Here is a 72,089-nt window from a genome sequence, read left to right on the forward strand (position 1 = left end):
TTAGTACAATATTGGGTAAAGTAATTTGTTTATATTATTATAGCTGCCATATTATCACAGCAACTATAGAATTACCACAATAAATTAATTCAAGTATTTATAGTACTATAGTATGGTTCAAAAACACTATAGTATTTACTATAAATGACTATAGTATTTATTCACCTGGGCGCAAGCAACGTGAGACGATTTGTAAAATATCAAAAGACGTGATAAAGTGACTTTGAAGCCCATTTACAAAATATCTGAGTCATGTTAAGTGTTAACGATCGAATAAATACACAACACATAAACGTGATCGATTAAAAGCACAACACAAAGAAACTTTTTACCGTGTTCGCTTCTTCCGCCATGATTGTTTGCTTGTTTGTCGTCAACTCCGCCCACATCCAACGTGAGACTATTACTCCGCCCACTTCCGCCCTCAGGCTGTTAGTCTGGCGCTGTCGTCCTCAGACTGTCATGACGTATGGTTCTGCGGTTCTGCAGTTGGTTATTATTGGTCTGCTGGAGGTCGACCGTTGATGCGCATGCGCAGTACTCAGATTCTCCTAAAGTCCGTTTGACCTGCTTGTTTAAAAGTTCGAATTTGTCTCGCGCATGCCCCATCCAATAAATATCCGTAATTCACAAACACAACATATATATATAATATATAAACAAGTCGTTTGGCACTCTAGCAGTTCATAAACAAAACGGCATATCTTGCGGAAGAACACTGTAGCCGGAGCTACTTCTCTCTGTTATCTCTATGACGAGTCACGCAGGTATTTGTGCTACTCCGCAGCGGTTTCTACACGGTCTAAAATAGTCCAAATATACACACTTATTCTAGGTGTACCATAATAATTCAGGGTAAGACAAAAACACGGTTTGGAAAATAGATTCATGTTGTACATTCCCATTGTAGATTTTTTTGTACATTTTGAACACAAAAAGTTACACGTCTGGAATGTTATCAGGAGACCAATGGATCGCGTCGCTACAACATTCTCCGTGGGATTAACCAGCGACGTCTTTTGAGGACGTGCCCACGACGTTTCTGGAACGTTAGCCAAGATTCTAAAAAATGGAACATTACCACGACGTCCTCATAACGTTGTCATAAAGTAATGTCACACTGACCAAATGACGACTAACACTGACGACGTCGTCACAATGTACTGTGTTTGCTGGGTTGCAACTTATAACCAATGGTCATGCTTCAGTTCAAATCTGAGGATGATATCTAAAAAAATTATGCATTTATGAAGCCTATATTGTTAGACCATGTCAGGGGAGACTTTGGAGATTAAGATAAGGCTTATCAAATATTTTATTGCCCTGTTAACACCCAAACACCCATTTACGGTCACAAAACAAACAAACAAAACATATTCTTGGAATCTTATGTGAATTCTTTAAAAAATATATATTGTATGGAATAGAAAGCTCCTGCAGCAGGTCCATCAGAGTACAAGTTACATGACACATTTTAATTTATTAATATTACACTTTTACTTAAAGCTCACCATCGAGTATTTACATCATATTCCGGTAATGAATTCTGAACAACAATAATCTGGAGCCGTCCATGTGAAAGGGGTACAAAGAAAGATATGATAAAAAAAAAGGAAAATTACAGTAGTTTACTTTACTATTTACAGTACTATAGTGGCTAAATTGTGATTTTTTTTTACAGTAATGCTTTGACTACTGTGATTTCAACTGTAATTCTTGGACTACTGTGATTTTTACAGTCTTACTGTAAACTTTACAATATTCTACTGTAAAAATCTTATACAGTAATGTTACTGTGAAATCGACAGTAAATAACTGTAGATTTCACAGCCATTTTTTACAGTGTTTCCTCAACAGGCTGTGGTAGGCGATGAAGAGTCCTTTCCGGTGCTGTTGCCCCTGTAGTGATGTGGATGTTGTGGAGGCTTTTGTCCCTCCACCAGATCTGGAGCCAGAGCCTGATCCCGAGCCACCATCACCTGCTCCAGATCCCAAGCGTCAAGTCGGCAGTCATTATTTCTCCAACGTTATTTTGTCAATTTTATTTTCCCCATTTTATTATGATTTTCTTGACACAACCAGCACTGATATTTTTTAAATAAAACAATGGCTCTAGGAATCTCACATATTTCTTATATTTTACTGTTTGTTTTTCAGAGTCCTTTGAGTCTCTGAATAACGTGGGAGAGATGCTTGGATCCGGAGGATTTACGAGGGAATGCGCAAATTTGATGGCAAAAAGGTCAATCTTACCGAATTGTACAAACATTTTGCTCTTGCATGCATCAAAACATATTTAAAACAATTTACACAGATGGTTTAATACTTGTTGTTGTTTGTTTGTTTGTTTTTTGCCGGTTGCCATCAAGCAGATGCTCAAGATTAACAACGATCGTTATCTTCATATTGTAAGTTGGCCAAAGCCTGAATATGTATTTAGTTGTTTAAGTGCAGATTACTGTAGTTGATACACCCGTAGGAAGCATCAGGTGTGAATGTGATTGAAAATAAGCCTAGAGGCACCAAATAACTAGCCTCTTTTGAACGTATCTAACAAGTTTAAAGAAAAGTACATTTAAAAAATACATGTTTTCTTTAGATTTTTACCCAGCTAACCTTCTGTCTACTACTTTTCTCTAGCCTGGGCACCCCAAACCTCTCGTTACCGAAGTGGCGCTGCTGCTGACGATGAGGCGAGAACCCATAAGCCTCTTCGACATACATATGTACGAGTGGTTTGAACATCCTCAAACGTTCACTCTCGTTATGGAACCCTGCGAGAGCCTGCGTGACTTCATCACCCGTAACCCTCGACTGTGTGAACCAGTCGCACAGGTCATCGCGCTACAGGCTCTGCTGGCGGTTTTTCACTGTAAAAATATAAAGCACATTTGAGGAAAATTGGGTTGTTGTAGCTTGTTGTCTAGGTCTCAAGTGTCACGCATTGAACGTGACAGTCACTCATTTCGGTCTTTTGTCACGCACTCCCAACACACATTGTATTTCTCACGCAGAAAAACTATTAATCATATATTTAATATGCCGCAGCACCCAAAATGTATCTGGCCGCGCCGCTCTCTCTATGGAACCGGGCAGGAATCAAGGAATCAATCTATCATCTATCTATCTATCTATCATTTATTTATCTGGGCAATAACTTATTAACTGCATTCTTAGTTTTTTATATCTGGGCATCTATCAGGGCAATAATTCATTTTAACTGTATGTATTTATTTATATTTTCTTAAATAAATAAATCTATTTTTATTGTGCTGCATAAAACTGAATTTCATTGTATTACAGTATTTCACAATTGCTAAAACACATTTCTTGAAACCATCACTCATTTTCTCAAAACATTAAACACAAATCCAATCTTCAAACTAATTTCACAAAACCTCTGACTCTTCTGGCAAAATCAAACAAAGCTTTCAGATCATACACACATTAAACAATATATAAACACTACAGATCATTCATTAGAGATTACATTAAAAAATGGAAAACACAACATCCAGAACATGAGGTTACAGAAAAAAAAGTATATAGTAACACAGTAAACTCTTTTTGCCATTACATAAAATGTATAGAAATCACAAGTAATGTAAATATATAGTATACTGTATGTACTGCAAGTACAGTATTATATAGTATTGAATGTCTGTATATACAGTACTTACATACTGCAAACACACAGCAGTCTAAATGCAAATGACTAAAAGGTCAAAGAAAACTCTAAATGAAAAGCATGATACAGTACACAAAAAAAAACAAAGTTAAGAGTCAGTGAGAGATTCATTCTGCTTCAGCATCACGTCTTCATGTTGGGTCCGGCCTAAATCAAGTCAAGTCACCTTTATTTCAATTGCAATTTATATACATGGTTCATACATTCTGATTCTGTTTGATTCATTTACACACTGCTGTGCCCAATCTTAAACACCTGTAACTTTTATACTTTTCTAATTATATAGGCTGGGTTTGATTTTTTTCAGAGATATTGTTAGAGTAAAGTATATATATATATATATATATATATATATATATATATATATATATATATATATATGAAAATATTTATTTCTCACCACATTGTAAAACCATTCAACACATCAATGCCTTTCCAAAGGTTATATTTTGCACTGAAAATTAGGACATATTCTAAATATATTACATGAAAAAAAATATTTGTGGAGACAAAACACCAAAGCATCATCTTTTGGCCTGAATCTGGCCATAGCGCTTCATCCACATCTCAGGCGATGTCTTTTCATGTAAGACAGCGAGGGAAGAATCTTCTTGAAAGGTGAATCCATCCTTGCACAGATCCTGCATCAGTTCGGTCAGGCCTTCTCCATGGCTTGAATGAGGCATATCCTGACACAGGGCTGGAGATTGTAAACCTTCCATGCCAAAAAAACAACAACAAACAAACAAAAAACTCCTCAATGGGTTTAAGGAAGGGACCGGGATGTATTGGAGTGAAAATTGTGGATGCTAATGAAACCAGTTTTTTGACCAGGGCAGATAGGTGGAAATTTCTATTGTCCCACATGACAATGTATCTCATCTGCTCTGCATCCATTTGGTCTTCTGCTGTGACGATTTTGTGCAGTCTGTCTAAAATGTGAATATGTGGGCCGTGTTGTAAGAGCCTAAGTTGGCATGCAGGTGGAGGACCACATTCTGTGTGATTGCAACATCCATTGGGATGTTACCATCGCGTTGGCCCGGGACATTCAAAATGATTCAAAATTATGTTTCTCCCTCTCCCTCTTACTGCAACATTGCCTTTCATTTTGTTGAAGACTCATAAACTCACATTTTGTCTTTTTATAGTACTATAGCACCTGATTGTTGAGTTTACAGTTACGTAAAAGGAAGCCTCAAGTGAAAAGCCTCGCCAACTTTTACAATCAGACCTTTTACTATCTCTGTCAGCTCCACCGCCCAACTATCACACTCTTCAGCCCCTCCAGGGTAAGCTTCTCATAAATTACCCTATGTAAACATGCCTGCTCCTCCCTACCACAAAATCACAGAAAAGAACATCCTCACAACCATCAGCTGAAGGGATTCGAGCTTTTCAGCATATGTGATCAGATCATCTAATAATTCTGCACTTCGAAATCTAACAATTTATTGCTTCATATTAGAGGCTTAAATTTATAATTTAATATTACATGTGTTTAATCATTACAGCTATCAGATAAACAAAGCATTTTCTTGACAAGTAAAAATTATTTTCTTGTTTTCTGGAAAAATGTAATTACAGTTTTTTCCAATTGCTAACACACAATTTTTCAAACTAGTCTGGTTTTATCAAAACACTTAACACAATTCACAAAACCACACACCCAAACTGCAAAATACCTCATATATCCTGCAAAATGAAGCACTGCAACCGAAACTACACAGAGCATTATCAAAATCAAACTTTTGCATGAAAATGGCACACACTTCATTCATATTACCAGATTTTTGCCTAACCACCTACACACTGTTGGGCATAATGAAAAGCACCCCCATCTTTAGTATGCTTTGCCATAATACTAAAATATGTATCAGATTGTTCACATGCACAGAAATATTTGCAGATACACACACATGCTGTTGCAACATTTTTATTTTTTTTCCTTCACTACAGTAAACAAGTCAGTACAACATAAGCACAGCAGATATATTTACATGGGACTGAAAAATATTCTTACAAAAAAAGTAAACTGAAAAAGAAAATTTCTGAAAAAAAAATATTACAGTAAAAAAAAAAAAAAAAAAAAAAAAAAAGGCAAGAAAAATAATTAGGCAGCATCTTGCCGCACAGCCGGGTCTGGCCACAACGCCTCGTCAACATCACAGGCAATATCTTCCCTTGCCAGACATCGAGGGAAGAAGCGCCTTGAGTGCCTTATCCATCCCTGAATTGCACCCACATCAATCTCATCACATGCCTCTTCCATGGCCTGCACAAAGGGCTGCCGGTCATATAACTTCCACCGCCATGCCGAAAAGAATTCTTCTATGGGGTTCAGAAATGGTGAGTATGGTGGGAGGTATTGCACGAGAAATGTTGGGTGGTCAGCAAACCAGTTTTGGACTGGGGCTGCACGATGAAAGCTCACGTTGTCCCATACTACAACGTACCGGTTTCTTTGATGGTCTGCATCATTCATACGCTCTGGTGGTATGAGAATGTTGTGAAGTCTGTCCAGAAATGTGAGAATATGGGCTGTGTTGTATGGTCCAAGTTTGGCATGACGGTGGAGGACACCATGCATATTGGAGATGGCAGCGCACATTGTGATGTTCCCACCACGTTGGCCAGGAACATCTATAATGGCTCTGTGGCCAATGAGGTTTCTCCCTCTTCTTCTGGTCTTTGCTAGGTTGAACCCAGCCTCATCTATAAAGATGAACTCATGTGGGATTGCATGAGCATCCATTTCCAGTACTCCCTGAAAACGAAGAACAAAAATCACTCAATATGGTGTTATCCAGTACACTGGGAAACAATGTTGTGTGTAGTGTACTGAAGTCAATATAGTACTTACATCCACATATGCTCGTCTGAACTCTTTGTTTCTTTGAGAGTTTCTCTCAAACGGCACCTTATAAAGTTGTTTCATTCTGATTTGGTTTCGCTTGAGAATGCGAGCCAATGTGGACAGACTAACTCGTTGAATGTTGTTGAATAAGGTGTTGTCTTGGATGATGTGGCTTTGAATTTCTCGTAATCTGATTTCATTATTTTCCAAAACCAAGTTTACAATGGCAGCTTCCTGTACCCCGGTGAACATTTGGCCCCTTCCTCCACCATGGTGTCGTCTCTCAGTCCTTTAGAAAAAATAAAACAATATATAGGGCTTGGACAATGCAGCCTAAATATTTTCCCCCACAGTAGAGTACATTGTACAGGAAACTTGTACAGTTCATGAATGGCTGATGTCATACACTAAGTAAACAGGTGTCACCCAACTGATACACTATGACATGGGGTATACTACATGTGTACTACATGAAATTTTGGTTACATACCTGTTCTCCAGTCTAAAGGTCCGGATGACAGAGGCGACAGTAAAACGGCTCAAGTTTGGCTGCACTCTCTGTCCAGCCTCACGCATTGTCAACCCATGGTTGATGACATGATCTACTAAGGTTGCTCTGATTTCATTTGAAAGTGTTTGTCTTCTTTGGCCATGAACTCCTCTACCTGCTCTACCCCTACCTCTCACTCTTCCTCCCCCTCTTATTCTCAACCTCCCTCTTCCTCTTCCTCTCTCTGCAATGTCTTCCATTGTTGTTGTAAAAAAAAAAGGTTCTCACCTGTGGTCTTTTCATAGTGCTTACATCCTGATTGAAGTGTTAACAATTAACCACTGAGGTGTTTGGCCAGGTGGCACATGTAACTGGCCAATTAGCTCATGTAGTGTCATTTTGAATGGCAGTGTTTTGAAATGGCAAACATGTGACTTTATGTCAGATTGTTGTGTCTTATGCAGAGAACTGTATTTAGTGAATTTAAAAAGTGCTATTTTGAAATGCAAAATGTGTGTAAAACAGAAAAGGTGTTTAGACTTTTGGAGACTTGAGAAGAAGTTTTGCTCTCTGTGTGTCAGTTTAAATAATTGTGCTGTGCATGTCATTTTAGTGTGTTAGCAATTGGAAAAAACTGTAAGCACAGCAGATATATTTACATGGGACTGAACAAAAATATTCTTACAAAAAAAGTCAACTGAAAAAGAAAATTTCTGAAAAAAAATATATTACAGTAAAAAAAACAAACAAAAAAAAAGGCAAGAAAAATAATTAGGCAGCATCTTGCCGCACAGCCGGGTCTGGCCACAACGCCTCGTCAACATCACAGGCAATATCTTCCCTTGCCAGACATCGAGGGAAGAAGCGCCTTGAGTGCCTTATCCATCCCTGAATTGCACCCACATCAATCTCATCACATGCCTCTTCCATGGCCTGCACAAGAGGCATGCGCACAAAGGGCTGCCGGTCGTATACCTTCCACCGCCATGCCGAAAAGAATTCTTCTATGGGGTTCAGAAATGGTGAGTATGGTGGGAGGTATTGCACGAGAAATGTTGGGTGGTCAGCAAACCAGTTTTGGACTGGGGCTGCACGATGAAAGCTCACGTTGTCCCATACTACAACGTACCGGTTTCTTTGATGGTCTGCATCATTCATACGCTCTGGTGGTATGAGAATGTTGTGAAGTCTGTCCAGAAATGTGAGAATATGGGCTGTGTTGTATGGTCCAAGTTTGGCATGACGGTGGAGGACACCATGCATATTGGAGATGGCAGCGCACATTGTGATGTTCCCACCACGTTGGCCAGGAACATCTGGCTCTGTGGCCAATGAGGTTTCTCCCTCTTCTTCTGGTCTTTGCTAGGTTGAACCCAGCCTCATCTATAAAGATGAACTCATGTGGGATTGCATGAGCATCCATTTCTACTACTCCCTGAAAACAAAGAACAAAAATCACTCAATATGGTGTTATCCAGTACACTGGGAAACAATGTTGTGTGTAGTGTACTGCAGTCAATATAGTACTTACATCCACATATGCTCGTCTGAACTCTTTGTTTCTTTGAGAGTTTCTCTCAAACGGCACCTTATAAAGTTGTTTCATTCTGATTTGGTTTCGCTTGATAATGCGAGCCAATGTGGACAGACTAACTCGTTGAATGTTGTTGAATAAGGTGTTGTCTTGGATGATGTGGCTTTGAATTTCTCGTAATCTGATTTCATTATTTTCCAAAACCAAGTTTACAATGGCAGCTTCCTGTACTCCGGTGAACATTTGGCCCCTTCCTCCACCATGGTGTCGTCTCTCAGTCCTTTAGAAAAAATAAAATAAAAATATATATAGGGCTTGGACAATGCAGCCTAAATATTTTCCCCCACAGTAGAGTACATTGTACAGGAAACTTGTACAGTTCATGAATGGCTGATGTCATACACTAAGTTGGCAAACAGGTGTCACCCAACTGATACACTATGACATGGGGTATACTACATGTGTACTACATGAAATTTTGGTTACATACCTGTTCTCCAGTCTAAAGGTCCGGATGACAGAGGCGACAGTAAAACGGCTCAAGTTTGGCTGCACTCTCTGTCCAGCCTCACGCATTGTCAACCCATGGTTGATGACATGATCTACTAAGGTTGCTCTGATTTCATTTGAAAGTGTTTGTCTTCTTTGGCCATGAACTCCTCTACCTGCTCTACCCCTACCTCTCACTCTTCCTCCCCCTCTTATTCTCAACCTCCCTCTTCCTCTTCCTCTTCCTCTCTCTGCAATGTCTTCCATTGTTGTTGTAAAAAAAAGGTTCTCACCTGTGGTCTTTTCATAGTGCTTACATCCTGATTGAAGTGTTAACAATTAACCACTGAGGTGTTTGGCCAGGTGGCACATGTAATTGGCCAATTAGCTCATGTAGTGTCATTTTGAATGGCAGTGTTTTGAAATGGCAAACATGTGACTTTATGTCAGATTGTTGTGTCTTATGCAGAGAACTGTATTTATTGAATTTAAAAAGTGCTATTTTGAAATGCAAAATGTGTGTAAAACAGAAAAGGTGTTTAGACTTTTGGAGACTTGAGAAGAAGTTTTGCTCTCTGTGTGTCAGTTTAAATAATTGTGCTGTGCATGTCATTTTAGTGTGTTAGCAATTGGAAAAAACTGTAATTTTGACTTACTTTTCCTGAAAACATGAAAATAATTTTTACTTGTCAAGAAAATGCTTCTTGATTTAAGAACTTTAAGATATTTTGACTAACAAGACAAAAACTCTAAGTAAGAACAGCACTCCTGTTTTGTTTCTTACAGTACAAGCAAGCAAGTTGAGGAACACTGCATTTGATGTTTTACAGTACTGTCTTTTCTTTTCTATTTCATGGCTAATTATTTTTGTTTTGATTAAAATATGTTGTGATTGTATATTACAAACTTTGTTCAATGATTCCACTGTGTCTGTAGTATTCTCTCTACTACAGTACTTTTACAGAGTACATGTAGTTCCATAATGAAACCTGTATCACCTATTTTGTTCTACAATATTTAATGATTGTACGAACAATGACACAGTGAAACTATCGGTTGATTGTGTGTTGGTGATCTATAGTTATGTAACAATGGTATTTCACAGTAAATTTGTGTTTTGAACCAATGATTGTGCAAGTGCAAGATTGCTTTAAAGATGTGAATGCACAAATTTCTGTGTCTGTGTTACAAGTGATAACCGTTTTGAGTTTTGTGTCTAGAGTTTTGAAAAATGACATCAAGGTTCTGAAAATAGTAGCAAAGTGATTGTGAAAAACTGTATGTTATTGTTTTGAACATAAGTTTAACAGTTTTGAAAACAGTATGTAAGCATGTTCAAATTGGCCTGTACGTACAAAGAGTTTTGGCAGTTGTTGTGTCTGAGTGAGAAAAGAATTCATGAAATTTGAGAGATGTAGTCATTGAATGCATTTTGTGCCAAAGCAATGATAACTGATCTTCAGTATAGCCCACATAGACTTCTGTTGCGCTCACTGTGTGGAGTTTTGCAAAAGTGACTTAAGTATTGAGAAATGTGTCCAAGCGTCTGTAAAAAACTGTATATAGTTGATTTGATCACATCATTAGAAATAAGTATGAATAATTTTGAGTCATTGTGTTTAAAGGATGACAACTGTGTTGTAGTTGTGTTTAACTTTTGCCACATGTATTTACCATTTTGCAACACAGTGCAGAATGTGTTTTAGTGAGTAACAATGTGTTTAGAGTTTTGCAAAAAGAGTGGATGAGATTTGCAAACAGTGTCTTAACTACCTGAACTTGTTTAAGGTTTTGCCTACAAAGTGACTGATTCGACAAATGGGTTTAGGCCACTGAGCATTGGGTTCAGAGAATGGGGTTTAGTGTTTTAGCAATTGTGAAATACTGTAAATATGCAATGACAATAATTAAGAGTGACTGCATTTCTTATTTGAGTCCAACAAGTTCAAACTCTAAGAGCTGCGCATTATTTGTGTGCATTATTAGCGTATGGAACTGACAGAAACACTACTGCCAGCCAGCGGGACATTAAAGAGGAAGCGTTGGTCCGAGCTCACAGGAAGGGAATGATCTTTGTGAGGGAACGCAAAAGTTTTGCGAGGGAACGCAAATATTTTTGTGTGGGAACGCAAAGTTATATCCTCCCAGTAAAAATCCTCCCATCCCATTTTTTTTTTCCTAGCTATCAAATTTTATTTTTAGAAAAGATGTGTAATCAAGTGTCTTCCCACAAAATCAGTAATATTGGAAAGATATTGGAAAGATATGCTGCTTCTGAGGCACTTTGAGGTAAGGTGCTTCCTAAATGACAAATCATCAGTTACACACAGAGAGATGTTTACATGTAGTTTCCTGTTGATCGGATCAGAGTCAGTTATTCCAAACACTTGAATATGTTTGTCTGATAGCAGCTCTGTAATGATTAAACACATGTAATATTAAATTATACATTTAAGTCTCTAATATGAAGCAATAAATTGTTAGATTTCGAAGTGCAGAATTATTAGATGATCTGATCACATATGCTGAAAAGCTCGAATCCCTTCAGCTGATGGTTGTGAGGATGTTCTTTTCTGTGATTTTGTGGTAGGGAGGAGCAGGCATGTTTACATAGGGTAATTTATGAGAAGCTTACCCTGGAGGGGCTGAAGAGTGTGATAGTTGGGCGGTGGAGCTGACAGAGATAGTAAAAGGTCTGATTGTAAAAGTTGGCGAGGCTTTTCACTTGAGGCTTCCTTTTAACTATTGTCAAACAGCTAGAAGCCATTAGGAGGATATTTCTTTCAGTATAGTTTAACAATGTGTAAGTCAGTTCCAAAACTGATAAGTGTGCTAAGAAATTTAATTGAAGATTCACACCTACTTTTCTCCAAGGTTGTTTTTATGCTGGATCTGATAGAACTCAATTTTAATTAGCATTGCCTAAATTATCATTTTACATGCATGCCATGTTTTTTTTTTTTTTCCTTTTAAAAAAAGAGGGCAGTTTTTGTCATCATCCTTCTTATTTCCCTGAAGTTCAGCCTCATGCAGGGCATACAGCCAGAATAAGCAATGATTTTGAACCATGTTAACATGCCTGCCTGCTCGAACAAGATCCATAAAGTTTAAAATGGTTTGCTTCCAGTTAAATGTACTGCATATTACAGCAATGCACAATTTCTTTGTGTCATTTGCAACATTTCTTTAAATTTTAGGCCTATTGATATAATATGTTCATCATGTTTACTCCTGTAGCAACAGTAGACTTTAAAATATTATCATTATTATAATGAGCTTAAAAATTATACATTTGTAGATTGCATAATGTTTGTTGTTGTAAAGTAATTTGGCTATTTGGACCATCAAATGTTTAACTCAGAACTAGCAATGTTATGTTGATACTTTGCTGCAGACTTTATAATAATAACATTGAAAAATACTGTAGTAAAGCACAACAATTTGTAACATCGTGGAACCAGTCATTCAGTTCAGACAGGGCACTGAAATGAAATGAGTTCATCTTCATTTGTTGTGAATAAAATTAAACATTGTCCTGTTGCTGATTCATCATCATGAATCCTTGTTCCGCTTATAAAATCCTAGTTTTGAAGTAGGCAAAATAATTTATTAGGATGTGATTGCATTGTATCTGATGTAAAAGTCCATTAAATCGCGTCTAGTGTTGCTCTTGCTCAAGAAATTCAGGCACACGGTGGCGCTCCAGTAGCTAAATTCATTCTTTTTTCTTCTCAATTTCTTCTCAAAACTGAACGACTGTTACAAGGCGAGATCCATCTCTATTTTGCATTGGTGTTTTAATCGCGAGTTCAGTCTGAGGCGAAAGGGTGGAGTTTCCTGCTATAATGTTTTTATTTTTGCTCTAAAAGTTCCATTTGAACGATTTTTTTCTTATCAGTCTGCAAAAATCCTCCGCGAGTCTCTGCGCACGAACTGACTTTGGCATGAAAGCTCGCATGGGCAGATAAACGACATGGAATTATTTATTTTGAGTTTTTTTAACACCACATTTTGAATTCTTTGTGATTACGTACTCGTATTTTTTTTTTTATTTAATTCATTTTGCGTTCCAAACTGCAATGAAAGGTGAGCAATTAACATTTTTAGATCTCTTAGATGTATATAACATATATATCAACTTTTGTGGCAAGCCCTATCAAATATCTTGCTTTGCAGTGTTTAGCTTTTGCCTGAAGTGGACGTTTATCCTGCTGCTGAGTCTCTCTTTATGTGTTGCTGAAGAAAGCCCAACTTCATCAAACACTGGCAAGTATCTCCATTATGTGTGTTATGGTAAAAAGAAAAAAGATATCAGTGTATTTATTTAGATTGGTCAGGTAAACTGAACTTCATTGAGGTCGTTTTTTCATGTTATCTGAACTAAGTCCATTCAGTTTTGCGTTTTCAATAGATTTAGGAGTGACAATAAAATCTTATTTTGATTTCTCAAAATTTTCAATGCTTATAGTATGACAAGCATCTTTAACATACTTCGAATTTTGAAACCTAAAGTTAGATGTTAAATCACACAACGGCTTTAAATAATTTATCACAGAGATTTCCAGCATGACTCTCCTTTTCCTTTCCTCTTCATGGAGGTAGTATGCGTAAGCAGCAGTGAACAAGTCTGATCTTGGTTGGGTAGTATGTTATCTTTCTATCAATCTCTCTGTTTACATAGTTTAGCTAATTGAATGGCCAGCATGTTGGGGTTTTGTGTTTTGTAAATAGATTAGTAGTTAACCAACTACTCTACTAAGCTCACTGATGCATGTGCATGAGCTTGAGGATGTTTGTTTTATTATGAAATAATGGAAAGAGTGGAAGATATCTGCCACACAATGTGTGCACAGTAACCACATTTCATTCAAAATTTCTTCTATTTTTAGGCTGTGTCTGTCATAATGTTGTCAAGAGAAGTAGAGGGTCATGCCACTGACAACCATGAGCAAAGATATGATGTGTCTTGTATTTATGAATAAGCCTTATCAGGGGAAGCCTGTTGTCTCATTCCTATCGAGACTAAATGAATAGTATTGTGAGAAATGTCTTTAAAAATGTATTCGAGAGCATAGTTTAACAATTCACTGTACAATACGGATCATTTCACATATTTCAAATGTTACATTTGACACTACGAAAGAAATTAGTGCAAATGTTCATGACATTTTGGTCATAGTTGCAAAATCATCTATCCCAGGTGAAAAAGTAAGACCTTATGTAGCCCCGCCCCAGTTCAGCGCTGCGCTCGTTGTCTTTTGACTTCCGGCTTGTATTTCCACAGCGATCGTATGTATGAATTAACTGCTCATTTTAAAATCTTCCCGTTCTACTGACATTTGTTAAGACACCCGCTTTGAACATCACAATGCTCATGATAACTTTTGTTAACTCTACAACACGTAAATCCACTTCACCAGCGATGCCATAGAAATATACAGGGCTACCGCGAAAACGGAAGTTCAAAGACAATATTCTAAAGATGGCGGCGCGCATGTTTCTCTGGAAAATAAGATCTATAATGTACTTAAAGTGCTCTATTTGCACGCACTAATTTTGTACTTAATATACTAAAAAAATATTCTTTAGTACTTAAGATAATCTGCTTTGTGCTTCTAACATAGTATCTCTAACATAATAACATAAAAAATGCTTTTAACATACTATCTCTGTATTTAAAAACGTATTTAGTTAACACTTGTAGTAAATACATTTTTTAAATAAAGAGATAGTATATTAAAAGCACATTTTAGTTAATATTTCATGGTGTCTCAAAATAGCACAGTTGAGTACACTTAGATATTCTTAAAATATCTGAAAATCATGTTTTTAATGTTGTTTATGTCTATGTGGTGTTTTTAATCTGCTTTAAGACAAACCATGTGCAAATTCATAAGTCAACACCATTGCTGAGTATTTTAACCGCAGTAAACCAAAGACAGTCTAAAATCCGCGGTTTGAAATCGTGGGTGTTTGTGACATCACAGGCTACCTTGTAACCAATCACAACAAGGGCTGTGCCAAGTAGGCTATGCGAGCGCATAGTGACAGCTGACTTGAAGTAAAGCCAATAAAGTTTTTGTCCAATATTTTAATACTGTAAAACATAGCTAAAACAATATTGCTCTGAGCGTGTGTGTGACCGTGATTCATGTGCATATTCAGTCAGTGTGGCACGTCAAGTTCTGAGAAAGCTTTAATCAGTCCATTATAAATTCTGATTTTGGCCGCCTCTGGAATGTATCAAACCATAGATATTAGCCTACCTGATAAGTTCAAGTAAATACGCTGGAAATCCTCGCTCATTCAAGGATGTGCATTTATTTCATGAAGCCTACGGAGAAGACAGGTGCCTGCAGGATTTCATCTGAATGTTTTTTAAATCTGAAAACTCCAAAAAGCAACGAAATTGTCAAACATCCATTTAGCGCGTGTTCACAGAGGAAAATGGCTGCTTGTTCTCTCGATACTGTCTGTTTTACTGAGAAATCGCTTCAGGTGATTCAGTGAGAGAGCAGTTCAAACAAATACAAGTGGATTCAGACCGTTTTGCAAAGGCTTTTTACCAATTCATAATTTAAAACATAATCTAAGCGTCAGAAAATACGTGAGTTCAGTTGCACAGCTGTTAAACTGAAAATATGAAGCAAAGCAAGCTTTTTTCTTAAAAATCCACAACACTAACAACAAATTGCTCGTCACTATAGCAACAGTAGAGCTGGCGTGAGCAAGTGGAGGCGGGGCTACTTTGCATATTCATTAATCTGTGTATATTAAAGGAGGCAAGGGTTACATTCAAGCTATTTTATAGGGTCATGAAACCCCAAAACACTTTTTTAAAGATGTAAACAGATATGTTTAGGCTGCACGACATTTAAAACACTAAAGGTACTCATTAATGTTATTCATAAGTGTAAAATAGTCATTTTTGCATTTTTCAGAGTGATTTCTGTCTTCCGGTTTGAAAAGCTGGGTTGGAGCAACGTCACAAAATCTGACGTAATCGTGTACTTTCGGCCCAAGTATGGGCATGGTCGAATATGCTGACCTAGACCGTTTCGAGCGATTCTCGACATATATATTCATGACATAAAGCTCATTTAATCCAATCACTGCGCTGTAGTATGCATAAGATTATAATTGCGGTATATGTTTTCCCCAGCACAGCAGCACGTGTTTGTATTTTGCCCCACGATGTGGTCAGAACTGGAGTTTGAATACGAACACATGAAAAATACGATTGTGATTGATATACAGGCGGAGCGCGCATATGCTCGGTTTCAGCGCGGAGCTCCGCGTTCAGTTTAACAGCACTAGCCGCGTGGCTCATAGCTCATACGGAATAAAGTATCCGTGTTTAAAGTTTTTATTTCACACATTCTCCTGCACCACACATTAACCAGCACAGTGTAGTTATGCACACATATTTCATCAAGTCTTCTTCAAATGAATTAAATGTGCAAACTGGACACTGATACTGTGGTGTAGCCTATCTGAACGCGACGACATGATTTTCAAAAGACTGATTTTGAGACTGCAGTGCTCCTAAACGTAATCAAAGCAGCCTATTATTAGCCCTATTAAATATTCTTTCGCATTTCTCCCTTGTGCTTGGGAGTTTGTTGTCATTTTCTCTGTGCACATATTAATATTCATTATTCAGGGGGACTTTAAGATTATCTTAAGAAGTACTAAAGAAGAATTTTAAGTATATTAAGTACAAAATTAGTGCGCGAAAATAGAACACTTTAAGTACATTATAGCAATATACTTTTTACACCTGGGATTTACCATTATACCAACATTAATCCATGGAACCATTAGACGCATAACAGCAATGAAACCTTTTATAACTTTGACTGTATTATGGCTTGTTTTTTCCAGTGAATCCTTGTTGCTATTACCCTTGTCAAAACCAAGGGATTTGTGTTCGATTTGGCCTGGACAGATATGAATGTGACTGCACCAGAACAGGATACTATGGAGAAAATTGCACTATACGTATGTATCTTGCTTTTATCTCTTTCCGACTGTATATTTGTACTGTACTCTTTGACTGTATGATGTCAAAACAAAGTGATGGACTGAGCTACAGATAATAATAATGTTTTTCCATAAACTGAAAATTAAACATTTCTTCAATTTTGATATTAAACAAAGCTGGAAATTAAGCTGTGTGTAATATAATAGTGGTACATAAAATGATTTTAACAGAACAATAAACTATCACAGATGTTTTGGAAGCAGATACCTCTCTGCCCAACATCTGTGCCAACCTATTACTGGCAGAGAGAAAGGCTCAAGACCAATTTTCGTTTTCCCACAACCCCCCTGTCTATGTTAGCCAGCCCTGCTGTCTGTCTGCTTTTCCGTTTCTCTTTTTTTGTTTTTTGCTTCCTGTCCCTGAACTTTTTGGCACCAGTGATCTTGCTCAAAAAGGATTTGCACAAAGTTTCAGTAAGTGGTAGGATGATTGTGTTTGGTAAAACACACAAAAAAAACAAAGATGCATGTGTTATAAAAGAGCTTTGTTTTCTGGAATAATTAGATTGCTTAATTAGTGTCCACCAAATTGAGTACAATTTTTCAAAGGAATTCCAGGACACATATCCGTTGTTTTTGGAATATATTCTACTAATTCAGGGTGTAATCATAATCCCACACAGTTGCACATTTTCATTATAATTACATTCACACTCTTAAAGGTGCCGTAGAACTTCTTTTTAAAAGATGTAATATAAGTCTAAGGTGTCCCCTGAATGTGTCTGTGAAGTTTCAGCTCAAAATACCCCATAGATTTTTTTAAATTAATTTTTTTAACTGCCTATTTTGGGGCATCATTAAATATGAGCCGATTCAGGGCTGCGGCCCCTTTAAATGCTCACGGAGCTCGCGCTTGCCTTTAACAGCATAAACAAAGTTCACACAGCTAATATAACCCTCAAATGGATCTATACAAAGTGTTCGTCATGCAGCATGTCTAATCTCGTAAGTATGGTATTTATTTGTTTACATTTGTTTCTGAATAAATTTGAGGCTGTGCTTTGTGGCTAAAGCTAACATTACACACTGTTGGAGAGATTTATAAAGAATGAAGTTGTGTTTATGCATTATACAGACTGCAAGTGTTAAAAAAATGTAAATAATGACAGTCTTTTCTCTGTAAACACAGTAATAAACGATGGTAACTTTAACCACATTTAACAGTACATTAGCAACATGCTAACAAAACATTTAGAAAGACAATTCACAAATATCACTAAAAATATCATGTTATCATGGATCATGTCAGTTATTATTACTCCATCTGCCATTTTTCGCTGTTGTCCTTGCTTGCTTACATAGTCTGATGATTCAGCTGTGCACAGATCCAGACATCCTGCCCTTGTCTAATGCTTGAACATGGGCTGGCATATGCAAATATTGGGGTCATACATATTAATGATCCCGACTGTTACGTAACAGTCTGTGTTATGTTGAGATTTGCCTGTTCTTCAGAGGTCTTTTAAACAAATGAGATTTATATAAGAAGGAGGAAACAATGGAGTTTGAGACTCACTGTATGTCATTTCCATGTACTGAACTCTTGATATTCAACTATGCCAAGATAAATTCAATTTTTAATTCTAGGGCACCTTTAACCTCTTTCTCCTATCTGTTCTTCAGCTGAGTTCTGGTCTCGAGTCTATCGCCTCCTGAAGCCCAGTCCTAATGTTGTCCACTATGTGCTAACCCACTTCGACTGGCTATGGGACATCATCAACAGGACGTTCCTCAGGGATTGGCTCATGCGCAAAGTGCTCACAGGTTGGTTTTGTTGCACATACTCAGCATGGGTTGTGTGTTCGCATTCATAACGTTGCTCGTGTATTTATGTGGGATCATTACAGGCATAAATAGTACAACACCTTCATTAGAGTGTCTATAAATGGCAGTGTGTACACATTTATTTGTCTTATTGTTAGGTTCAGTTTTTCTCTTGCGTAATGCACTAATCAGTATCCTATGCCTATGTGTCACTGTTCCTTCAGACTTGGATATTTGTTAAAACATTTTTTTAAAGGGGACTTCTAGCTAGAGACAGGTTGGGAGGTCGACTAGTCAATTACCAACCACCTAGTTGGTTAATGCAGTGGTGTCCTGGAGGGCCACTATCCTGCTGTCAATTATAGTCACAATTATATTAATTTACATTCCTGTGTTAGTTTCGTTAACAAAATCTATGACGAAAAATATTTGTTGACAAACTTTTATTCAAGACGACATCAACATCATTAAATGATAATCTGACTATATCAACATGGAATATCGGTAACGTAAATAGACGAGACTTTAATGTAGTTTGAAAAAACTTTACCAAAATGTCTCTTGTTTTTGTCAAATAAAAAGAGGAGACAAAATATGCTGTATGACTGCTGTACAAGCCTCTATGAGCTTTCATGCTTGTGGTTGCCAGATGTCAAGAGGGTCATTCCGTGTCACTGGCTCAAATTTTTCATTCCGTGTCCCTGGCTCAAATTTTTGATTTTGTTAATATTTTTTTCTGTTGAAAGACAAACATAAATAGTGATGAAACACAGAGATTTCAAAGGGAAAGTTTATTAAGATTGAGAATCTAGAAGGATATTAGGATACCTTGAATACTTTTAGAGATACAGGCATGCAAACTTTGGAAAAGGAATATTCCTTTTTCATATGGCACTCAGACAGGTGTGTTCTATGCAAGTGAGTTGATAGAAAAACACAAGATACATTTCTAGTTTCAACATTATTTGTTCTTCAGATATTCCTCTTTAAAAGAAAAAAAATATCTGCTGTATGCAAAGTGACCCACATTTGGTTTTTGACAACTGAAAATGTGTACAATTTACCAATTTACTCATGGAGCCGCATTGAGATCTCCATATCTCTGGGGATGAACCATTGAGGTCCTTTAAAATGAAGATACCAAAAAGAATATTTGTTAAGAACCAGAATCTAAAAGGATATTAAGATATATTTAATTCTTCTTGAGTTGCAGCCATGCAAACTTAAGGCAAAAAAACAAAAACAAAAAAAACAAGAAGTGCTTTTTGCCATTTTTAACCGTCACTGTTGGCATGTAATGTAACAAGGATTACTAAAGTCAACAGATTACTAAAAGACCTACCAATATCTGTGTAAAAATAAAATAATGATCCTGCCATCTTTCTAAAGTCATTTTTACACCCCTCTAATTTTGCTCGAAATCTCAGGTGAAAATTGTCATTTTGACCCCCCTCTACAAAATAGTGGATTACTCAGTAAATATGCATCTGTGACATTTAATATTTTGGCTTTCAACCTGGAAGTTAGCATCACTCTAGTTCCCTTGACAAAAAGCCAGAATTTTCCACTGGCTTTAATATTATTGCAGGAAATAAGCAATGAGACCAACAAAAGTTTATGATTCTTTCATGTTTTGTTCATCAAGATAATCTTCAGAAATTAACAAAACTTTTATAAATTTTGATGCCTAAATTCTATGCACTATGCATTATTGAATTGTGGAGTTACACTGCCCTCCAAAATTTTGGAAACGCCCTAGAAAAGTGATGTTTTGAACAATATTGGCATAAATCCTTTTTAATTTGTGATAATTTTGCACTAATAAAAGGACAAAAACACAAACTACGAAAAACACAAACTACAAAAACATATTTTATTACATAAACAGTTTATACATAGAAAAAACTTTCGATTCATCAAAATATCCACCATTAGCAGCTATCTGACCTAAACTGAGTTCTAATTGGTTCATTGTATTCTAAACTTAATTGGCAATCAATTGTTGAAGCTATTAAGGTGTGCTGACTGCTGAAAATATTTTACAAACCAGGCATCACAGCTGGCAAAGGGGCATGTCTGACTTTGACATGTATATATTGCCATTATTATTTATTCAAAATGAAAATTATTATTGCAGGTCTTCAATAATAATGTCAAGTTATGTATTTGCAATAAAAAATTATAAGGATTTATGCTGATATCGTCCAAAACCATACTTTGCCTGGGGCGTTTCCAAACTTTTGGAGGGCAATGTATGTTTGACTCACTAAGTTGAGAGAGACGGCATCTTTCTTGAGTGGTTGTGGTTTCAGCACCAAGAACAGACATGTCCACAGTGTTTGAGAGCAGAAAATACTGCTGATAACTTATTTAATTTACTTGGTGTTTTTTTTAATCATTAAAATCAATTTTCTAGGTGGTTAATAACACATTTTTCTGTGGTGTGACAAACTCAAAACACATATTTTAATATTGTTTTACACAGACTTTTAATGCAATTGATCGCATAGAATACTCCATGTCATGCAGGAATTACGCTCTCCACACAAATACTTGGCCAAATAATAACGCACATTTCATTTTCATTTTTGGGTGAACTATCCCTTTAATGTGTAAACTTTTTAGATTAGCACCAAACTACTGAATGCACTTGAATGTCTTATAATATACACTGTAGCTTTGCACATCCACACTAACACCTTACCTTAAATATCCAAAATGTCCATGTCACTCTGCAAACTAATTTAGGAAACTGGTCATATTGTATGCACTGTTGTGAATTTAATGAGCTTTGGGTAAAAAACACCATTACCTTCTGGATGTTGTGTGACATGAGCTGACCTAAAGACAGAATTAAATTCTTTCTGTTTATCATGGTATCCGAGCCGCCTAAATTGTATAAAACTTTCACTTTTCTCAGCCCCTCACAACCACTGTACCAATGCAAATATTGCTTAAGGCTGGTCTTATGGGGAAGGGGAGAATAAGTTCACTAACAGAGTGTAAACATCAATGTTTGATCAGCACACAGACATTGAAGTCTTTGGCTGAGTGAGTATCTACAGAACTTCCAGACCACACATGTATAGTTTAGACAGAAATTCTGCTTGAAGTCTTGGTTGGTAGATTAGATGTTATCTGTTTTCTTTGTTCTGGCAAAACTGTCTATAATCTAAATGGCTTGGATGTAATTCAGATGGTGGCGTATCTGAGCGTGAATAAATTATTGTGCTTAATGTGGGTGATTGTGCTCTCTAGTTGTTGTCAGAGTAAATGGCAAGGTTTCAATGAATTTGGCTTTTTGTGTAAAGGGAGTCTCCTTTAACTCAGTATCCTTCCCATATTTACTCAGTCACTACTCTGTTTTGAGTTGCCCCCTATTCTGTACAGCCCCTTTTTTATCATTTCCTCCCAGTTGGCGCTCTGTAATTTTTTTTTGTAATGTAATGTAACTTTATGTAATGTAAATGTGGTGGCAAGATACACTAGGGTCAGAGGAGGCTATCATTTTTTTCTGCGCTCATTTCCATGAGTCCAGCCGTCTGTTGCCATGGCAATGCTCATGTACTCTGCAAGAGGCCCTCAAATTCCTCATGTCCTTCACACTGCTGTTGGCTAAAAGATTTCCTTGTGCGAGCCAAGTTACTGAATACCCTGAGGTGTTGTTCCAGTAAAGTGTAATGGGCTGAAGAGCATGATAAGTCTACCTGAATAGTGGTGTTGCTCAATTTTTGTTTTATTTCAAAACACTTTTACTGCAATTGAGGTGGAATACGGGTAAGGTTAGAGACAGGTTTGATGGTTAGGTTTAAGGGTGAGTAATATATTTAATATATATTTTTAATATAATGAATAAATAGGCTAATATAGTGCATGTATTTAGCGAACGAGTTAATTTCTCTGGCGAACTATCAAGCTGTGGAGTGGACTCCCCTGAGGTAAATGCTACGTGACTGTTTACAAGCTATTTATTGACGTCTTTGCGAAGTTGAAACACTGATTGAGCATTAAACACAAGATATACATCTCAGTAAGTTGTACTATATCTTTCAACATACCTGCAGATGTTCATTCATGTTTATAACTTTTAAAGAGGAAGAGACGATTGTGTTCACTCTTGCAATGCGCTGCCGCTTGAAATGAGGTGCCACACCACATTAAAGAATGTCAAAATGGCATGTTTTTGTTTGAATTACATGATAAAATAAACAGAATTTGAAAGATGACACATTGTTTCTTATCGAAAGTAACAAAATGCGGAACTTATTGCAATTATCTGTGGCTAGGCTACAACGCTGTATACGTCATGTAGATCCAGTAAGCCAGGGCTCAGCGGGGCAGTTGTGGGCGTGGCACATTCGGTACGCCATGAGAGTGTCGCGTACCATGGATGGTGTATTGCAGTTTTTCAGTTCAGTTTGAATATCATTCCACCCAACACATGCTTGGGTAAGTTGTAACAATTTAACTAAAGAAGCAAAAAACAGAGGCCACGCCATGCAATGTGCTTCACAAAAAAGTTTATTGTAACAATGCAAAAGAACAATCCAAATGTTTCTCTCTATAGGGCTTTTCACACTTGAAAGAGTTAACCCTGGGTCATTACCCCTGGTGAACGGAGTCCTGGCTTACTTACTTCATGTTTCACACTGCTCACAATTCAGGGTTAACAACTAATCCTGGGTATTCATAAGCTGATGTTTCACATTACCCTGGGTTAATATTCTTATTTGCATATTTGTGGTGTCAGTCATTCATTGAATTAACGCAGTATGTGACCTGATTACATATAAGCTCTAACATTGCATCCTCGTATTGGCGACTGTACTACAGTGGGTACGGAAAGTATTCAGACCCCCTTAAATTTTTCACTCTATATATATTGCATCCACTTGCTAAAATCATTTAAGTTCATTTTTCCCCCATTAATGTACACACAGCACCCCATATTGACAGAAAAACACAGAATTGTTAACATTTGTGCAGATTTATTAAAAAAGAAAAACTATAATATCACATGGTCCTAAGTATTCAGACCCTTTGCTGTGACATTCATATATTTAAGTCCAGCTGTGTTTGATTATACTGATTTGGACTTGATTAGGAAAGCCACACACCTGTCTATATAAGACCTTACAGCTCACAGTACATGTCAGAGCAAATGAGAATCATGAGGTCAAAGGAACTGCCTGAAGAGCTCAGAGACAGAATTGTGGCAAGGCACAGATCTGGCCAAGGTTACAAAAAAAATTTTGCTGCACTTAAGGTTCCTAAGAGCACAGTGGCCTCCATAGTCCTTAAATGGAAGACGTTTGGGACGACCAGAACCCTTCCTAGAGCTGGCCGTCCAGCCAAACTGAGCCATCGGGGGAGAAGAGCCTTGGTGAGAGAGGTAAAGAAGAACCCAAAGATCACTGTGGCTGAGCTCCAGAGATGCAGTCGGGAGATGGGAGAAAGTTGTAGAAAGTCAACCATCACTGCAGCCCTCCACCAGTTGGGGCTTTATGCCAGAGTGGCCCGACGGAAGCCTCTCCTCAGTGCAAGACACATGAAAGCCCACATGGAGTTTGCTAAAAAACACCTGAAGGACTCCAAGATGGTGAGAAATAAGATTCTCTGGTCTGATGAGACCAAGAATGAACTTTTTGGCCTTAAATCTAAGCGTATGTGTGGAGAAAACCAGGTACTGCTCATCACCTGTCCAATACAGTCCCAACATCATGCTGTGGGGGTGTTTTTCAGCTGCAGGGACAGGACGACTGGTTGCAATCGAGGGAAAGATGAATGCGGCCAAGTACAGGGATATCCTGAACGAAAACCTTCTCCAGAGTGCTCAGGACCTCAGACTGGGCCGAAGGTTTACCTTCCAACAAGACAATGACCCTAAGCACACAGTTAAAATAACGAAGAAGTGGCTTCACAACAACTCCGTGACTGTTCTTGAAAGGCCCAGCCAGAGCCCTGACTTAAACCCAATTGAGCATCTCTGGAGAGACCTAAAAATGGCTGTCCACCAACGTTTACCATCTAACCTGACAGAACTGGAGAGGATCTGCAAGGAGGAATGGCAGAGGATCCCCAAATCCAGGTGTGAAAAACTTGTTGCATCTTTCCCAAAAAGACTCATGGCTGTATTAGATCAAAAGGGAGCTTCTACTAAATACTGAGCAAAGGGTCTGAATACTTACTTTTTTAATAAATCTGCAAAAATGTCAACAATTCTGTGTTTTTCTGACAATATGGGGTGCTGTGTGTACATTAATGAGGAAAAAAAATGAACTTAAATGATTTTAGCAAATGGCTGCATTAAAACAAAGAGTGAAAAATTTAAGGGGGTCTGAATACTTTCCGTACCCACTTTATCTGTACTATCAAGTTTATACTGAATGGACATTTCAGACTTTAAATGTAAGAATGAAATGAAGAATGAAAATAATGTCTCTTCTTCACTCAAATTTCTGAGTTTTCTGTCAGCATTTGACATTTTTCCTCTCAAAAGCTGGAGTGATCAAACACACAATGTAAAAGTCAATTGCCACAGCATGCAGACTCCATAAGGTCTGCCCCCCACTGAGCTCTATCACCCTTTCAAACACACTAATTTCAAAGACAATGGGAGGCAGTGTTTTATCAGGAAAGCACAGGCCACTAGAATCATACATTCAGTCTATAAAAATGGATTCTTTGCCACTAATTCATTGACAACTTTGTCTAAATGAATTTACATGCATCTCCCCAGTACATTTTGTATATTATATCTGTATTTTGTTCCTTTGTATATTGTAAAGTGTTATAAATGCATGTGATGATACTTCTTGATATTGTAGCCCATCTAGGTAGTGTTTAATATCAATTATAAAACGGATAGTTCCAGCCTTTGATTCTGATTAGTTGAGCCGCATTTGAAGCCATTGTAAAATTTCCGAAAACATACAGCTGATCACATTACATAAGTATTGATGCACCATTGAGTGTGTATGTTGCTGCGTCTGTCTTAGCAACCACTCTTAGCAACATAAACAAATGTTTGTTCTCTGTTGATTTAGTATTAAGATTGTGAACAAAGTTGCTTTATAGTATTGAAACTGATGGTTCATCCATCTTGTTAATTTACTCTTTTCATAGCTTCATTCCCGTTATGATACGGTTCAAATTCATTTCCACTCTCTCATTTCCTATGTATGTGTGAATTGTATGTTTGTTTTAGTCTATGTGTTTGTGATTTAGTTAAATAAAACTTGTGTGCACATTCTTGCGAGTTGATTCTGATCTGCTTAGAAACCAATGTCACTGATAACGACACTGCTTTGATCACAGCTATGTGAGAAAGAGTTATTTTCTCTGTGGCCACGGATAAATATCCTTTCTGAAGTTTATAGATGATCAATACTGAGTGTTCACTGGCCGAACAGATTAATTGATTGTAATATTAATTTGCAACAGCACAGTGTTTCCATGACTGTCCGAAGCAAGAGTGTGTGATTGGTTGTCTGTTGCTGAGCGTCTAGCTGTGACATTCTAACACCACATCATTTCACACTGTACAAGTTTGGCACCTCAATGTGGGGTTAACACCACAAAAGCCATGCCAACACTTCTCCGGGTAAAAAACGGTGCTAACCCCATTTCTGAATTACAAATGTGAAACGTTCCTTTACCCGGGGTTAAAAGCTGTGTTTAGAACAACGATAACCCAGCCTTAGGCGCAGTGTGAAAAAACCCTTCTGTGACTAACCAGAACTGAAATCCACTTTCTGTTTGCAGGAGTGTGTGCATGTGTCAGGGAAATGTCTTGTTTATTCTGTTTGAGTTTTACTCTAAGTTGGTTTTGCTCTGTTTTCTGTTTCCTTTGTTCTTTAATCTTCTTGTTACTCATTGTTTGATTAGTTATGTCAACTGTGTCTTATTCCGTTGATTAATTTGATCTCTATATATACCGTGTTTGGTTCAGTTCTTGGTCCGTTCTTATCTTAGTATGTATGGTTTTTCTGTTCTCATGGTTCAAGAAAGTGATTTCTGAGTATATTGTTTGATTTACAAAAGTGAAGACTATTTCAAATGAATCCTGAATTTTTTATTTTATCATGCTGCAACCAAATGTAACAGCATGTGTGTGTAAAGTAGTTTACTAGAACAGACTTTCTTAACATTATTCTCAACTCAACCTGACTCCAGTGTACCTGTGTAAAGAACATGTAGGTCTATCAAAAAACACTGTTAATGTTTGTGTATCTACAGTGTCCTCCACAATTATTGGCACCCTTAGTAAATATGAGCAAAGGTGGCTGTGAAAATAAATCAGCATTGTTTATCCTTTTGATCTTTCATTCAAAAAATTCACAAAATTCTATCATTGAATTCATATCATTATTGGATTTCTAGCAGAAGCGGTCAGGTTTTGATTTTTTTATCTGTTGGTATTTGATAGAATCCATGATACCATGTATCTGAGCAAGATGTCCAGGACCTCCAGCAGAAAAATAGGCCCACAACATTAACGATCCAGCAGTATATTTAACCGTAGGCATGGGGCACTTTTTATCCATGTGTGCACCAAACCCATCTGGTGGGTTTGCTGCCAAAAAGCTCTTTTTTTAGTTTCATCTGACCGTAGAACCAGGTTCCTTTTGAAGATCCAGTCTTGTCTGACAACTGAATATGCTGGAGATTGTGTCTGGATGAGAGCAGAGGATTTTTCTTGAAACGCTCCCAAACAACTTGTGGGGATGTAGGAGCTGTTTGATCATTTTTTTAGGCTTTCTGAGACTCAAGACTCAACTAATCTCTGCAGTTTTCCAGCTGTGATTCTTGGAGAGTCTTTGTCCACTCAAACTTTCCTCCTCACAGCGCATTAGGGCAATTTAGACACACGTCCTCTTCCAGGCAGATTTGTGACATCTTTAGTTGATTGGAAATTCTTAATTATTGCCCTGATAATGGAAATTTGGAGGATTTTCATTGTGTTAGCTTTTCTCTTTTAGCCATTTTCTATTTTGTGAAGCTCAACAATCTTTCGCTGCACATCAGAACTATATTCTTTGGTTTTTCTCATTGTGATGAATGATTAAGGGAATTTGGTCTTTGTGTTTACACATATTTGTACTCCTGTGGAACAGGAAGTCATGGCTGGACAATTCCATGCTCCTAGTCAACCTGGTGTGCTAAAAAATTTAAATATGAATGGGAATATACTTCTGAGATATTTTACTCATACAAATTTCTAGGGGTGCCAATAATTGTGGCCAACATGTATCGGAAAAAAAATAATTTTATAATGCGAGTTTCCCCCCACTTTCAATTATTTTACTTCGATGAAAGGTTAGATTTTTGCAGATGCAGACAATGCAGATTTATTTTCACAGCCACCTTTTCTCATATTTATTAAGGGTGTGAAAGCAAATTATTTAGCTCAAAAGGGGAAATATTAATAATTAATCATAATGTTACGTGCTGGTGTATTAGAGACAAGGCAATACACAAAATCCACAGACAAGGGTATTTACTGAACGAAGGAGAAAACATACGACCAATACACATTATAACAACATCAAGATCGGACAGGGAGTGAATGGAGTGAGTCCATCATAAAGGGAGTGCAGATGATGAAGTTCAGGTGCAGGCGATGAGTGCTGATGGGGAGATGACGAGGAAGTGAGTGCAGGTGTGGAAACAGGAGGATCATGGGAAATGGAGTTCGGGAGACGAGGGAACTGTGACACATAACTTGTTATAATTAATTATAAATATTTGAATCAGTTTATCAAATGAACTTAATGTAGCTGAATTAATATTACAATCAATTAATCTGTTCGGCCAGCGAACATGATCATCTATCAACTTTTCAAGAAGGATATTTTTCCATAGCCACAGAAAAATATCACTTTCTTAGCACGTAGCTGTGATCGAATCGTTATCAGGTTTTATATTGGTTTTATAAGCAGACCAGAATCAACTCAACTGTGCACACAAGTTTTATTTAACTAAACTAACAAACACAAACATACCATTCACACAGTGAGAGAGTGGAAAATGAATTTGAACCGTATCATAACAGGGGAATGAAACAATAGAAAGAGTAAAATAACAATTGCTGGATGAACCATCAGTTTCAATACTATGAAGCACCTTTGTTAACACAAAGGGGTTCACAATCTTAATACTAAATTGCCATTTAGTGTTCAAACGATACTTGCAAATGCCTTAGCTGTCCGGATCTGCAAGCTCAGGAGAAATCCTTGATGGTTTGGTCCGTTGGCATGGAAGTTGTAATCAATATCTTCTGCGTTGAATGAAGAAAATTAAGACAAACTTTGCGCTGTTAATTTGACTTTTTTGTGGTCGCTGCAGTTGCACATGGCTTGAAATGAATGGAGGCCTACCAGCCCGGCCTGGCCCTCACATGGTATCAACAGGAACAAAGAGAATAACCAGAAGAACTAAACTCAGATCTGCTCAGAGCTATTTAACTTCTCCAGACAGTCGACACCTTCAAATCTTGGCTTAACCAGTGAGAAAGGTGCAATTCTCTGGCGGGGGATTTCCTTTGTTTGAAAGTGAATTAACTTGCATGGGGGAGTTCACTAGAAAGTTTGTGTCCATTTATACTCTGATAAATATAACAAACATACAATGCATTCTATGGTATTGTGATGTCCACGGAAATGTGAGCAATTTGATATTAAACATCACCTAGATGAAATACATTATCTAGTAGTTTCAACTTTCAGGCATGCAGAACACTATACAACATACGAAAGAACAATGGGTCTCATTCATGAAACACGAGCAGAACGAATTTTTGTGTAAATCATGTGTAAAGTGGTTCTGGCGTACATTTTTGGATTCATTAAAATGTTCATATTTTCCAAATGTTAGTTGGTACGAAAGAAATCTACACCTGCTCCCAGCCACGCGTAAATAGTGCGTTTAACATTCTATGGTTTAACATCCGAAGGTTTTGCTCATTAATAAGGCTGCTTTGTAATTCACCTTAATAAGGTACATATTTACACAGCATTTTGAAAAAATATTATATATAGTAATCACATACGTTTTTTATTTTTACTTTTATTGTGAGAGCCAGTAATAGCATCTGCAAAAGGAGCACTTTAATCAAATAATTAATTGATTTCAATAGGGCTGGGCAAACTAATGGTCCCTTAATTGTTATGGAAATTGTTTCCTATATGGCCAAAATCCTTCGTTTGGTGTCATAATATGATGCCCATATATAGTTGTCAGTCGGATTTAATGGGCGGGATTTATGGTAATTGAGAATGAGCGTACACGCGCATCCCATTTGCAACTGATTGGAATTCATTAACACACACACACATTTCACTATCACTTCTGACGTTTACGAAGTATTTGTGAATCAGGAGAAGAGTTTTCGGGAAGGTCTCTTCACGCGCAAATCACTCACATATTTACTCGTATATTTACGAATGTTTCATGAATGAGACCCAATATACAAACAGTAATAATACACAAGATGTACTGGGGAAATGCATGTTCATTCATTTAGATGAAGTTGTCAATGAATTAGTGGCAAAGATTCCATTTTTATAAACCAAATGATTCTGGTGACCTGTGTTTTGCTGATAACACACTTTCATTGAAGTGGATGTGAAGAGCATATTGTGATAGCGCTCAATGGGGAAGCCAGACGTTACGGGTTACGGGGCCTGGCATGGGTGAAGGGTTGGAGGATGTTGAACAATTGTGTGTTTGTTCTATATTTATCAGATGCTACAGGTGCCAATAATTATTGAGGGCACTGTATTTGTGAATATTCTCAATCGACAATGTAACAATGGTGACAAATGAATGTTGTTAATGTGGATTGCAGGCTTGGTAAACCCAGAGAGTCCACAGGGCATATTTTACCCACACTTCCTATGGCTTTGAGTTTGAGGTCTGAGAATCCTCACCACTGGCTTTCAACATTTTCTTCACCACTGATCTTGCTAAACCTCATCAGTTCCTTTTAAAACACTGGCAGGCACACCTCTATCTATCTGTCGTTTTTTTTTCTCTCTCACTATCTAGGCATTCTGTATTAAAAATAAACAGTTCTTAGTTGTATCGAAGGGGATGTAACAATTTGAAATTAGCAGGTTAAATTGCATCACATTTGCCTGAGAAACTACAGTTTAAAAGTTTCAAGTACTAAATAAAATATACTGTAGTTTTGGTCAAAAATTACATTCTTAGCTTATCTGTTTTTTCTTTATAAAATCTGCATGTGCCTATTTCCAGCCTTGACAATCACTTAGATGGGATCTGGAAGGAAGTGGGTAAATACTGAAATAATCACAGGACTCTTAGTTTATCCCTGAATGGTGGAATTGATACACTCTAAAAAAATGCTGGGTTGTTTCAACCTAAGTTTGGGTCAAAAATGGACAAACACAATGGTTGGGGACAAAGTAAATGGTTGTTACAAGTAGGGCTGGGCGATATGGCTGAAAACTGTATCACGATATCAGTGTTTCATATCGGTCGATACCGATAATTATTGATATTTTTTTATGACCCATTTAAAATAAGGACCAGAAGAAAAATATATTACATTTAAACATTTTTATTTTAAACTTAACCTTCCTCCGTTCATAATCCCCTCAGTTATTAAGACAGAAATATCAACAACCATGGAAAACTCAAATAATTAAAATGTAAACATAAGTCTAAAGTAGGGTGGCCACCCGTCCCACATTTTGCGGGACAGTCCCGAAATCAGGAGCTTTGTCCCACAAGACTTAAGTAGTGTCCCACATTTCATTTGTCTGTAATTTTTTTTCATCCCTGAAATTACAATACCACAGTAATAAATATAATAAAAACTGAGCATTTAAAAATCTATTTGTGCAGCTGTCCTATTCTAGCTGTGAAAATCACCAACCAGCGCAATCATAGAGAGAGGTTTTCCCGCTGATGACAACTGAGTGGACAGTGGACATCCATCCTGATGTTAAATATTTCCAACGAACGGCGGCGATCAAGCGCCACACCCGGAAATGGTCGAGCACCTACAGAAAATACAGATATTCTCCATTTGTTTTAACTAATACAAAATTGCGAAATTCAGACACGACTTTCTTCTCAGGTTATTATTTCATTTAATGCGGGTTCTATGGCGTTATTATATTAAAAAATGTCGAGCGCGCATCAAATGCACAAGCAATCTCTCTCACAGGCGGATTCCCTTGCACAAAACTGGACACGCTCTCGCTCAGATATCACATCTGCCCGCTCAAACTTTTGTCCTCCTGCATGTGCAGCCGTGAATCTAGAATTGTCTTCTCTCCAGGATTTAATGTTGCCATAAGCGCAACATTATAGTGTGGGCACCCACCGGCAGAAACATTAATCGGCACATATGCCAAGTTTGACAACAAGTGAAAATCAGTATTTACATAGAGTAATAGTTGTAAATTTATCTGTTGTAACGATGTAGCGGTTCGTACAGTTATTAATCAGTTTATGGATGAAATATGAATATAATAATTCATATACAACGAATACAATGAATTATAATCAATTACATATATGATTAGTTCTGGTTTAATAATTATTTAGAGAAACTGTTCGTTTGTCCAGCAAACTAAGCCCCTCACAGAATATTATAAACTGAGTTATTCTCTGGCCAAGAGAATATTCCTATTATAGCATCAAAGCATAAAACGATCAAAAACGTTAAAGTGACTTGGTCTTCAGTTGAAAGAACAAACAGAACAATCGAGCATGAATTAAGTGTTTAATATATGCAGCTACGACTACAGAGATTATACGTCTAAATATATATACAAGAATATACACACCTATGTACAAGAGTGGAAGTAGAGAAGGAAAGAGAGAAGGCAAGTAGCAAACTTACAACCAGTCCTAAGCCAGCACGGAAATCAGTTTCATCATCCAAGATTGAGAAACGGCAGTATACTTGCATTGGTTGCGTGTGTCGAATTTCAGTTTAGCGCTGGTGCAGTTCGTTGGCTTCTTCCGTTCCACGGGAAGGTTTGAACTGAGGACTTGAGAGTGAGTTTCGCTGGAAGATGGCGGTCCCGAAGCTGAGCGCGATGGCAGCGCTTGGTCACCGGAGATGTCCGGGAAAGACGTGCACGAGGTGCTCGTGAGACAATCGGGAGAACACACAGGAGAATCCTGGTGTTCCTTTTTATGACAGATAGGCCGACACACCTCCTTGAGATGGAATGGCCAATGACATTGATGCAAAGTTGGCGGGCAAGCTCTTTCTTTGTTTGGTCTCTTAGCTGAATTTGCATACTTAATGACTATCAGTACGTTCTTCGTAGTATCATTAAACACATAGAAAAATGCATTTGTCAGCAGTGTGACATATCTCAGTGAATAGCTCGTGTCCGGAGCTTTACGGAAAGATCAAACTCGATACATCAGAAATGCATATAAAAGAAGTTATGGTTTACAGACAGAATTCTATCATTAAAATGCACACTAGCACAAATACACTCATTTAAACACTAGGAAACATGCATACGCTTCAAAATACAGGGTGGGTATATGTTGGCATAATTGTATTTTACATATACAGTCAAAATAATGTTTGTGTGTTTCTGTATGTGTTTGTGTGTGTGTTTTTGTGTGTGCCTGTGTGTGTGGGTGTTGGAATGTGGATCTGGTCAGTCTCTGGGGGGGGTGCTCCTTTTGAAGTCATCAAAGTGAGGAAGTCGGAGTTTTCTGTTTACCCTCACAGGTCCACAAACCTGCCGAAAGTCACAGTCGTCCAGAGCCGAGTTAGTGATTAACAAACAAAGTTCATCAGGTTAAAAGCGTTCTGGAAACTCCAAACTTTATTGACTCTGAACGGATCCATCCAGACGTTACACTGTCTCATGTGTCCCGCATTGTCCTGCAAAATCACATCTACTGTCCTGCAACAGATCAATAGTCAGGTAGTCAGGCATGCAGAACACAATAGTCAATAGTCCTAGTCCAGAGCTATTCAATTGGCGGCCCGCGGGCCACATGCGGCCCCGAAGCAACCTCCAAGTGGCCCAGCCTGTGGTCCCGCCAAAAACGTGCATTCATACGTAAATTCATACCACGTAGTCTAGCAACACACAAACAATGCAGAGTGTGCCGGTAGTAGCCTAGATTACTATCAATATGACTTTCTCAATAGTGAAACGTAAAACTGTCAATGAAATCCGGTGAAGGAGGGATAGGCAGAATTGCGCTGAACGACGCACAACAGAAGCACTCTCTCTGTCGTGCGCGCGATCAGTTCTCCTCGCGCCTGAATATTCAAATACACGTGCAAACAGATGTCTAAATATCCATTGTATGGAGTATCTCACGTGAATACAGGTGGTTATGGCTTAAGTGGACGCAAACAGGTGTGTAATAACTGGATATGCGTCAGTTACGTCCATGCATTCAGCAGCCCAATGTCTGTCTGTCCAATACCTGTCTTGTCATTAATGTTAATCAAACAACAGAAAATGCTAAATAAATGTAGGCTATATGTTAAATAAACCTACTGAATCTGAAAAAAATATATATTTTGAATTTGAATTTGTCTGCATTTAAAAGTTTGAAAGGATTTTAAATCTTCTAAATCAAGTAAAATGACTCAAAATAAAGTAATTTAAATATAACAAAGTCAACTTTAATCATATCAAATGTAATTGACCGACATCAAAATTGTGGCCAGTGAAAATGCTGAGTGGCTAGTAAATTTGGAAAACCACTAGCCACTGTGGCTGGTGAGCAAAAAAGTTAATGTCACGCCCTGATTGCATCTTACAACCGGAGCTGTGCAAACTGATCAAAGTTAAAAGAGAAACAATGAATAATTTGTTTGTGTTGGTTTTAAAATTTGTCGTTACGAGCTGCTTCGCCGCTGAAATGACTGGCCCAGCTAACCTTCTTGGTTCGAAAATCTGGCCCAACTGAATTTGTAATTGAATAGCCCTGCCCTAGTCTAAAGTCACATTGAACACATTTCCTCTTTTATTTACAATTTCCTCGCTCGCTGCGGCACTCATTTTCTGCTTATCAGTCGCCGGTTACTGAAGAGGAATCCAGCACGAGACGAGACAACGATATGGCGCAACCAAAGTTAATACTGTTACATGATTGGCTGTTAGCGTGTCACTCCCTACGTTGCTAGGTTACCAAAGAACGAGTGCCTTTGTTAATGCAACCAAACTTGCTTCGCAACCTCTGTTTTCTTCCGACGAAGAATAAAAAATATCGAACGTTTTATCGAACACATTTTTTATTGATATCGACCACGTGTCTATCGTGATACATATCGTTATCGTTTTATCGCCCAGCCCTAGTTACAACTCTCCCCATGTTACAACCATAACAGTTAAAACATATAATTTCAAAATGTGTTAAAGGCTAAAAATGGCTGACGGGGTGGGGTGAGGGCGAGTTAACACATGGGGTGGGGTGAGGGCGAGTTAACACATCTTAAAAAGTGTCACAACTATCCACTTACATACAACTAAGAACAGTTTCTTTTCTAATAATTTTACAGAATGCCTAGACAGTGAAAGAAATAAAAGACACAGATAGAGATGGGCATGCCAGTGTTTTTTAAATGATGCAGTTTTAAAGAATGGCAGGTTAGCCAGATCAGCGGTGAAGAAAATGTTGAAAGTTAGTGGTGAGGATTCTCAGACCTCAAACTCAAAGCCAAAGGAAGTGTGGGTAAAATGTGCACTATGCATTCTCTGGGCCTACCAAGTAAGTACTGTACCTCACAGTTAACAACATTTATTTGTCACCATTGTTAATATTCACTTAGACACGCAAACTCACACACACATTGACAGTGTTTTTGTTAGACCTACACAACCTACTGGAGTCGAGTCACATGTTTTATTAAGCATAAATACCGTTAAGGAAGACTAATTTAGAGACTAATTTACACACACTCCTGCGTCAAACAGAAAGTGTATTTGAGTTACGGCCATCACAGAGAGAAATTGTTTTGAATTGTTCTGTTGGATTGTTTAAATAATATTTACTATTAATATTGTAATATTTTTGCTAGATTTTACTAAATTGTTTGTTTGAAATCTTTTGGCTCTACAGCCTTAGATGGGAAGGAAAATGTACAAGAATTCTATCACATAAATATTTGTGTAGTCCAGATAGTGAGTAAAAACCAGGTTGTTGGCCTTCAACCAGAGAAAATAACCTTTAAACAGTAGGAAAAGGTTTGTGTAGTGGTCAACTGCAATGTATGTATGTATGCGATAATAGAAAATACAATGTATATGCATAACTGCTGAATTTAAACAGCCTGGCCTGTTTCATTCTATCACTAGTTTTGTGTTTTTCTTGGTATCATTTTGTCTTATGGTGTTTTTGAATATACTCTCCCTTCACAGTAAGAGCCAACTTAATCCCAAGTCCCCCGACATACAATTCCAAATATGACTACTTGAACTGGGAGGCATATTCCAACGTCACCTACTACACAAGGATTCTGCCACCAGTCCCTCAGGACTGCCCCACACCAATGGGAACCAAAGGTAAGAGACTCGGGTCATGCAAGTCTACTCCAGATCAGTGTAGCCTCTTCTCATAAGAAGCAATATTAAAATGCTCCAAGGCAAGCATACCAGTACAGAATACCGAAGTCGGAAATACCTTTGTCTTCTGAGGCTGTAGTAAAATCATTCAATGTGTCTCTCAGGAAAAATTACACTTCCAGACCCCAAGCTTCTTGTAGAGAAGTTCATGTCAAGGCGGAATTTCAGACCAGACCCTCAGGGAACAAATTTAATGTTCGCCTTTTTCGCTCAGCACTTCACCCACCAGTTTTTCAAGACTCACAACCGTGTGGGACTTGGGTTCACAAAAGGCCTGGGTCACGGGGTGAGTCAAAAATTTTTAAATTAAACATATCAAATAAATTGTTGGATAGCTCTTTTTTTCTTCATGTTAATGAAAGACAGACTATAAGATGTTTGTTAAGAAGCTGCTGGAGCAGAGAAATAACTTAATGCTGTTCTTTCACAGTAGGATATGCAGTAACCACATCCACACTCACGTTACACATAATGTTGGAAGGACTGGGGGGAGGGTAAAAAATGTTATCTCATTGTCAGCACATAAGCATACTATAGGTTCATGTTTTTATTTCAGTATAGGCTATATGCAGCCTTGTTAGCTCATTTTTGTACATTTTTATTTTAAGGGGAGGAGGAAATTAATTTACGATTGTGTGTTTGAATCGTTGTATGCAGTGAAAACTAAAAATAACTCTTTTGTACTGTATTAGCTTGGGTGTCTGTATTAAAAAAAATAACATTTTCCGATTGCATGTTGAAAACTAGGTGGATGCTGGGCACATTTATGGAGATTCTCTTGATCGCCAGCTGGATCTTAGACTGCACAGAGATGGAAAACTGAAGTACCAGGTACTGTTTACGCCAGGCATGCTGTGGAGTCATCAGTCATGCTAGGCTGAGCATGTCTCTAAGAAAATAGAGAGATTCTCGAATTACTACCTAATAGTCTCACTTTCACCATTCTTCTACCATAAAACAACAATTTACATTCAATCATATTTATATGTTTTACAAATTATATATACATATTCATTCTGCTTGTGTTTAATGAATGAGATCCTGTGCATTTTCAGTTGCTCCATTTCACAGCTGTGTGCAAGTATTCCCTTTTGAATGTGCATAACCTCATAGTGTGGGTGTGATTATAGTTTAAACATGTGTTTTTTGTTAAGCCTCAGTGATGTAATTTAAGATATCACACACTGTTTAGCCTAGTAGCAGTAAATATTTAGTGTGCTTGGTTATATAGTTCAGTTCTGTTTTTACCATCATTATTCTGTTTGGCTCTGATGTAGGTTGTCAGTGGTGAGATTTACCCCCCCACTGTGCAAGATGCACAGGTCAAAATGAGCTACCCCCCGTCTGTCCCTCCGGAGCAGCAGTTGGCCATCGGGCAAGAAGTGTTTGGACTGCTACCGGGTCTCAGTATGTACGCCACCTTGTGGCTGCGTGAGCACAACCGTGTGTGTGATATCCTGAAACAAGAACATCCGACCTGGGGGGATGAGCAGCTGTTTCAGACCGCCAGGCTTATTATTATAGGTAAAGATTTCCTCAGAACCATATAACACTAATTATGTTGAGAGAATACTTGGCTGTGTACCATTTAGAATGTTCCATTCCTGAACTTGAACTGAATTTAAATTCATTGAATTAGGATGTAGAACTGTAATTAAAATGTGCATTAGCAAGAAGAATTATAATGAATCAAATACAGATAAATGCATTCTTGTTTTTATACAAGAGATTTTATTCTTTTTTCCATATGATTTTTTAGTATAATTATAACTTGCCATAACTTTTATTTCTTTTATTCTTGAAAGAGAATTAAAGGATTAGTTCACTTTTAAATAAACTTTTGCTGATAATTTATTCACCCCCATGTCATCCAAGATGTCCATGTCTTTCTTTCTTCAGTCGAAAAGAAATTAAGGTTTTTGATGAAAACATTCCAGGATTATTCTCCTTATAATGGGCTTCAATGGGCACCAGACGGTTCAAGGTCCAAATGACAGTTTCAGTGCTGCTTCAGAGGGCTTTAAATGATATCAGACGATGAATAAGGGTCTTATCTAGCGAAACGATCGGTCATTTAAAAAAAAAAAAATTAAAAAAGTTTACGTTTTATAAGCACAAATGCTCGTCTTTTTTTTTTTTTTTTTTTTTTTTTTTACAAATGCTCGTCTTGCTCTGTTCTGGGATGCGTGTTCGTGACGTCACGTAATACGCAATTACGTTGAAAAGGTCACGCTTGACATAGGCGGAAGCATAGACATCATATAGGTAGACGCCCTATCGAACGCTACTGCCTATTGGCACGGACGAGCCGTGGAGCCGCCATCTTGGACCGGTCGCCAGCTCCACTCAGTGTAACTTGTTTGTCAGGTGCAATGAGCTGTCAGTGCATTTAATTAATCATATCTCACTGAATACCTAACTGATTTTGACACGGGATTTTTTGCTGCAAAGGTCATTCATGTAGCTATGATACAGGACACATTGTTCAGTGTATTTTAATATTCATAGTAGGCTTAACAGTTATATAATATTCTGATATAAGATATAAAGTGACCAGACGTCCAAAATCAAAATATGTGATGTAGGATATAAGGTAATTTATAAACCACACACTATAAATATGATAAAGAAGCAGAAACAGATAGTTGCAGTAAAATAAGATATCTCAGTAATAGAAGTCGGAGGGGTAATTTGCGCTTTGCGTCATGTGTGTATACATTGCTTCCTGATATCACGTGCACAAACACAAATAACAGTTATTATGTCCGGTCGAACAATGTATGTATTAAATTCAGATTGGATTGTGTTGGTAATAGGCACTTAACGTTACCTAACGCTAAAAGTAAGTTTCGTGCATTGAGCGCATTCTAACAGGTGCTTTCGAACATCTTTCTGATCTGAATAGTAAGTTATGTGGAAAACACTTGCGAGGTTCGACGGTTAAGCAGAGCGGTTAAGATAAAGGGGCTTGAATAATTAATAATCAATATAACCTGACGAAAGATATTTATTAAATGTTATCCACATTATATTTCATCTGCAACAGCATTGTGAACTTTTATAACGATGCGTTTGGTCATTAACTTAAATGCATCATTATGCAAAGATAAGGAGAGTTCTCTGCATGAAAGACCCATGACTGGCAGATCAGCGTGCAACTACATTTCTCTCCGAAACGGTAGGAAAATAAATTTAATTCAATGTGGAGGATTTTAACTGTGACAAGATGATTGACAGGGTAGTTTAAACAGTTACAGTTTGCGTAAATAAGCGACAGAACGTCCGTTAAAGACGCAGTTATGACGAGGTAGTATGTCCCAAAGCTTGTCTACTCTTCTGCTACACACTCAAAAGTATGTACTTTTTCTTTACAAAAACAGTAAATGCTTTTAGAACGTAGTATAAGTAGACGAATTGGGACGCAGCTTAGGAGTACGACCGGTCTAAGATGGCGGCCGCAAATCTCATCGCCCAGCGGCCAATAGGGCGTCTACCTATATGATGTCTATGGGCGGAAGTACAGAGTCGGTGTTTACAAGTTGAACGTGCAAATACTAACCCTGCGTCTCAATCAGCTCCCTAGTTCCCTAGTGAATCAGTATATCATGAAAGTGAATGTGGCTGATTCCCTGATCAGTGCCGCGACTACTGAACTAGGGAGCTGATTGAGACACACGGTAAGTCAAACGCCGCTTACAAAAAAAGGTAAAACAACTAATGGTTCTTCCATCCTGTGTTGTCAGTGCCATCAGACTGTCATACCCTTCTCCATCAGAACAAAAACACATCTAAAAGGGGTCGCACACCAGATGCGCACATTATATACGCGCAAGCTCATTTTTGACACGACTCCTGATAGAAGTGCTGCACAATGGGAGTGTTTTACATCAACAGGGAAACGTTACATATGCTTTAATATTTCGCACTGAGGTTAGTGTACATGGAAAATGGCACAACAGAGCAAATTGAAAGAAAAGGCTACGTTTATTATACACTTTTAGACTTTATTCAAGCTGTTAAAGTGTAAAACTAATGTATCTTGCAGCACAGGGTGAAGTCAGTATGTACATTAACAACGATTTGAGAGAAATATAAAATACATTTAATGTAAAACAATGTACATGGCGCGGCAGGATTTTGAGTCGTAGCTGGTCGCCGCGGACAGGCGCCGAATGTCGCCGCCGGTGTGTACACTCATAATAAACAATGCGTTCGAATTTTAAAGACGTGGCGCAGTGCTTAGTAACGGTGGAAATCCATTTTGTCCGGTAATGCAGCGAGATGGAAACAGGGACTCACCGACTGATTCTAATGGCGGGATTGAAATGGTCCAGTCGTGGCAGCATCTAGATTCTTCCTCTGTTGGCAATGGTTGGCATTTGCCACATGTGCACCACCACGTCTGCCCGATGCTGGAGAGGTGTGTGTCGCCGCAGCAGTCTCTTCCATCTGCCTAATTTCTTCCTCTGTGTATTCCGGTTCAAAAAGGTAGGGCAGGGTGAAAAACTCATCTTCTCCTCGTCCGACATCTTTGTTTTGCCTTTTTTTGTAAATGGCGTTTGACTTAGTATTTGCACGTTCAAGTTGTAAACACTGACTTGGTACTTCCGCCTATGTCAAGCGTGACCTTTTCAACATAATTGCGTATTACGTGACGTCACGAATGCGCACTCGAGAACAGAGCAAGGCGAGCATTTGTGCTTATAAAACTTAAATTTTATTTATTTATTTTTTTAAATGACCGATCGTTTCGCTAGATAAGACCCTTATTCATCGTCTGGTATCGTTTAAAGCCCTTTGAAGCTGCACTGAAACTGTCATTTGGACCTTGAACCGTCTGGTGCCCATTGAAGCCCATTATAAGGAGAATAATCCTGGAATGTTTTCATCAAAAACCTTAATTTCTTTTCGACTGAAGAAAGAAGGACATGGACATCTTGGATGACATGGGGGTGAGTAAATTATCAGCAAAAGTTTATTTAAAAGTGAACTAATCCTTTAATGAATGATGAATTTCCCCCAATTTGATTATATAAAGTGCTATTCTAATATGTGTATTATTATATTATATTAATTATATAATATTATATTATATTATTCAGATCTATTAAATGATCGTTTTCATGAAACACTGAATATCTTTTGTGCTACTCCATCAACAGTAGGTTTTTCTAAAGTGCTCAGTTTTCCATTGTGGTACACTATGTCAGTGTTTACTAATTTATTGTAAAATTTTGACTCAATGAACTCAAGGCGAGACCATTCATATTGTGATCGAGGACTATGTGCAGCATCTGAGCGGTTACCTGCTGAAGCTCCGGTTTGATCCCACGCTGCTGTTCACCTCACAGTTCCAGTACCAGAACCGCATTGCTGTGGAGTTCAATCAGCTTTACCACTGGCACCCACTCATGCCTGACAGCTTCCACATTGATGGAAAAGAGATTCAGTACCCTCAGTTCATATTCAACACATCTATCCTCACCCACTACGGGGTGGAGAAGCTGGTTGAGGCCTTCTCGACCCAACCAGCAGGACAGGTAAGGGCACTTTGAGGGTCGTGGGGGAGAACTTAATTACTTTATCATCTGTTCTAAAAGAGAAAAAAAACACTGTTTCATAATGAGGTGCAATGAACCTTGGGTTGTGTCTGATCTGTTTTTGTTATTCCAAGGGTAATTTCCAACGAGTTTACCACCCTCATCTATTGAAAAATGTCTTGTCTTGAAAAGTGTTTTATTACAGAGACATGGAAGAATTTTAGACAGAAACATTTGCAATGTGTATATTTTATATATATACAGTACAGTCCAAAAGTTTGGAACCACTAAGATTTTTAATGTTTTTAAAAGAAGTTTCGTCTGCTCACCAAGGCTACATTTATTTAATTAAAAATACAGTAAAAAACAGTAATATTGTGAAATATTATTACAATTTAAAATAACTGTGTACTATTTAAATATATTTCACAAAGTAATTTATTCCTGTGATGGCAAAGCTGAATTTTCAGCATCATTACTCCAGTCTTCAGTGTCACATGATCCTTCAGAAATCAATCTAATATGCTGATTTGCTGCTCAATAAACATTTATGATTATTTTCAATGTTGTGTACTTTTTTTTCAGGATTCCTTGATGAATAGAAAGTTCAAAAGAACAGCATTTATCTGAAATACAAAGCTTCTGTAGCATTATACACTACCGTTCAAAAGTTTGGGGTCAGTAAGAATTTTTATTTTTTTGAAAAGAAATTAAAGAAATTAATACTTTTATTCAGCAAGGATGCATTAAATCAATCAAAAGTGGCAGTAAAGACATTTATAATGTTACAAAAGATTAGATTTCAGATAAACACTGTTCTTTTGAACTTTCTATTCATCAAATAATCCTGAAAAAAAATATTGTACACAAATATTTTGTACAATTGTACACATTAAATGTTTCTTGAGCAGCAGATCAGCATATTAGAATGATTTCTGAAGGATCATGTGACACTGAAGACTGGAGTAATGAAGGAATATCACAGGAATAAATTACTTTGTGAAATATATTCAAATAGTACACAGTTATTTTAAATTGTAATAATATTTCACCATATTACTGTTTTTACTGTATTTTTAATTAAATAAATGTAGCCTTGGTGAGCAGACGAAACTTCTTTTAAAAACATTAAAAATCTTAGTGGTTCCAAACTTTTGGACTTGTACTGTATATATATATATATATATGAGGTGTAATCTGATGGGTAAGTTCAGGAGAAACTGATTGACAGTGTGATTTCTGTTAGAAAAACAGTAAGCCCTTTATATTATAGCATAATCAGGCCTAGGAGTAGGATCACACGAAATATGTGCCTGCAGAATTTCAACAAAAGCTCTGCAGAACCTGAAGTGGTGTTGATAAATGGGAAACACTTAATTCCACATCACAAAATTCACACAGTACCTGTCAAAAGTTTGGAAACATTACAATTTGTTATTTTTGAATGATGTGCCTTATATGTGCTTTTCTGTTGTGACAACTCTTGGGGAGATTGACATGGTAATAGAGATTAGCATGGTAATGAATATGACAATGTTAATGTGCTTAGTCTTGGTAAAATAGATCTGCTATGCTGCTGCTGCCTTAGAGCAAGTACATAGACTTGATATGCCAATACATTCACAGACATGCTGCTGTGACTGTGAGCATGTAAGACATGCTGCTGCTGCTGCACATACAGCATACATGAAATAACCCCGTAGGTGGAGGGTTTCTGAAAGTGTGCTGCATACTGCTTCAGTTACAGAAACACTACCGTTCTATTTGTTTAAATTGAGAGCCGCAGCTCCTTGTCCACTGATGCAACAGCAACCAATCAACTGCACTATGTAGATAATTATGTGATCGCTACCTATCAGTCAGATTGTTTCATGCCAGAACTAGATGTTTATTTAATCAAAATTACAGTAAGAACAGTAATATTGTGAAATATATAAAAATGTAACTTGTAGCCTGTGATGGCTAAGGTGAATTTTCAGCATCATTACTCCAGTCTTCTGTGTCACATGATCCTTCAGAAATCATTCTAATATTCTGATTTGCTGATATGCTGAAAAAACATCTATTATTATCATCAATGTTGAAAGGTTTTTTCAGCTTAACATTTTTGTGGAAACCATTCCAACATTTGTGGTAAGATTTAAAAAAAAAAAAAAAAAAAAGATTAAAAAAATGTATACTTTTTTCATGGATGCATTAAATTGACCAAAAGTGACAGTGAAGACAAATATAATGTTACAAAAGATTCATATTTAATAAATTAATTAATTCAAATTAATAAATTAAAATCAATGCTGTTCGCTGAACTTTCTATTCATCAAAGAATCCTGAAAAATTTTTTGCCAAAAAATGTTAAGCAGCAACACTGTTTTCAACATTGATAATAAGAAAGGTTTCTCCACCATTAGAATGATTTATGAAGGATCATGTGACACTGAAGACTGGAATAATGGTGCTGAAATTTCAGTTTTGTCATCACAGAAATAATTTACATTTTAAAATATATTTAAATAAAAAACATTTCTTTTGATTTGTAATAATATTTCTACAGTATTAGTTTTACTGTATTTTTGATTAAATAAATGCAGCCTTGATGAGCATAAGAGACTAGTTTTAAAAACAATGAAAACAAACAAAAACATTTTTTATGTTTTGACAGGTACTGTATGTATGTTTGTATGTACTATATGTGTACAAACACACACACACACACACACACACACACACATATTATATATATATTATACTGTATATTATATACACAGTATAATGTTTCAAAGAGGTATTTAATGTACAACATTTTTTATTTTAAAATGTTTTTAGATGGCTTACTTTGTATTTTTTTTTCATAAATCGCTGTTGGAATAGATTGGAGGTGGTCATAATATTCACCCAGTGGTGTGCAAAGTAGCTGAGGGGGTCATCATTGAATCGAGGGAGCTTCGACTTCAGCCCTTCAATGAGTATCGCAAGAGATTCAATCTGAAACCCTACACGTCATTCTCTGAATTTACAGGTATGATTGAACTAACTCTTTTTTAAAATTAAAAGTACAAGGGATGAATCATGGACGAATCATCATCATTGATGCCTATAAAGAGCTACTGTGATTTCTTGAATGCTCAGTATGCACTAGGGCTGTCATGATATCAGATTTTTCACTACACAGTTATTGTAAAAGAATTCATGATAACGATATATTGAGATAATTAAAATCTATAGAAAGTCAAAAGAACTTTTATAGTAGAGAATATAGTAAAGAATTTTATAGTATTATATACAGTGATAAAGGCTGTGTCGATTGGCTTTGCTTAATAAATATACATTATCCTTATGAAAATACCCGAAGAACACAGATAAACCATATACTATCATAATGGTGTGTTAATTCTCTTCATGTTTAATCAGTCAGAATCTATAGGGGCTTTTCATAGTTCTTTGAACTATTGGGGGAAGTATCCGCTTTTTGGCATGTCTCCTTTAGGGGGAACTAAATTAGCTCTTACTTCAGAGTATTTTTGTTGCAGAGCTTCAGTGTTTACATCTGAATACGGGCTCAGTGCATCTCCTTCGCTGCCTTTAATATCCCACAATCCTGCGCAATCCATTCCCTGACTGTTAAGCTAAAAATAATGATGGCAACTAAAATTTTAGGTTGGTGGTCAGTTTGTGTGTAAAGTGTAAATTTTCCACACTTTTGATGACATTTCTAGTGAGAAGTTAGTACTGTAGTAATTAAATATTTAATTTGTTGTCACCACATGCACAAACGCTGCTTGCTATGTCGTTGCATGATACCGGGTTCACACCGCAAGCGCCAGCAGAGCGGAAGCAGCGCACGAGCGTGAACTGCAGCTGCAGAGACGTGCGAGTATTCGCACTGGAAGCGTTTGTAAAGTATAAAGTGAGCATTTCTTTACAAAGACAGCTATAAATTTGTTTTTATAATTGGTCATTGTTAAACTTGATAGTCTTGAAAGTTTGTTACCATGCAAGGTGTACAACACTCACATATAAACATAAAATAAATTTAAAAAGATAAATAAAAGCCTCGTGTCATCCATTGCTGCACAAAAATGAGGTAAGCTTTGTGTTTTACATCATCTGACGCATGAACATGTTCACAAGACTGCAAACTCAGCGAAAAAGACAGCAAACTCGGGTTTGATTCGGGTATGTAAGAGCATATATTGCTGTCTGTGTAATAACTAAAATAATGTTTATATATCATATTTTCGGGCTAGTTTAGTTTAGTTTTCTATAATATACCATACTTTAACCCAAACTGAATAATTAAAAACAAGTTTAAATGAGTAAATCTTCTATAAATATTTTTATATTAATTTTCTTTGCTGACATACTTCAGTTCTTGTTAAAACACACTAGATATGCTTATTCTGTGCATTTCGCGCACTTTTTGTGTGAAATCATATTTATTTTGTTCATCAAAGGTGTACTTTCACTTTAATTGAGCGTTAGCAGCGCAGCAAAAATAGACCCAGCGCCGAAACGATCGCGGCACTGCTGCTTCTGCTCTGCTCCGTGCTGCCGCGCAGCCTCTGCATGCGGTGTGAACGCTCTCATCTGTTAACATGGGCGGCGAAAAAAATATGCACTGCTTCCGTTCTGCTGCCGCTTGCGGTGTGAACCTGGCCTGACAGGGCAGTGAGGCAACAAGTCAGCTTCTCATTTCTTATTTGTACATCCTCTTTTCCTTTTCTAAATACCTTTTCTCTCGTCTTAATTCCACCCCCTGCAAGGATGCAAGGGAAGGTGTGTATCCTCACTCATGACTCCTCAGGAAGCTTCAAGTCAAGTCACCTTTATTTATATAGCGCTTTTTACAATGCAGATTGTGTCAAAGCAGCTTTACATTGATAACTGGTCACATAATTTGGCTGCACAGCAGCTCTTAAATAATAGTGTCAATGCAGGCAGATCAGAAGCACTGTTGAATAAATGTCAAGAATACTATTGAATATCAAATGTCAAGTCAAATGTCAAGTGTCCCCACCTAAGCAAGCCAAAGGCTACAGCGGCAAGGAACCCAAACTCCATCAGGTGGCAAACAAGTGGCAAATAGGTGTTAAAATGGAGAAAATAACCTTGGGAGAAACCAGGCTTAGTCGGGGGGCCAGTTCTCCTCTGGTGAACAGTGCTTTGTTACAATCAGGTTGCTATCATAAGTCTGATAGGATCGCAACAATCAAAGTATTTATTTCAGTTCCATCCAGTTGAGGATCGTATTCATCACGCCGGTATGGACGGTATGTTGAGGAACTGTGCTACTGGCTGTCATGTCGATGAGGCCTTCACAATGGATGATCTAGTCGACTCGATCTCTGCTGATACTTCAGGGCTGCGTTGTGGTCGTGTCCACTTGAGGATCGGTATGAACGGTCTGTGGAAGCTGAGGAAGCTTCCTCGCTCCTCACGGTACAGTTAGAGAATTGAGATGTCCTTCAAGGTGGCTGAGTTCGATCGCTTTCTGGGTCATGGAGGACGGAGGAGCGAGGAAATGAGGAAGCATCAATTTGAGTATTTAGAAGAACCCATAGTACGAGTGCACCGTCTTTGCTCACGAGTCTCGTTGTGGACTCTCTGCACGAGGGCATTCTCCGGCATCAAGTATGAATGAAACAAAGTACATGTGAGAGTTTAGCTCTCCATAATGCTCACATCACCCTATTTTTGGTATAAAAGATATTTTAATTAAACATACAATAATCCATAAGTTTTTACAGAAAGGTGTCAGTGGTTAAAAAAGTGAAAAGTGAAGTGACTTGTGGCCAAGTATTGTGACCCATACTTGGAATTTGTGCTCTGCATTTAACCCATCCAAGTGCACACACACAGCAGTGAACACACACCGTGAACACACACCCGGAGCAGTTATTGTAAAGAGGTTATTGTAAAGAGGTTATTGTAAAATTTCTCGTTTCAAGACTAGCAGAATAATGGCAACTTACTCTCTGTGCAGAGGCCAAACTAGCAGGGGAGGAGGTGGGTGGTATTGCCCCCTTTTGTGCTTACTGTTGATCGGCAGGTCCTGCAGACTGGGGTGATTAACAAGCCATTTTCGCAGAATCCAAAAAACATCCACACTGGCGAGCCAACTTTCTTGGAGTGTGGTTAGAGTGTCTGGTCTGTCATATCCGACAACATGCTTTTATGCGGCAATAGCAGCTGCGCGCTGTGACTGCTTTTGTTTTAAGACAGATGGCAACAGAACAGATCAAGCATAGAGACAGAGCGCATTTATTATAATCTGAAAACCACGCCGACCAGGGGAAAAACAATCCAACCGTCTCCATTGACTTTGTATTGCGTGAGGCTGCCTTCTTGTCTTTTCTGACTCATTACAATAAACAGAACAATGCCTAAAAGCTGCTCTGTGACAAGGTGCACAGCTAACAAGCTAAAAAACCCAGAAATAAGTTTTTATAAGCTGTCGACCCCAAAAAACAAATGTTTAAGGACGCAAAAGTGGATACAGGCAGTGAGACAGAGCGCAACGGGTCATATTACTATAAGAAATGCATTGGAGGGGAACGTAATCGGCAACAACATATTCTAAACAAACCAACAAAAACAAACCATTCATTATTTTTAACCAGGTCAAAGAATTATTACACCTGTCGCCGATTACGTTCCCCTCCAATGCATTTCGCGGGGGCGTGCCCCCGTTTCTTGACTCCACCCCCACGTCAAACCAGTGCCATAAAGAGATCCGCGCAGAACAGTGCAGCGCAAAGAAAAACCGGTATCGTGAGCGCACGCTTGACTGAAACGCAGAATAAAATGAGCGTTGCAAATGATTTACTAGGTTTGAGCATGAAAAATATGTGGCAAAGATAAAATAGGATTACAGCTGTCATTAATTTTTGTAATTGATTATATTTTTATTTTTGCACTACTTTATTTAATTTTATTATTTTTGTTTGCAAAACTTATTTTTTTCCGCTCATTACTTTATTTTTCCTTTGCAATTCTTTATTTTTGTTTGCAAAACATTTTTTTATTGCTCAATTCTTTTTTGTGTTTTGCAAAACTTTAAGGCATTAATTTGACTCCACGCAATACCGCCACCTACTGTACGTTGATGATACGGCCGCTGGATTACACATACTAGGGATTGCACAGACTAGTCGACTTCAATGCTCTGCCGTGACGCTTTAAAGGGATAGTTCACCCAAAAATGAAAATTTGATGTTTATCTGCTTACCCTCAGGGCATCCAAGATGTAGATGACTTTTTTTCTTCAGTCGAACGCAAATTATGATTTTTAACTGCAACCGCTGCCGTCTGTCAGTCAAATAATAGCAGTAGATGGGAACGTGAACAATAAGAGTCAAAAAAACTTCCATAGACAAATCCAAATTAAACCCTGCGGCTCGTGACGACACATTGATGTCCTAAGACACGAAACGATCGGTTTGTGCGAGAAACCGAACAGTATTTATATCATTTTTTACCTCTAATACACCACTATGTCCAACTGTGTTCAGCTTCCGGTTAGTGAGGTCTGATCGCGCTCTGACAACGGAAGTGATGTCTCGCGCTCATTGAAGTATATGGGCGAGACATCACTTCCGTCTTCAGAACGCGTTTTTTGACCTAGTGACATAGTGGTGTATTAGAGGTAAAAATTATATAAATAATGTTCGGTCCATATCCATATGTTTGATTATGCTATCTGGATTCTGAATATTGATCGGATGAATGCTTGTTTTAAACAGCTTATTGTACATCTAAGTTAATCGCCATTCTAAACTGCGCTGCTACATTATACACAGCACGCAGATCACATGCGCTCACAGAATCATTCAGTAGCGCAGAAATGTATTGTCAACACTGATTTATCAATAAAATAGCTTAGAAACTGAAAAGTTCTAGCATATATGTCTTAGTAACTAAATTGATGATTTAGAATGAGCAGAAATCTGTGAGAAATATAACGACCCAAAGACAAAAGATCTAAAAAAAATCAAATAAACTGTTATGTAGGAGAAATATTTGTGGGCAGCATCATATCTTATGCCATAGCTATGTCTGTTAATGGCTGACTTTATTGTTTTACAGGAGAGGAAGAAATGGCTAAAGAACTAGAGGAACTCTACGGTGATATTGATGCTCTGGAGTTCTACCCAGCTCTTATGCTAGAGAAGACACGACCTGGTGCGATATTTGGCGAAAGCATGGTGGAAATGGGGGCCCCGTTTTCCCTAAAAGGCCTCATGGGAAATCCCATTTGCTCCCCTGACTACTGGAAGCCCAGTACATTTGGGGGACAGAAAGGATTTGATATAGTAAACTCTGCTTCTTTGAAGAAACTGGTTTGCCTCAATACAAAATGGTGTCCGTATGTATCTTTCCATACTCCTCCATCAGATTATAAACAACAGAGGACATCTCACAGTGAACTTTAGCTTAGTGTTCTTTTAAATCACAGACCACAAATTTGATCTTTAATAACAGATGCTTGATTTTATTCCAGTATTTGGAGAAAATGAATTATCTTGTAAATCAGAAACGAATTAGTAATAAGAGTTATTAGAGAGTAGTTTTTTTTGACATTTTTATGGGAAGTTTGAAACCGTAACTTAGGGGGTGGTTCGCAGGCTGGCGATTCACTATTCTGGTAACACTGTACAATAGGTTTCGTTTGTTAATACTAGTTAACATGAAAAATACTTCTAAAGCATTTATTAATCTGAGGGGCCGTTTACACAATACTTTTCAACTAAAAACTTTTGCCTTTTGGTCGTTCGTTTACAGGACAACAGAGTTTTGGGGGAAACGGTTTTCAAAGTGCACGTTTTTGAAAACGATACCATTATTGCCTCTGTGTAAACTACAAAAACACTAACTTTAACAAATGGGACCTTATTGTAAAGTGTTACTAGTATGGTTTACTATTTACTTTATATAGTAAACATGGGCATTTATTACCTTATTTGTTATTTACTTGATTTAACCATTAAAAATGGCTTCTGGTGGTGTATAACCTTATATTGCCAGGTTGATTCAATCACATTAAAACATTTTTTACTTGAATAAAATCAGAACATTAATAAATGACATTGTACAAATGACATTGAGGGGCTGTTTACACGACACCGTTTTCAACTAAAAAAATGTTTGAAGTGTTTTGGTCGTTATTGTCTCCATGTAAACTACAGAAACGCAAATTTGCCTGGCCTGGCATGCATAATATAGCCTTTTTAGGCATTTTCGCAGATTCATGTGAAAGGGGATCATTTTGACAACATTGTCGTCTTTACAATGGACAAACTTTTCCATTTTTAGTATATCATTGTAGTGTAAATGTACTCATGTTGCCAAACATCCATCCATCCATTTTCCAAACCACTTGTCCTATGTAGGGTCGGTAGAGTCTATCCCGGGGAAACACCCTGAACGAATGGATGGCCAGTCCATCACAGGCCAAAAAAAACCATTCAGTTTTAATAATAAATAAAAAAACACTTCAATTGTATTTGCTGCCTCATAGTTTGTTCTGTTAAGTAAATTGACTCTCTAATGCACTGAACAGTTTTTTAAAACGTCATTTGGCATTGAACTTTGGATCTGTGACAGGCCAGTTTTTTTTTTTTGTTTTTTTTTTCAGTGTTTACTGTTGTATTAACTGTTCCTTGATAGAAATGAATGTAACCTTATAATATTCCTGTCCTTCCAAGCAAAAGACAGGCATTTGTAGCATCATTACTATGAGATTTTTCTGCAATATGATTTTGTTTGTCAAAGAGATCTTTATCTGTATGCCTGATCATTGTTATAAGCAGTTTACTGAAATAAAACAAAATCTATTTTACAACAAGTTTTTTAATTGTACAGTTGATTATCTCTTTAGGTGAAATATTGCTTATACCATTTCCACTAATCTTAATTTGTGGCCATTAATACATGCAATAACATTTAACAAATTAATTCATGCTGTATATTTATTACTCTCTTGCCTGTTCTGAATAAAATGATATACTGTAGTTTAAATAGTATACAATGATGCTTGTGTCTCAGCTTCCTATAATATGACTTCTCTGAGTTCAAGAAAGTCAACAAAACACATAGCTGTATTAACTGGCAACTTTTACTTCTATATAAAACAAAGTTATAACAGTTGGTTGCCCATGAAGTACAATACTTCCAGTCTTAAGATTCATGTTTAACAATACAGGTCACAGAAATAACTAATGATAAGGGTATTTTAACCTTTGGCACAAGCAGAAGTAACAGTCGAGTTGTTGCACAAATAAACCATTTAACAACTTTTAAGTTCCATGATCTCATTGCATTTACACTGCATTAAAGTGGAGACTTTTTCCAACAATATTTTACACAATACTACGGTAAGGTTTGTAGAAATAATTTAATAAAGTATTAACTGCTTGAAAAATTGCTGAATAGTATCTAATTTTCAGAAATACATTAACATATACATTTACTTACTCTTAAATACTTGCAGTATTATAAATTCCTTGGCATAGGAAGAAAGTGTCTATGAACCTGATGAATGATAAACGTTACATGCAATTATTCCCTGCGTCTGAATATGCGTACTTCCCATCTACAAAAATACAAATATATACAAAGTATACAAAAAGCTGTATGTGATGTATATTCATCATACATACAGAACAAAAAATCTCAAGTTGGGTCTCTTTATCGTTGTTATTAGAGTCATCGACAAATTAAAGCATTACATATTTCATATATTGAAATATCGAAGTAAAAAATGAATGAAGGTAAATATTGCTGTTAATATATATTTTTATATTGGTGGATATAAATGAAAATCGTTAAATGTCATTCTTCATGTTAATTCATTTGGTGAAAAAAATCCTTGAATATTTAAACTAGATTTTTACTTCTATTCTTACTTTATTATTAAACATATAACATTAATTATTTTCTACATGGCGACAATAACTGTTTGGAAGAAGTAGTACCTCTGATTGAAAAAAAAAAAGGAAACGGTAATAAAAAATACTATAGTAATAAAAAAGCCTTTTAAGCTAATTCACAAATGCAGAGATAATCAATATCATTATCAAATTTTGCTAAAAAACATTTTGGTTATGTCTCCCTGACATAATGCCACACTGTCAAAAAATATTTTTTAAGATACCCTACCATATATGGTGAAAAATTTTAAATGGTTTAACATTTCACTATATGTAACTTTACTGTAAAAAACTTTACGGGTTTTGGAAATATGACTTGCCATATATTTTACAGTGTTTTGTTTCTTCCTTTTTATTATTAGTAATGTACCACCAGTAATGTATTACCAACATACCATCCAGTGATACTGGAAACATTGTCATTGGTGAATTTCTTTTTTCTTTTTCTTTTTTACCGTAAATTTAACAGAATATTTTTCCTGTGCAGTACAGCAGAAGTCATATTCCAAATTAAATTCAGTACATAATGTGAAAGTACGGGAATTCAGACGCATCCATTCTAATCAATTGCTCCATATGAGCTCATGCTGCCTAGGTGGCCTTTCGTTAAACCAACATTATAAAAAATGACAATCATTAAAAAAAGAGGGAGAAAAGCATCAGCACCATCTTTAAACTATCTGACAGTAGCCCTATGAAATGAGTGATTTTTAAAATCATGACTACACACTTGTTATTTACTGTGGCTAGCAGAGGGTGCAGACAGTTCATGCTCCAGCCTTGTGTTCACCTGCTGGCCCGGGGTCGAAGGGTAGAAGTGCACATCCACAGCCACAGAGGTCATGCCCAGGGACACGCAGTGGGACAGCAGGAGAGGAGAGAAGCCGTGGGAGATATTGATGCTGTGGCGCACAGGAGTTGAGGAGGGATCCGTGGTCTGGAGGGTCAGGGAAGACCGCAGACCCTCTTCCTGGGCAGGTGCTGGATTGGCTGGAGGAGGTGAGGGGGCGTCCTGACATGGTTCAAACTCTCTGCTTCTCCAGTCCTCCATGCACTGCAGCTGAATGTCACAATGTGGTGAGGGAGTGACCTTCCCCTCCTCAAATATAGTCTCCAGCTAATTCATAATGGAAAAAAGACAATATTTTTAAAGAGAAAACAAGTAACCACTGCTTCTTCCTTTATCTCTGTGATTTAACACTCAGATAGACTACGTTATTTATGTTTGGAGTCAAGTCAAGTCATGCTTTATACAATATAAGATTGATTTAAAGCAGCTTCAGTTCAGTGTTAATTCAGCTCCATTGTAAAGATCATCAATGATTAAATGAGTTCATCTATAAAGCAGTTGTGCGAAGAATGTTCATGCTGCTTTGTTCCATACAATAAAATTGAACAGTGGGCTGATAAGCTCCAAAAAACACAAAAGGGTGCTATAAAATTGGTCCATATGAGTTATATTCAAAGTCTTCTGAAGTGTGATGCCCTTCAAGGGTTAGTTCAACCAAAAATTCTGTCATTAATTACTCACCCTCATGTCGCTCCACACATGAAGACCTTCATTCATCTTCGGAACACAAATTAAGATATTTTTGATGAAATCTGAGAGTTTTTTTTTACCTCCCATAGAAAGCAATGAAATTACCACATTCCAGGACATTGTTAAAATAGTCAATGTGACTACAGTGGTTCGAATTTAATGTGACGAGAATACTTTTTGTGAGCAAAAAAAAAAAAAAAGTATTCTCATCACTTCATAACATTAAGGTTGAACCACTGTAGTCACGTTGACTATTTTAACAATGTCTTTACTACCATATTTCTAGACCTTGAATGTGGTTATTTTCGTTGCTTTCTATGGTAGAAAAAAAATAACCTCTGATTTCATCAAATATATTATAATTTGTGTTCTAAAGATGAAACAAGTCTTATGGGTTTGGAACAACATGAGGGTGAGTAATATCATTTTTGGGTGAATTAACCCTTTAAATTCCTCTACCATTCAAAAGTATGGGATCCGCAGGAAAGAAATTAATATTTTAATTCAGCAAAGATGCATTAAATTGATCAAAAGTGACAGTAAAGACATACCACAAAAGATTTATTTTTCAAATAAAAAAAAAATGTATCATTGATAATAATAAGAAATGTTTTCAAATCATCATATTAGAGTGATTTCTGAACGATCATGTGACACTGAAGATTATAAGTAATCGCTGCTGAAAATTCAGCTTTGCCATCACAGGAATACATTACACTGCGTTCCAAATTATTATGCAATTGACATATCAGTAAGATTTCAGTAGAATAAACATTCAGATTTTAGTTTTTCTAAGAAAATGTTTGTTTGTTTGTTTATTTATCCATGTCTTTTTAGATGACTGGTATCAATCTCAGACAAAATAATTTGCCAGATCTATGGAAATCCTACTTAGAGGGTGTTCCACATTATTAAGTCACAGTTCTCATGCAATATGGGAGGAAGAAAGATCTTTCTGAAGATGAAAAGCATGAAATGGTGCAATGTTGTGCAAAAGACATGAAAACAACTAATATTGTGTGGAACTGAATGGAGATTATCGAATTATCATCAGATTTGTGAGTGATTTAGAGCACAGCAGAACTCAGTCAGATAAAGGCTTATTAATGAAAGTTCCTGTCAAAAAAATGAATTGTATTAAAAGGGCAGCTATAAAAAAACAGTGTTGAGCAGCAAACAGGTATTTGAAGCTGCTGGTGTCTCTGGAGTCTCAAGAACCTCTCCATGCAGGCTGGCAGTTGTGCGTAAAGATGCATTTTAGACACCACTAACCAAACCTCACAAAGAGAAACATTAACAGTGGGTGTAGAAATAAATTTTCAAACAGTTTTATTGCCGTGGTGTTTTTTTGCAGCATGGGATAGTGCATAGCGCATTGTACAATAGCGCATTGTACTATGCACTATCCTCCTTTTTATACCATAGCTGAAAATGAATTATTATGAACTCCACATATCTTGCAAAAGTCATTTTAATACCCTCCATCTCACTTCCCAGTATTCCAGCACAAATCATCACCCACCAGCTCCTTGCTGTCGCAGTCTTGTTGGAACGTGGAGCCATTCACCAACCATCCAGAAATCCATCCGTTTAGACCATCCACTGTAGTACGGCATTAGTCAGTGAATAAAGCTATTTAAAAATGAGTCTTCATGTATTTCTACACCCACTGTAAATGTTTCTCTTTGTGAGGTTTGATTTGGAGTGGCTGAAATGCATCTTTACCCACAACTGCCAGCCTGCATGGAGAGCTTCTTGAGACTCCAGAGACACCAGCAGCTTCAAATACCTGTTTGCTGCTCAACACTGGCTTTTTTATAGCTGCCCTTTTAATACAATTCATTTTTTTGACAGGAACTTTCATTAATAAGCCTTTATCTGACCGAGTTCTGCTGTGCTCTAAATCACTCACAAATCTTATGATAATTTGATAATCTCCATTAAGTTCCACACAATATTAGTTGTTTTCATGCCTTTTGCACAACATTGCACCATTTCATGCTTTTCATCTTCAGAAAGATCTTTCTTCCTCCCATATTGCATGAGAACTGTGACTTGCTTAATAATGTGGAACAACCTCTACGTAGGGTTTCCATAGATCTGGTAAATTATTGTGTCTGAGATTGATACCAGTTATCTAAAAATACATGGATAAATAAATGAACAAACATTTTCTTAGAAAAACTAAAATCTGAATGTTTATTGTACAGAAATCTTACTGATTGTACAGAAATCGTACTGATTTGTCTCTTGCATAATAATTTGGAACGCAGTGTATATTTTAAAATATATAGAAAACTGTTGTTTAAATTGTAACTATTTCACTTCACGACCGTTAAAAAGTATGTTCTATATCGTATGTATATGGGTAGTATTAGGGATGCCACAATTCTCTATATAATATTGAACCGTTCGGTACGACATCCACGGTTCAATACGCGCTTGTGAATTGCGTTTTTTTTTTTCAGTTTTACGTTTAAATTATTTATGTGCATTTTATTTCTCTCCGAATTGACTGTTTGTGTGTGCCTGTAAGTTTACGAGTACTCCTCCCCGCGAGTAAATATTCAATCACTATGCTCTAAAGTTAGGGGGCGCTGAACCATCATTCCACACTTTAACATGGCGAGCGGCGGTGAAGTGAGGCTACAGTACAAGGAAGCGTCGGCGTCTTTCAAATCCGTGGTGTGGAGACATTTCGGTTTTGCCGTTGAGTATAATCAAAGACTATTCGGTTGTTAAGTCTGACGTCACGCGGCAGCGCTTCCGGGTCCTAACGCTCTATCGCATACCACAAGAAAACAACAAATGGTGGTAAAATACATACACGATGTGGTGTAATACTACAAAAAATATATAATTATAACCTTTATCTCCATACCAAAATTCCAGATGGCCAGACAATGATTCATCTTTTATAAATCATTAAAATATTAATATCTGTAACGCTGCAAGCACGGAGACTGTTGTGTAGACTAAGTGTTTAAAATGTTTAACTTTTTAAAATGATTGATGTTTAATATGAATAAATAGCTCTCATAAACAGCCGTCGATGGCATTCTCTAGTGAAAAGAGTCGAGGCTTGGACCCGGAAACGGCGTTCCTTACGTCACGACTTAACAAGCGGATAGAATAACACAAGACGCGTCACCCGTATTGTTTTGAATGGGAGAAAGTGAAACGCGCAATATGGTGGAATAAGTCCTGCCTTCTAAATAAGAGCCAATCGCTGACTGATAAAGTCATCGCGTCACTGCAGCGGCCGTTAGAAGCACCGGTTTCTACAGAAACAGTCAGACGCGCGTCTCCGAAATGAGGCACAAGAGACGCGCATTTAGGTCTGTGCATGCGCATTAGCTTGATCCAGCCTGAAAAGTACAGATTTTTTTTCGATGATTCCAGCGCTTGGAAAAAAAAAAAAAAAATGAGGCAGTTGTTGTCAGATTTCATTGGTGATTTCAAATATGTTGGTAAACAGCTTTGGAGAATTTGTTTGTACAGTTTGTACATGGGCTACCAACAGCTGTGAGATGTCAGTGTTAATTTCAAAATAAAAAATTATTTTATATTATACAATACACTAGAAACTAGTGGACTTTTCTTTGCTTTTAAGTAAAATAAAGGAGTATTGCAATAAATCGTTTTTATTTTTTCTTCTTAACCTCTTACTGTTCCTATTGCCTAAGCATAGGATAACAAAAAAAAAAAAAAAACTTATGTGTCAAGCCATCAGAACCGAACCGAACCGAAAACCGTGGTTAAAAAACCGAGGTATGTATTGAACCGTGGGCTAACTGTATTGTCGCATCCCTAGGTAGTATGAATACTACATTCAGCATGTTATTATGTTCACGTGACTGGCCTCATGGGATAATAAAGTGTCCTTTAGAATATTGCCGAAAGGAGTAGCTCATCAGGTTACTTTTCCGCCTACTGTTTTTCACATACTATATAGTATGAAATTATATAATGATTTTGGATGCAGGAACTGTTTTTCATTAAATAAATGCAGCCTTGTTGAGCATAATAGACTTCTTTCAAAAACATTAGAGAATCATACTGACCCCAAACTTTTGAACAGTAGTGCATATTCAATGTCAGGTATCAAAATATTCTACTTTATATGTTTGAAATAAAATTTGTTAAACTGGTGAAAAGCACCACAAATGTAAATGACTTTGTACTGACCTGGTCCTCCTCTCTAGGCTCTGGGTGAGTCTCCACAATAACTGGCAGGTCCTGGGTGGACTGGACACCCTCTTGCACTTCATCTGATGGTGGCTCCATCATCAAGGTGGATGGGCTGCTTTCTGTTGGGAGCGCTCTTGTCTCTGATGTGTTGGGGCTTTGCTCAATAACAGCCACCAAATTATCATCCTCAAATGCTCTGAAATGTTTCATCATTAAAAATGTTACAAAAACTACTATTCAGTTAATGCAACGTTGACAGGGACATTATACAATTAACACATGCCCTTGACAAAACTAACTTGTTATCATATGTCCTTTCCATCACAAGACGTTCCCCATGTCTGCAAGGCCCACATATTCCCCTCAGAGCTATGAGGAAAAAATCATTACATTTTTTGATGGATTTCAACATCTCATTTATGAAATCATCACAGGTCTATGAGAGTATAATGAGTGTCAAGGATTTTTTTTATTATATTGAAGTCTCACCTGCTCTCCCTGTAGGTACAGCTGTAGGATCGTTTTTCTGAACCAGAGAATAAAAGGCCATGGCAATGAAGATGAATGCCAAGGAAATGCCTACTCCAACCACAATGGGAATGTCATGTTTCTCAATCACAGGCAACCAAGTTTGAGATTTCTCCTTTTCTCTGAAGAAAAGAGGGTCATGCAAATTTTGCCCCAAAAAAAAAAAAGCCACACTTTTTCATGTTATTGTTGAAGTACTGCTGAAGTAAAGATTCAAGCTGTCAAGAATATATCTATGCTCATCACCGATTTAAAACCACGAAAACAGCATCAAACAAATCTCTAATCTCTCTTTTATTCTGAAATTAAAAATCACAGTATAACTGTCTTCCATCCTGTGTAACAAATACCATACAAATTAGTTAATGTCTCAAAAAATTTACTCTTTAAGGTTATATCTAAGAAGCGTATCTAAAACAAAAAAGACTTCAACGTTTATTGAAAAATTTCTTTTAAGGTGTATATGTAATAATCTTACTTCCTCATTAATTAAACGACTAATGAGGAAGCTCATTTGATTACCAACCTGTTATTATTGTCAGTGGTCCTCATAGGGGCCTGTGAGGTGTTTTTCTTGAGTGATTCAACTAGTTCTGTGTCATTTGTCACTGATGACTTTGTACCTCCAGACTGTTTAATGCTTTGACTCTTATTTTGATGCTTTTCCACAGGGGCTGAGGCAGTGAAGTTGTCCACATCCATTAAATTTAAGCCTGGTGCCTGAGTTTGACCACTTAAGGACTGGGCAGTTTTCTGGGAAAAGCTCTGAATGTTTATAATCCGGGAATATGAGTCTGCTGGCAAGGGGCTGTTTGCGTTTGTTGGATTCATTAGTGGAGGTTTAGTGACATGGTCCGTTGGTTGGATATGTGGATGTGTATCCTGTATAAAAGTCTCTTTGAGTTGGGGAGATGGTGTAGGTTTGACAGGCACAATAGTTGGATTTTGTGTTTGTAAGGGTTCTTTAATGTTCTCATTGCTTCCTATGCTAATGCCAGTTGGCTTAAATGAAAAAAAATCAGTAGTGTCCTGGGTAGATTCAGGATTCAAGTATGTTGGTGAGTCCTCCACAAAAGCATTTAACACTGCACAAAACACACACACACACACACACGAAATAAGAATAAGAACAGTCATTTATCATTTTGCAAAACAAACAAACAGGAAAAAAAATCCTCTGAGGCAGGGGTTCTCAACTCTGGCCCTTGAGATCCACATTTCTGCTGAGTTCAGTTTTGAGTTCACATTTCCCTGATCAGAGATAGTTTTATGCTGCCTTCACATGCTATCAGAATTGTAGTAAACAGATGTAATATAAGTCTAAGGTGTCCCCTGAATGTGTCTGTGAAGTTCAGCTCAAAATACCCCATATATTTTTTTTATTCATGTTTTTAACTGCCTATTTTGGGGCATCATTAAATATGCGCCGATTCAGGCTGCGGCCCCTTTAAATTCTCGTGCTCCCCGCCCCCCGAGCTCGCGACTATCTTAAACAGCACAAACAAAGTTCACACAGCTAATATAACCCTCAAAATGGATCTTTACAAAGTGTTCGTCATGCAGCATGTCTAATCGAGTAAGTACAGTATTTATTTGGATGTTTACATTTGATTCTGAATGAGTTTGAGGCTGTGCTCCATGGCTAAAGCTAACATTACACAATGTCAGAGAGATTTATAAAGTTGTGTTTATGCATTATACAGACTGCAAGTGTTTGAAAAATGAAAATAGCGACGGCTTTCTTGTCTCCGTGAATACAGTAAGAAACGATTTTAACTTTAACCACATTTAACAGTACATTAGCAACATGCTAACGAAACATTTAGAAAGACAATTTACAATTATCACTAAAAATATCATGTTATCATGCATCATGTCAGTTATTATTGCTCCATCTGCCATTTTCGCTGTTGTTCTTGCTTGCTTACCTAGTCTGATGATTCAGCTGTGCACATCCAGATGTTAATACTGGCTTGTGTACTGCCTTAAACATGGGCTGGCATATGTAAATATTGGGGTCATACATATTAATGATCCCGACTGTTACGTCACAGTCGGTGTCATGTTGAGATTCGCCTGTTCTTCGGAGGTCTTTTAAACAAATGAGATTTATATAAGAAGGAGGAAACAATGGAGTTTGAAACTCACTGTATGTCATTTCCATGTACTGAACTCTTGTTATTCAACTATGCCAAGGTAAATTAAATTTTTAATTCTAGGGCACCTTTAAAAATTGAACATGAACACCCTCTAAAGTTGTATGTACTACTGGGAATCTCTGGGATCATTTTGATACCCAAGTTCCCTAGATGGGCATGCCATTAAGTTTGAACAAGGCAGAGGGAAGAAAGATTGTTGCTGTGACTGCTATTCTTTATTATTTTTTCCACAATAGCTACATCACCTTGTATTGTCATTAAAGTAGTGCATATTTGAATAATAATATATGAATAATCATTTGAAGCATATTATGTTTTGTACACAGCCTATATTTGACATTAAATTCCAGAATTGTCAACAAGCTGACTATCTTGATAGCACGGTGACTGTCAGTGAATGTGACGCTAAACATCATTTTGGATTTAAAGGAACACTCCACTTTTTTTGAAAATAGGCTCATTGTCCAACTCCCCTAGAGTTAAATAGTTGAGTTTTACCGTTTTCGAATCCATTCAGCCGATCTCCAGTTCTGGCGGTACCACTTTTAGCATAGCTTAGCATAGTTCATTGAATCTGATTAGACCGTTAGCATTGCGCTTAAAAATGACCAGAGTTTTGATATTTTTCCTATTTAAAACTTGACTCTTCTGTAGTTAAATCGTGTACTAAGACCGACGGAAAATAAAAAGTTGCGATTTTCTAGGCTGATATGGCTAGGAACTATACTCTCATTCAGGCGTAATAATCAAGGAACTTTACTGCCGTATCATGGCTGCAGCAGTGCAATGATATTACGGTTAACGGTCTAATCAGATTCAATGAACTATGCTAAGCTATGCTAAAAGTGGTACCGCCAGAACCGGAGATCGGCTGAATGGATTTGAAAACGGTAAAACTCAACTGTTTAACTCTAGGGGAGTTGGAACATGAATTTTTTTTTCAAAAAAAGTGGAGTGTTCCTTTAATATGATTTTCACAATAAATAGGCAAGAATAAACATGGTGTCCTTCATGATTCCTGTTCTTTCCGACAACAAAGCATTTGAATACAACAAGCTCATAATCATGACTTCAGAATTGGGAAGTAGGAAAGTTACATGTGAGATGCTAGAGATTGGTATTATTGAGATGCAAGGGTCCATGGTTCTATTATTGGAGAAAGCATATCAGCTAACTTGGATCACGTGTGCCTTGATAACCAATCACATTACAGCCTGCATCCGAAAACTTGACTTGGCAGTTGACTTGTTGCCTCGCTGCCTTATAGGCAATGACTATGCAGGCACTGTTTGCCCAAGAAGGTACCTCACGAAAAACTGATTTCAGACAGGCAGCAAAATAGAGTGAGCTTTGGTGAGAACTAAATATGTAATTACTACATTAGAAATATCATGCTAGAAATGACATCAGAAGTGGAAAACGTACATTTACACACAAACTGACCAGAAACTGCAACTTTCAGATGCTGTCTTTCTTTTTCAAGCTCAACTGTCACCGAACGCATAGGATTGATGCTGCCTTCAAAAATCGATCAGATGAAGGTATCTCAGAAGACAGGAAGTGAAGCTAACATTGAATTCGGACGTGCCTTGATGGAATGCGTCCTCTGAAGGCAGCATTTTTAAGTTTTCGGATGCAGCCATTGCGCGACAGTCAATCACTATTTGCGGAATGAGAAGTGCTGTAAACTGAATACCTGTCGTGCAATTGTCTGTGACTTCTCTTATAAAACAGCATTTTTTGCAGTAAAATATAAAATCTTCATGCCACCTCGCAATTCTAGCTTGTAAAAAGTGTTCAAGTCCTCATAGAGCTCGTAATTACAGCTTGTAGGATGGGAGTTTCCCACGTATACCATGTGGCCGCTGTAGATTCATTTAGGCGTTGACAGTGGTGCCATAGAAACGCAGAATTCCTAGTCCGAGGACGTGAACAGCACCAAATATAACGTCATGTGTTGTCATCTCAAGATTCTGGTGAATATGAGGTGATGTGAACGCAGCATAAGACCTTGATTAGCTTGTTCAGGTGTGTTTGATATGGGCTGAAAGTGGAAAGTGGACCTTGAGGGCTAGAGTTGAGAACCCCTGCTCTAACGTATGTTAATATCCTTACAAGATATCTTTGTATAATCTTCAGTTGTCCGCTGAAGGGATTCATTTATCTCTGTATTGTTCAGAATCTTTGAACCATACAGAAGGGAATTAGTAAATAACTCTTGCTCACTCTCTGGAACCTGCAAGGTTAGATAAACACATACAGATTCAGACCCATAATTGTTACCAGATGCATGATTTGCAAGAATTTATTGGACTTAACCATTGAAAATGGTGGCGAATGTTGATGAAAATGCCATAGTACTCACAAAACAATCACAGAGTCACAGTTACACATGTTATGAGTCTTATGTCATGGATGGTACCAGAGTGATAATCTCTGCACACTGCATTACTCACAGTGGTTATAATTGTTTTACTCAGTGCTTCTTTATCACGTGGGACATCAGAGTCAGCTTTAGGTTAGAGCATTAGGATGATTAGATCAAACCAAGAACCAAACATGAAACTGATCTATATTTACTGGAGGCATGAGAACTAGTAATTGCTTAGTTCTCATGCATTTTCCTCACCTGTTACAGTGATAATGACACTTCTCACATCCTGACCGACTCTGTTTTCTGCAGTGCAGTGGTACTCTCCTGAATCAGACTGATGAATGTTTGAGATGACTAATGTCCCATTATCTGTAAAATTAAATGTTACATTTTAAAAACAAGGGAAAACCAGCATCACATTAAATCATAGTCTGTTCCATATGTAACGAACCATCAATGTGTATCTGCTGTGGGAGTGAGACCGGATACTTTGGACCAGACAGTTGTGGTGAATTTTGTATCAATGCTGTTCTAATCCAAGTGTATTTGACAGGATAATCCCCCATGGCTCGACAAGGAAGACTAACAGGAGATCCCTCGGAGACAGTGAGTGATGCAACAAAGGAAACAATGACTGGTTTCACTGAAAACAAGAATAAATACAAAGTTAGATCAGAAGCGAATTCCTTACCTATGTCCTACTCACTCCGAAGGGCAGAACCCCCTGAAGTAGGCACTATGGAAGGAGCAGGGCACTTGCGTGTCATAATGTAGCCGTTTGGAACACACACGGTGAAGGGCGCAATAAAAGAGGAATTTATTATTATTGCTGTTAATATAATTGAATAAAATATTTTGTAATTTCTAAAATGTAAAAGTTTTCTAAAATGTAAAATTTCTAAATGTAAAATTTGTAAAATGTAAAATTTCTAAAATGTAAAATGTAAGTTTCTAAAATACGCTTTATATGTGTTCTGTCTCTGCTCTCCACTTTAAAACTTGCCATCTCTTGTGTGGACACTGTAAGTAGTCAACACTACCTACTATTACACTCATTTCTTAGCTATGAAACCTATTTAAACTTCATATGAAATGTATGACGTGTGTAAAATATCACAAAAAAAAAAACTTGAATTACTCTGTTTATACGTCTACTCAACCTCTCCTAACATCTATCTTTAAAATGAATCACAAAGATTTTCCACTCTGGGTCACATGAGCATAAACTAAAAGATTACTTCCTGGAAGTGACCATCACATGTACCCTTTGCTAACGGACTTGCAGAAGGGCCCTTCGTGAAGGGTTTCTTCGTGAAGCCCCCTACAAATGGCATCCCCTTCGCGCTGCCTGGAATTGGGCCCAGTTGAAGGTAAAGACATCACAAACACCCTAACAAAAAAGTACTTCAGTGGTACCATAATACAGTGATGTATTAGTTGATAATACCATGGTACTAAATTATATAATGCATTTTCACATCCTCTTTTATCAAAGAATACCAGTGAACACATCCAAAAACATGTTACTACTTGAACATGTTGGTACTTTTCTTTTTTTTTTTTTTAAGTAGATTTACCAGCAACTCGAAGAGTCATGGTTTTCTCATCGTGACCCAGCATGTTGGAGGCTGTACATGTGTAATATCCTTCATCATATTTTCTCACTGATGAAATGTAGAGAGTTGTGTTTCTTAACCTGGGAACAAAATGAATTTACAAGCACCACCCAGAAAACAATAAACACAATTATAGTTAATGAACTCTTCCTGCAAAACTTACCCCATGATAATTTTGCCTCCAGTTTGGACAGACTGGCCTTGCTTTGACCACCTGATTAAAGGAGCAGGGTGTCCTAACACTTGGCAGTGAATCGTCACTTCAGCTCCTACACGAGATGTTACCACCGTTGGCCAGATAGTCACGGATGGAGGTTCTGAAATAATAAGGCCAGGTTGACCAGAGAAAAGAATATATTAACAGAAGCTGAGCAAACATAATGGAGATTTTAAAATTCACAAATGACTAGCCAAGGTTTTATGGGTTAGTGGACCCCCTTTGGTTCATGATAGAACTACACTATCACAATTTTCTGACACATTGTTTCCTTGATTTATTTTATTGTTATGATAATTGTTTTATTATCTTATTTCTATTATGTGCATGTATGTTTTTTTTTTCTTTTCTGTGAATGCACACATGTATTTTTCTTCTGTAAAGCACTTTGTAAACACTGTTTTTAAAAGTTGCCATATAAATAAAGCTTTCTTTATAATTTAAATGGATCATTTGTTACACAATTTACCTTTTCATGTTTCTTGATTAAATATTCTGGCTAACTTTGCTATTCTTTCAGGTATCAAAAGGAGTGTATTACTCAGCTCCATATACAAAAAGTAAAAATTATTATAAAGTATTAAAAAAATTTTAAAAGTCTTTCTGCAGATTCTGCCTAGGCCTGATAGATTTTAGACATAAAATCACTCCCTGGTTTAAATGTGCAATGAAATGTTTATGATTTCATAGTTCAGACTACTTTCAAGAAAGTCAAATAACTCCTTACCAAGAACATCCAGGAAGATTTTTTTTGAGGTGAGAGCCCTTTTGAGAAGGGAATTAGATGCTCTGCAGAAATACAATCCACTGTCTGTCTCTTGTACTCTGAAACACAGAGACTCACAGCTAAAAAGATATTAAAGATATTTATTTTACATTTTTACTGTTTTAACTTATTACAAAATTTACCGATAGTACTCTAAGTATGGCGTCATTATACTTTCAAGTGTCGAGAGCACATTATTGTGACGCGAGAGCATTTCAATGTAATGCGCGAGCGCAAATCTGTCCGCTCGCGCGCGGATTTCCTTTGCTCTCGCGCAAAACTGGATGCGCGCTCTCAAATATACAGTGCTCTCTTATGAACTATGCTTATGAACTGCCTCTCCTCTGGCTCATATATTGCGTGTGCACCAAAGACAAGACGTGTCACCCCTATGCGTGTCACTCGTATTGTTTTGAATGGGAGAAAGTGTAACGCGCAATATGGCGGAATAAGTCCCGCCTTCTAAAGCCAAGAGCCAATCGCCGACTGGTAAAGTCAACGCGTCACTTCAGCGGCCGTTAGAATCACCGGTTTCTATAGAAACAGTCAGACGCGCGCCTCCGAAGAGATCTGCGCATGCGCATTAGCTTGATCCAGCCTGGAAAAAAATAGTTTTTTGTCATGATTCGAGCGTTTAGAAACTAAATTTATGAGTCGGTTGTTGTTAGATTTCATTGGTGATTTCAAATATGAAATTTAATCGTAAGGTTGACGAACAGTTTTGGAGAATCTGATGTTTCCCCATTCAAAGAGATAGGAGCTGCATGATGCCCAGGATGCCCGAGAGGCGTTTCAAAGATGGCCGCCGAGTGAAATGACTTGTCTTAAAGGGACTTTGGTGTGCACGCTCAAACTGTTTCCTGCGTGCTCAAACTGCACCTGTGCGCTCACGAATCTCTCCGTGCTCCTGCAGAAATTAATTTGCTTCTGGATTAAACGCTGTCAACCAATCAGAAGACACGACTGATCCATGAAAATGCTACGTGGAATCTTATTGGCTGAGAGTGAACTGCGCCTGGAATTCTTTCTACAAAAATGGATATTTCATTTATTTACAATTTAATAATATTAATCAAAACCATATCTTAGAAATGGCTTGGAATGGGGCACTTGGATGTTTTCTATACTAATAATAAGCTTGTTTGTCTAACTCCATCACATTACAGGACAAACCCCACTGAACGATTTATCAAAAATCATCATATTAGCCAATATCATGGTCCAAAACATTAAATTAAACATTAATTAAAAACAAAAGATTAAACAACTAATTTAATGTTACAAATCAGTCTATTTAGAAATGTGTAAAATGCTATAAAGCCTATTAAAAAATATGTATTAATTTAAATGAATTCATTACAATATCATTTGAAATTAATGAAATCATGTTTGGTTCAGTGTTTTTAAACAAATTTCTTGAATGAATGATTCTGATACATCAAATACATTTTAACAGTCACTGGTCACCACCTACTGGCAGAACAGTGTAATAACATTAATTTCAAAGGTCAATTACTCATATTTATTGCTGAAATCAGTGTATATTCAGACTATAAATTGTTATTGTAATACTTGCGTTATTATTTAATATTTGCAACACAGAAGTAGCAATAGTGTGTTGTTGAAAACACGTTGTGAAGCGGTTTAAAACATATCTTACATGACCACTGCTTTCAGCGGCAATGCAAAAGCAGGTATAAATATTCTGTTATGATTGTAATTTCAAAAGGTTTAATAGACATAACCGAATCGTTCTCATTTAGGAATAAGATCGCGTTCTTTTGATTAATCGTGCATACATAAGAGCTTAAGTATTTTTGTATGTCATGTTTTATACCAGACCTCAAAAGAAATTGACTGGTGGTATATGTGATCTCCACATTAAGTATTAAGGGAATGATGATTTGACCCTGATCTTGTTCGGTCTTAAATCAGAAGATATTTTTTGGTAATACTTTACAATAAGGTTTCATTAACATTATTTAACTGCATTGGTTAACATTAACTAATAATGAACTGCACTTCTTCAGCATTTATTTGTTAATGTTAATTTCAACATTTACTAATACATTATTAAAATCAAAAGTTGTATTTGTTAACATTAGTAAATGCACTGTGAAGAAAACAACCAACCAACAAACAGCTGTATTTTTAACGTTTTACAGATTTGCGCGAGAGCAAAGGAAATCCGAGCGGACAGATTTGCGCTCGCGCATTACACTGATATGCTTTCGCGTCACAATAATGTGCTCTCGAAAAAAAACATAAATCAGGGGTTCCAATCCTGCTCCTGGGGCCCGTTTCAATAAAGAGGTTCATCCAACTCTGAGTTGACTTACTCTGAGATGGAAAAATCTGACTTTTCTGTTTCAGAACAGCTGAATTGAGTTAGTTCAATCGACTCTGAGTAGGTTGACTCTGAGTTAAGCGCGTACACCATGCCTGCGTCTCAATGTGCATACTATCCATCCTAAATAGTATGTGACACTAGTAATATTCAATACTATTTAGGGCGGATAGGGTGGATAGTATGCACATTGGGATGCAGGGCATGACTATGAAAAGCCATCATCAATGGAGCTCCGATATTACGATTCACTATGGCAACAGCACGTGACAAAAGGACGTCCGAAATAATAATTTAACTGGATGCAATAATAAGAGTGTAAATGATTTTATCATTATTAAACACTCATTAGGCAATTTACTTCCACTTTCAGAAAACTTTCTTAATTTTTATTGAAAATAAATGCCTTTCTTAGGTGATATGTGATGGGAAAAGGGAGAATAGCGAACTCGGCAGAAGGCGGATTCGATCCCAGTCAATCACATCACAAGTTAATTCTTCGCACCAAACACGCTACTGCATACACCACTGCAGCAACAATAATGTGTCAATTTTAACATTGTCTGACATTGGGGGCCAGAGCTACTGTAAATTTGCACTTAGTATTACACTCCGAATAATCTTGTTTTCCAATTGCATTTTTATTACCACACTGGAAGGTATTGATAATTTTACTTAAAGGTGCCCTCGAATTAAAAATTGCATTTACCTCGGAATAGTTAAATAACAAGAGTTCAGTACATGGAAATGACATACAGTGAGTCTCAAACTCCATTGTTTCCTCCTTCTTATATAAATCTCATTTGTTTAAAAGACCTCCGAAGAACAGCCGAATCTCAACATAACACCGACTGTTATGTAACAGTCGGGGTGTACGCCCCCAATATTTGCATATGCCAGCCCATGTTCCCAACATTATGAAAGGCATTAGACAAGGACAGAACGTCTGGATCTGTGCACAGCTGAATCATCAGACTAAAGCTGTGTCTGAAACCGCTCCCTATCCACTATATAGTCAACTATATCGGGTGTCGGCCATTTTGTAGTGGCGTCCGAATTCTGAGTGAACGACTTCATTCCCTACATTCGTTCACTACTTTATACCCACAATTCTCTCTGATTTCGAGTGTACATTCCATGTACACTTGCTGAAGCACTATTTCCCAAAATCAAATTTTTTAACCTTTTTTTTTTTTTTTAATCACTACTTGAATAAAACCTACTAAAATGTAGGGGAACATTATTATATAGATGAATTAAAAAATGAAATTATATTAATAAAAATATTATTTTTATTATTAAAATATTATGTAGGCGTTAAATCAATTTAATGTGTTTTACTAACAGCAATGTGTTTTAATAATTTGTGGCACTGTTAACTCATTAAACTTTAAAAGATGATAATTTAGTGGATGATTTAAAAAAATTCGTTAATCAAGGTAGCGTATTCAAATCATAACGGTCGCCTGAGGGCGCTCAAAGACCACGTAATCTGTGAGCGTGAGAGTTTCTAACAATTTTATTAAAAAGGATAAATACATGAAATTATGTACTTGTTAATGTGTTTATTTTTGTTTGCAGTATTTTATAGTATTAAATGATTATGAACACATTAAGCATGACAAAAAAAAAAAATTATACAATCGATTAAACTACAAAGCTGGCACAGAGGCATGTATGATTACAAAATGAAGTCATTATGATTGTTATCGTTATTAACATTGTTTTATAATGTAAATAACATGTAGGATAAAAAAATTTTATTGCGTGTCGAGCCGTTTCTGAGATAGATATCTCCGACGCACAGTGTATACGTCAGCGTCCGAATTCATTCACTTCATTTCGTTCACTCCATACAGATATAGTGCACTCAAATGCCATACACTATATAGGGATTAGTGAATGAGTGAACGAGTGAGCGGTTTCGGACACAGCTTAGGTGTAAAAAAGGCCCCCTTGTGGCCGCTAAGCATCAGACACTTTACTGTGACTCTCTCTCTCCTACTGGAAGACGCCTCGCTTCACCTGGACTTTTAGCCAATCACAAGTTGACTCAGGATCGCTGCACGCTGGTAGCATTCTGTCTGAGACTTTTGCCAGTAGTGTACGCTAACTGCACGGGCTTACAACCCGCCTTGATACAACTGCTTTATTCTGTGTGCGTCTTTACAAGTAAGAATCAGTATTTTGTTGTTCTTTTTACTGTAACTGCTAAGGCTATATTGGTAGTATTTTGTATGTTTAGTGTTGCTAAATGTAAGCTCAGGCTTTTCTGTCCAGTTAGGCCTCGTATCGTGATGCTTCTTTCTATCGATGTATAGGTTGTCACTTTGGCATCATTCTTTGGTTACACATTGTAGAATACCATTTAAGCACCCTCTGCACATAGTTTGTAAGCTATCGCGATGATATTCGCCTTCAATCCAGTTAATCGGTTATAGGGCACGCACCTCCCGCATGTACACTGGTTGTCACGTGACACCTCTCGGAGCGGCCTGGTGTAGTTATTTATGCGACCAGCAGAGGGAGCCATTGTATTGCGAATGGTTTATCCTTTCTCATTGTTATAGTTGTAGCAGCTTAGACACAGCACAGCCGTTTTCATTCTTTAATGCCAGTTTCGGCCATGTTAAAATATCATTGTATTTTATTTCTGCTGTATTGTTAGAATAGGATGCAGTTAATACAAATAGAGATTTGTTGCATGATAATCATTCATTTGCATTCAAATAATTGTTTGTTTTATTCCTTTATTGTTTCAGAACCACACCCATCACTGTACATATTCAATCATGCAGTTGTAAATTCAATAAATACTACCAATGAAGAAATCTTGCGTGATTCTGACCGATCACCCGCTGTGAGCTCTACCTAACGATCCACAAACTATCTAAATCAAAGAAGCCAGTCCTCTTCTGTACAAAGTGGTCCTTCGAGCCGGAGCCAGAGCCTGCAGCGGAGCAAGATGTCTACCACCTCAGATTTAGAGTCTAGTGCACGACCCAGGAGGCGGCGGTCCCTCCCTAACTACTTGCAAGATTATGACTTGTCTGATCTCCCGACCAGATCTCAAACCAAGAAGCCTTCTGAGTCACAGTCCAGAGAGCAGCTAGACGAAGAGGATCACAGCAGACCCGATTCACGCTCTGCACCCCCAGAAGGTCAGCTGCACCACAGCCCAGCGCGATGGTCAGTCACTGATAGATGGGAATCTTCTGCAGAAGAGTGGAGAAGGGAGTGCCGCATACTAGAGCGTGAAAGGGAAGATCTCCTAGCATCAATGGAGGAATTAAAAATACAGAACGAGCAGCTCAGAGCCAGAGCGGAGCCCAGCAATTCCCGTTCAGAGCCACGTACTGTAGCTGCCAGAGATAGACTTTACAGAGAAGGGCTGGATTATGGAGGTGCTTCAACCCAGTACAGATCAGTCTAC

The 72,089-nt window shown here is 37.3% G+C and overlaps 1 protein-coding gene and 1 long non-coding RNA gene across 2 annotated transcripts in view; one reads left to right on the plus strand and one right to left on the minus strand.

Moving 5' to 3' along the window:
* LOC137034653 (uncharacterized) overlaps positions 1-487 on the minus strand; it is a 2,957-nt gene extending 2,470 nt beyond the window's left edge. The window contains exon 1 of the long non-coding RNA XR_010896963.1: positions 333-487. This is a non-coding gene — a long non-coding RNA (uncharacterized lncRNA). The remainder of the gene's footprint in view (positions 1-332) is intronic.
* A 12,377-nt stretch (positions 488-12,864) lies between these two features.
* Positions 12,865-51,790, plus strand: ptgs1 (prostaglandin-endoperoxide synthase 1). The gene is made up of 11 exons (XM_067405910.1): positions 12,865-13,144; positions 13,235-13,324; positions 16,943-17,059; positions 18,725-18,865; positions 36,250-36,393; positions 36,558-36,739; positions 37,201-37,284; positions 37,731-37,977; positions 41,707-41,993; positions 44,862-45,009; positions 50,076-51,790. The coding sequence occupies exons 1-11, from the start codon at positions 13,138-13,140 to the stop codon at positions 50,420-50,422; spliced, it is 1,794 nt and encodes a 597-aa protein (XP_067262011.1). The 5' UTR covers positions 12,865-13,137; the 3' UTR covers positions 50,423-51,790.
* Positions 51,791-72,089: the final 20,299 nt, after the last annotated feature.

The sequence above is a fragment of the Chanodichthys erythropterus genome, chromosome 13 (assembly GCF_024489055.1).
Source record: "Chanodichthys erythropterus isolate Z2021 chromosome 13, ASM2448905v1, whole genome shotgun sequence".
NCBI classification, from domain to species: domain Eukaryota; kingdom Metazoa; phylum Chordata; class Actinopteri; order Cypriniformes; family Xenocyprididae; genus Chanodichthys; species Chanodichthys erythropterus.

Coding starts and splice junctions, on each gene's coding strand:
- ptgs1 (XM_067405910.1), top strand. Junction 36,394..36,557: donor CACACCAATGGGAACCAAAG/GTAAGAGACTCG, acceptor TGTGTCTCTCAG/GAAAAATTACACTTCCAGAC. Junction 37,285..37,730: donor ATGGAAAACTGAAGTACCAG/GTACTGTTTACG, acceptor GCTCTGATGTAG/GTTGTCAGTGGTGAGATTTA.